This window comes from Musca vetustissima, unplaced genomic scaffold (assembly GCF_032173495.1).
Source record: "Musca vetustissima isolate MV318-11 ecotype Yass unplaced genomic scaffold, APGP_CSIRO_Mvet_v1 utg69406, whole genome shotgun sequence".
NCBI lineage: Eukaryota > Metazoa > Arthropoda > Insecta > Diptera > Muscidae > Musca > Musca vetustissima.
In genome coordinates, this window is record NW_026886273.1 from 2418 (window position 1) to 74506 (window position 72089).

The 72089-nt window shown below is 35.1% G+C and overlaps 1 protein-coding gene across 1 annotated transcript; it reads right to left on the reverse strand.

Annotated features, from left to right (window-relative positions):
• Positions 1–795: 795 nt before the first annotated feature.
• Positions 796–32032, reverse strand: LOC133333792 (uncharacterized; the record flags this gene model as incomplete). The annotated part of the gene is made up of 5 exons (XM_061542081.1): positions 32017–32032; positions 7100–7297; positions 1673–2150; positions 1319–1484; positions 796–1260 (listed from the first exon to the last, which is right to left on the reverse strand). Coding segments are annotated over exons 1-5 (1323 nt in total), but the record flags the coding sequence as incomplete, so codon positions are not given.
• Between the last annotated feature and the right edge of the window lie 40057 nt (positions 32033–72089).

A 72089-nucleotide genomic window follows, 5' to 3' on the forward strand; every position in this document is an offset into this window, starting at 1 on the left:
CCTTCGCTAGCAAATTTACCATTAGGATGTCACATTCAGGGTTTTGTTTAGGTATTCTACTCTTCGCTCGTCCATCTGCTTCAACATCACCATAGAGATTCTATCAGGACCAAGTGCATTGGATGACTTTGTGTTTCTGATGGCATTTGCAACATCTTCCAACGTAAATTGCACAATACTCTTCTCTTCGGTCTGTCCCTAACAGGATGCTCTATGAATCACCGATTAAAATAATATCCTCTTTGGATATGTCATTAAAAGCCGTTAAACAAGACAAAAGTCCAATCATACTTTCTTCCTGTGAGCGACTTAATCGTTGCCACAACTCACTCATTCGGTTCGGTGGGAACTCTATTCATCTGAATTCACATAATTAAACCCCAAAGTTTCCTTCGGATGCCGTGAAGGAAGAATGATTGCACAAGTTCCAATACAGGCATATGGATCTTAAATATACAGAGTAGTTTTCGAGCCGAAAGTATTGTTGCACATCGTTGATCGTTAGTTGATCGACTTGATCAATAATACTTACTTCTTTTCGATTAGCAATATTTCATCTTGTGATTACTTCAGGTAATAGTTGAGATATCGATTCTATTATATTAGAAGGTACCATGCGGATATCTTTCCAGAAAAGTACTACCTTTCTAATTATTTATTTAAAAAACTTATTACAAATTTGGCACTTATTTTCAATACATGGACATAAAACATAAACTAATCGCAAGGGATTTATTGTAAATTGTGATGTTAAAACTTCAAACATCCTTTTCATTAAGCTCCACTCTTCTATACCATACTACGTGTAGAATGTGAACGATAGGTGGGCATATCCAAAACAATCTTACGGCGACGACAACACCAAACAATAGACCAAATGATCAATATTAATAAAATCAGTAGCAGAATGACACCCAAGGTAATTGCCGCAATCGAAGCTTCATTCAAGACCAAGTCTCGTACATCAATGCTATAGGATTTTTGATTACCGACAACATCATAAGCCACAAGGCTAACTTTGGGTTCACAACAACTTGCTATATAGGTAGTCTTCAACGGTTCATTGCTGCCAATCACATAGGAGTTGGTGTACATTAGACCTCCAGTAGGATTGGACTGCAGTCGCATCACACCCGTTTGCCAATCCCGCGCCGTTACATATAAACTCCAAAAACGTTCGCTACATTCGATGGCATCCGACGTGGAGATACCATCACAGCGGCTGCCAAAGGTCCAAGAGAGCTCGGGTGCAGAGTTGTCCTTAAGTGGGAGCGGGATATTTAGTAAGTTTCTTCTATTTTATGGGATTTTGACTCACCTGTATATCCGATGCGGTGACAACTTTAAGATTCAATGATAACGATGTGGTTTGTCCCACTCCAGTTGTCGAAAATGTTATGTGATCCACAGTACCTGCCTCAGTACCTTGGGGTGCCAACACGGTTACTGTGACGGTGGTCATTTGACCTGGACTTAGGAAAAGGCTGCAAGGTATTAAAAACATAAAAGTTATTAAAATAAAAAAAATACAGGCTTAGGAGTTGGATAACTTTTGGAACTCTTAATGATCAATCTAGAAATGTTTAGACTCTCAGATAGAGAGTCAAGCATAGTCTCCCAAGAAACAATCTCCTTGATAAATGTTATCCCAATCAAAAAATTCTCTTCTTACCTCTGTGGTGCCAATCGCATCAGATAACGCTTTTCATCCACCACCTGAATATTATAGAGGATACTATCACACCCCGTATTGGTTACTTCAAAATATAGCTGACCCATCATTCCGGCCGATATCAAAACTTGTGAATGAATACCCATTTCAATTTTCGTATTTGTTCTCTGCAACACATTCGTAGTTCGAGGATTTAATATTGCATTTTGCGCCGGAATGCTAGCAGTACTGCTAGCATTGACGGGCAATATTTCAGCTTGGGTGTTATGATGAATTTCTGTCGATGAAAATGTTTCAACTTGGGTCTTGGGTTCATTTTTCATTTCCTTATCATCGGGAAAACGTAAACTACCATGTGTCGGAACTTTAGCAATTGTCAGACCCGATGTAATACTTTGTATTTTACTATTACGCAAACGGGCCGGATAGAGAGTGTGACCTTCGTACAGATAGGTTTCAAAGTGTTTGATGACATCGTCTGGAACGAAAAGGGAAATTGTAAACGAAACTTCGTAACAATGCTCTTGTAGACCTATAAAATAATTTATTAAAGCCATCATATATAGCTCAAGCAGTCCTTAACAATATTCTTCGAAAAATGTTCGTATATGGATATAAGTTTCACTTAGATGAGTAATGAGTATCTTCTGCTCAAATAGAATGAACAATTATCCTCAACAGCACCTGATCAGAAGCATGCTAACAATGCTACTCCTGCATACTTTTTGATATTCGGACGGACTCCGAAGTAAATTCTACGAGGTAGTATACGTCATGAATCGAAAGATCGGAGAAAGAAACCCAGTTCAATGAAAATTTTGTAACCATCACAACGCTGTAGATGGTTACAAAATTATCCTGGCGACGGATCGTTCCATAAGTGAAACTGAAACACTATGTTCAATACAGACCTAATCGCTTGAACTAGACCCTAGTGACTTAAAACTCTAGTGAGGTAAAAGTGCTCCAAATGTTCATGCTGCCGATTAAAGGCTGTCATTTCCCTAGCAATAGTTCATAGAGTTCAGTAACTATCACTTCAGAGTTCAGTAACTATCGCTTTCTGACGAGCATCTCTTCTGTAGCTCATCAGAAACGAAACATACGACGAAAATACGTCTATTTTTCCCTTCAGAGACCGACCGTCTACCAAGTGAGCCCACTGTTTTGGGAGAAACATAGCTGGGAGCCGCATTCTATTCTGAAGCGATTAAAGCTAAATTTTCCTGACCTAACTCCTACTTCTCCATTATGATTCTCTGGAACAACGATTTGTGAAATCTCTGAACACTTTACAATTGGCTATCCCATGATTAATAAAAATACGGCGTTTAGAAATTATAAAGTCGGGTGGTCTATGACCCCAATGAAATGACGGTTTGCCATGTTACGTCTCCTATAGATCCTCGGAACACAAACACACACCAACAGAAATACAATCGTTCGGATTTGGGCTCATCACATCTGAACAACTCACTTTCCCTAACAATAGGAACATCATCCCTTCTGAGGATCGGGGAGTAGAGAGGAAATCCCGAAATCATTACATCCGCTTGGTATATGTGAATTCCCGAAGCTCAAGCTTTTTTCCAGCAGAGCATGATGAACTTCAACAATCTAAACTCTCCGATAAAAGCCGGACATTTTAATCTGTGGCAAAATGTTGGTGGAACATAAGGGAAATTGAAAACTGTATGTGTGGGCAATGGTTAAGTCGTTCTAGAACCCTGAAAAATGGATGATAAGTGACCTAAGTCACTTTAAAGGACTAGCATGAAGATTTGTGCCAGTTATTGTAAGCGATAGTTTGTCGAGCATTCTGGGTGTAATGTTTCGATAGTGAATGTGGGAAGCGAAGTGCACTAAATCTTAAGAGACTATACCCCGGAGCCATGGGATTTCCGCCCTAGATCAACAGATTAGCCGCGTCGTTTTTAAAAACTGAAAACATTTTTTACGGGACTCATAAAGTCGAGAATAACGTTCAGGCTGTCTCGAGAGACGAGTTGAAGGTCGTAATGTTTTGATAGATGATCTGATGTTCAGATTTCTAGCTGGTCTGACTATTACCATTCACGTTTAAACGTTTGTAGTCCAATGTTGCCCACAGGCAAAAAAGGGGAAGAACATTCTCGAATCAACTTTCGGAGACAGGCGGCCTTCAAACTCAAATTCCAAGTCTGAATATGAGGATCATTACTATTTTAGAATGCCGGAGGAGTGAAGAGACCGATAATATGAGTAAGGATGTCGTTAATCTCACAACAAGGAAGAATCAGTTATCTGGGGCGCAGATTTGGCAAAACTGGTCAAATTGAATCGGAGGAACAAAATGGAACAGCAAACGAATGCGCAGACGGATAATCTTTACTTTTCCTCCACTTCCTCGGAAGCGACAAAGAGGTTTAGGTCTCCGGTAGAGCAGGCGAATGTCAAGCCCGGCAGAAAGAAAAAGAGCTGCTAAAAAGAGAAAAGTGAGCCAACCCGGGAATCCTAAAAGAAATAACCGGACTTTAAGAATAAGGAAGAGAGTAGCAACCATTGGTAAGAAGTGGAATCCTCAGAAGGATAATCCTAACCTTCCCTCAACTTCCTCGGAAGCGGCAAAGATGATCAGGTTTCCGTAAGAACAGCCGAGTACCAATCCCGCAAGAAAGAAAAATAGCTTCCCGTCGGCTGATAAAAAAGGGAAAGCTGCGCCCACCCAACATTAAAGGATCAATTGACTGAGGGCAGCGAAGATGGCTCTAATATCAAGAAGACAAGCACTGAATCTGAGTATTTTGTAACGAACGGGAATACCAAACGGGACTCATGTTACACTGCTGCCAGGGGTCACCTCATCCAATTCAAAAGGGACTATCAAATACTAGAATTTGAGTCATCAAATAGCATAGAAATCCTAAGGAAATTAGTACTAAATTTCGTCTCTATAAGCTGATGAGGAAAAGAGACATTCCTTAACTACAAAAGGCAATGGTCTTCGTCAGAGGTTGGGACAGCGAGTTCACGACAGAACTCACGTTCGAAGTCTTTGGTCTGCAGAACATGATACTGCTGGTGAAAAAGTATGAAAGTTCTCTACAGGGAGGAGAAAAAAAGAGACTCATTGGGGTAGGCTTGGACAGGTCTTCAATGGCATGTCTTACCAAAACTACGGGTAAGGCGTACTACGTGTCTAATGCCGTCTACTTCAACATTGGGAAGGCACGGATTGGACAAGAGGAAGCCACACCCAGCTACAAAAGTAAGGGAGCCAAGGAGAAGATAACCGACTCCCAAGAATATCGTTTACTGGAGGGTAATTGATAGAGACTTTCCAGATAAAATTACATCGGAGTGAGGCAGCAATAATAGATGTTTTTAACAAGGAGGAGAACGAAAAAGAGACTCTCCTTATGGTGGGTCTTAATGGCAAGTCTGTCTACTTCAAGATTGGGAAGGCGCGTATTGGAGGGGAGGAAATCACACAATGTAGCGAGGGAGAAACACCCAGCAACAAAAGTAATGGAGCCAAGAAGAAGATAACTGACTCCCAAGAATGTCGTTTACTGGAGGACAATTGAGACCATCCAGATTAAACTTCATCGGAGTGAGACAGCAATAATGGATGTTTTCAACAGGGAGGAGAACGAAAAAGAGACTCTCCTTAAGGTGGGTCTTCAATGACAAGTCAGTCTACTTCATGATTGGGAAGACACGTATCGGAGATGAGAATGCTGCACAAAGTTGCGAGGGAGAAACGACGAGCAACAAAAGTGAGCTTGTATATATATATATATATATAATCCAGGAAGCATGGGCTGATAAAGCTCGTAAATGATCAAGTCATTTACGCATTAACAGGCTCCTGTTTTGGTACACGATTTGAGGCTCATAGATGAATCATCTGAATCACTTAAATCTCCAAAGCGCTGGTTCGATGAGCCGGTAGTTGTGTACCTTACCTGCCTGAAATTTAATGTGGACACACTAATAAATTTAAGGAGCTATCAGGAAGCTTCGAAGCTTTAAGCGCGAACGATAATTTATATTTTTCATAAGGAGATGCCCTTTCACAAATGAAGCTTTGTAGACCTCTTATGGAGATATATTTCGTTATGTGGTCATGTATGTGGCGCCCAAGATATTCTTTATATTTTTCAGGGACAGTCGTGGTTTGAAGCTGGGATTTTTAAGAATATATTTTAATGGTTTATCGTAGACATAAACATTTAATAATCCTCATTATACAGTAGACCACGGATATAAGAACATCAAAATAATCGATAAATTTTGTTCTTATAAGCGGATTTTTCTTATATGCATGTATTTGATATAATAAACAGTTTTCTTATATGGCGGAAACATTTTCTTATGTCCGTGTTTTTCTTATTTAAGATGTTCTTATATCCGCGGTGTACTGTAGCTTTAATGGTCTGTAGTGTCGTCACAATCCTGTATTGGCATCACTATTAATACATTTGAACATGGCAACACTGTAAAATGTTATCTATTGTTTATCCATCATTATCCATTACTGTTTCTCATATTCATAGTTTGTACATATGTAGTTCATTTTAAGATCTAATGAAGAGTTATCGTTTGTCTACTGAAGTAAAGACATAACCATGCCCTATAACTAAAGTCACCCAGGGAGACCAGCTGGAAATCGATACCTCTCAAGTTTGCTGTCAAAATGCCTTATTGTGAATTGACTTCCATTATGAAAACGTAAACAAAGTCGAAATTTTTGACATTAGACTTGAGAAAAAAACAGCTGTTTTCCGATTTCGATTGCTACCTTGGTGACCTTATTAATAGATCTTGGACATAACATGGTCTATAAAAAAGAATCTCTACAAATCCACCCTTGAATATTTGTTATTAAGCAATAACCCCACCTTATAAGTAGCAATTATGCTTGCAGTTTGATTTATAATCAAACAAATCAAATCCTAATCTCTTATTTATGACGTAGTTGTACATTTTCCTATTTATTTATTTTTAAAATTGTTCTAACTGACCCATATAGCGGCGGATTCTTATCTATCGTTTTCCTATTCTGTTAACTAATCAAACTTATCAAACAGTTGTTCAATACGAAGCCAAAAGCCTTTCAAACAAAATAATTTTATTATTTCAAAGAGATTTGAAATAAAAAATCCATTAAAACAGATTTTATTTAAATCATTTGTTTGTTTGTCATAACAAACTGATCTATATTATGTAGCTCCCGATGTCTTCTTCAAAAGGTGAATTATGTTATCATCTGAAAATTTCTATACTCAGCTATCAGCGAATATTCTATAGGTTTTGTTGTTTGTGTTTCGGTTTATTGGAAATATTTCGAATATTGTATAGTCTTCATATTTTTGCTTAATCAGTATATGAAAATTGTTCAAAGCGCCAGCAGCCAGCCAGTAGCTGTGCATTGTTAATACTTACCCAAAAACGTGTCGGCTTTACGTTCACCGCGTATAAATACGGTATATTCATCGGTTAAATTTTCCGGTATTATTTTCAATTTATATACCGAGGCTTTGCGTAATTTCGTCAACGGTACAAAGGCATCCAAACGATTATCATCTTCGGGTGTTATCATAAAGGGGATTTTAAATTTTACTAATTTTTTCAAATTGATATCTAAATGGAGAGAACAAAATGAATGAAAATAATGATATTTAAAATTAAAGTGAAAAATAATAATGTTTACTAATAGTGAAAATAAGTAAAACATGTTTAAGCGTGTTTAAACGATTACCTGATAAATAAAAATTATATTTTTAAAGAAGAATCACAATAAATTATATGGCTATAATGTAAACACAGCATAATAAATTAAAACAATTAGTTATTGCCAACATCTGCCAACTAACGCTCATTAATAAGGCCACCCTTATTATAGATAAAGTTGAGAATAATAGCTATATTTTGTTTCCTGTCCTTGCTGTCAAAAATCCGACAATTTTATAATGTGCACTTTCCCTATCTTTACCCGTTACACTCTAGGTTACCCGTTAGGATCGTCCGCAGTCAAAAAATTATTGTGAATTGACTTCAAAGTATGAAAACGTAAACGCCGCCAGAATTTTTGTATTTACTTAAAAAATAGCTTCCAGCCGAACTTTTCAATAAGGTATTGGAAGATCAACTGTTTATTAAGATTGTTGTTGTGAATTGAATTCACAGAAACTATAAAACTAAGTCATATTAATAAGGTCATCCATGGAGACCAGCTGGATATCAGCTGCCTCTCAAGTTTGCTGTCAAAATTCATTATTGTGAATTGATTTCGATTATGAAAATGTAAACAAAGTCCAAATTTTTTACATTAGACTTCATAGATATGACTTTCGTTTGCTGGGTAACTTTATTAATAGATCTTGGACTAGACATTAAAAATAATGTCGATCATCTCTAGAGCAGCAGTGCGAAGCTCAAGGAATCCTGACAGACGACATAAAGTTCTCTATGTCTTGAGAGTTAAATTTCAGAGAGAATTTATAGATGATAGATGTTTGTCTAGTATTTCGCTAGTGACAGTGCGAAGCCCAGGGAGTCTTGAAAGTTATGTTAGTGTCCAGTATGTCTTGATAAAAAGGCATGAGTTCGAGTCGTCTTCTAAAATGACTGAAACTCAGAGAGTCTTTATATAATGAACTCTTGTCGGGAGCAATTACAACAGGGCTGAAAGTGGAAGGACGAAGCGAATGAGGTTCACATATTAGTTGCAGAATAATTGGGTAGCGTAAAATCGTTTTTAAATCCTGGGAATAAAGTTTTTGATGCATAATCCACATGCTTGACAATCATTCCACGGGTAAAAGTTCGAAACTCAGGAAGTTTTGATTGTCGAGCTAAATTCCTGCATGTCTTGATAGATAAGCTCAGACCGGTTGAAATTGAAAGGGCAAAGCGAAGAACGCTACATCGGAGAAGACTACAACTCGCAGCCAGATGATCGCAATTGGCCACCAACATCTTCTGTTTCAACATATTGTGACTTCTTCCTTTGGGCGCCACTTGACATATATATAGTGTTTACGTTCAGATTTGCACTAATTTATTGACAGTAATTGTCGACTCTACTTCCTAACGGCGCAATTAACCACCGAGGTCTTGTGATTTAACACCCTGTAATTTCTTCCTTTGGGCACCACTTGATTAATATCGATCCAAGACATTAAAGATAGAACTCGGGAGGCTATCGATACAGCCATAAGAAGCATATGGTCCTGCAAACGTCTCGACATTTCCCCAGAAACCCCTGTCCTTAGATTGATCTGTATCGCAACAGGTCCCATTCTTGGTATTTTAATGGTCTAAGATTTCCAACATATGTATTTTTAGAGTCATGGGGTCATTTTCCAAACGAAGTGGCTGTAATTTTACAGTTCCCTCATATAAGGACTTCGCCCCATTTTAGCTGTTTTGAGCATTTCCAACTTAAACCCTTATTTATAGAATGTTTTCAATAACGGTCCAGCTTTTATTTCGTTTTTATTGACGATGGAAATCTCCGTGAAGGCAATTTTCTAGGAAGGTTCTTGTTTTTGACAGCAATTCCAAATATGGGTTCGCACATATTTTTCGAGTGTTACAAGGTGGTCAGGTTCGGACGAATTTAAGAACATATTCATTTGTTTTTAATATTATCGATTAAAAAGTGCGCCTGAAACTGCATACTTTAGAACTTTTTACCGGGTTAAACTACTATATGAGGATTTATTTGAAATATATACAATGGAATTGACTATTTGAACCCATTGGATTAACGAAATCCGGTACAATGTAAACGTAATATTAGTTAACATTTTCGACATTCAACTAAAGAAAGTAGTTCATCCTGGGTGGTCTTATTAAAAAGCACTGGGCAAGTTGATTAGATAAATCATCAATCACCGCATTCCTTAAATCTCCTCAAAATAAATCCATAATTAAACGCAGCAATAAGCACGCCCATTAATACTAACCAACAATCTTCCAAATGTATATAATTTGTGATTACTAGCCAATAATTCTTCATTAAATATTATCGCCATAATATAAACGCCGGTTTAAATAATACCGTGATTTCGCGTTTAATTTCTGTACCCAATAATTCTCAAAAATCTGGCAATTCTATAATTTTCTCCCTCACTCTATAAAGTATTTGCCTCTATTGTGATTGATTCATATAAACAACCAATTAACTACCCCCACATCACACAGCTGTGAATAGTATTCCCCGCTATTGTGAATGATTCACTGATTCCCCTTTCGGTTTATCAACGACATTTGTTTACAACAGCAACAATCCCATTATTCGTCAATAACAAACCGCAAAATAAACAACAACAAAAATTATCTAGGCAAAAAAAAAAAAAAAAAAAAAAAAATGCGAAATTCATGACAAAAACAAAACGTCAAATAAGAAAAAATAAATAAAATCGTCGTCGTCGTTGTGATATTAGACAAGGGAATCTCTACGCTCTCAGTATATTCCAATAAGAATCTTAGCGCTGAGAAAGTGAAATGTATTGGACGGTGAAAAAGGAAACAAATGTGAATATTGAATATTTTTAACAACGAAATAAATTGTTGAAATGTGTTAATTATTGTAAACGAAACAAAAAATAGAAGTTACTAATTGTGTTTTGTTTTAATTATCAACCAAACGTAACAAATACAACGATACATACATATAATAATTATAGTGTGAAATACGTTTCTTTTTCTTGCTATGTGTTAATTTTTTGTTTAATATTGTAAAAATAAATATTAAAAGAGAACATCAATATTGAGGAGCAAATCTTGTAAACAAAAGGTAAAATAAATATTTTTTTGACAATGTGTAAAATTTAATTGTGCAAATTTTGATTTTCTTTGCCTGTGACTCAAGGATTTGATTTGTGTTAGTTGTTTCTATGTTTTTTTTTCTTTTATGTGATTTCATTTTCGCTACATATTACGAAAGGAAGATATAAGAAGAGAAACATACGATTTTGTTGTCATAGGTTTCGGATGGTATAGGGTTGCCATAGTATAAGTAATATTGTTGTGGTTTGTTGCAAGAACGTTTGAAATTAATTCACAAACAGTAGAATCTCGCTAATCCCGACAACATTTTGTAGTCCCCAATCCGGATTACTAAATTCTCCGGATTTAGAAGTTTTTTTTAATTGGTTTAATTTTTTAAGTGGCCATAAAATTAAATTTGTTAACAAAAATTAATTAATTTTAAAGATTCACATTTAGTATCGGATTATTATTTGTTTTCCTACAAAAATAAAGCAGCCTCAGTGTTATTCCCATAAACATTGCGGAACATCTCCTCAGTCACTGAATATAATCAAGATCTATTAATAAGGTCACCAAGATAGCAATCGAAATCGGAAAACAGCTGTTTTTTTTTTCTCAAGTATAATGTCAAAATTTTCGACTTTGTTTACGTTTTCATAATGGAAGTCAATTCACAATAATGCATTTTGACAGCAAACTTGAGTGGTATCGATTATCAGCTGGTCTCCCTGGGTGACCTTATTTATAGGCCATGAATATAATATTTCCTATTGAAAAAATATATTTATACCCTTCACCACACTGTGGTACAGGGTATTATGTCAATGTGCATATGTTTGTAACAGGCAAAAGTAAACGAGATAGACACATGGTTCCTTTTGAGAATATGCATAGAATCACTTTTTAAGTCGATTTATGCATGTCCGTCCGTCCACCTGTCTGTCCATGTTAAATTGTAAACAAAGTACAGGTCGCATTTATGATTTGAATTGGATGAAATTTGGCATAGGTCACTTATTTGGCCCTATTGATATTGGGAAACCCTATTGAAATTGGGAAAAAATCGGTTCAGATTTGGATATAGCTCCCATATATATTTTCGTCCGATTAAAGGTAAATGGCGTACCAATGTCCCTATATATCTTTCGATTTGCACAAAATTTGGTACAGCGTACTAAATTAAGTCTAGAATGATGTGTGCAAAGTGTCGTGAAAATCAGTTCAGATTTAGATATAGCTCCCATATATATTTTCGTCTGATTTAAGTTGAATGGTGTATCAAAGTCGCTATATATGTTTGGATTTGCACGAAATTTGGCACAGAGTAATGAATTAGGTATAGAATTATGTGTGTCAAGTTTCTTGAAAATCGGTTCAGATTTGGATATAGCTCCCATATATATTTTCGTCTGATTTAAGTTAAATGGTGTATCAAAGTCGCTATATATGTTTGGATTTTCACGATATATCGTCAGCTAAAATGCAAAAAGGCGTAACTAACAAAAAATTGAAAATTGACTTTTTGAATGAATATTGTGAATGTCAATAAACTACATGTGTTGACAAAGTTTTACACGTCTGAGGTCAAAAAAGAAGCTTCTATCAACAAAAAACAAAAAGACGTAACTACAAGTTTGTTTATTTGATAAATGCAAAAAGGCGTAACTAACAACAAATTCACGTTTTTACTTAATTGTTATGACTGCCATTAAACTAAATAACTAAATTTGTTAAAAAAATATAGTCTATTATTCGTCATATGCAATATCACCCTGCCGGGCATACTTTTTCATTTCACATGACATGTTTATATTTTTCATTCAAAACAGTTTTTTGTTTCTCCTACACAATTATGCTTTTGTTAGTTACGCCTTTTTGCATTTTAGCTAACGATATATATATAGTTTGTCCGATTGCCACACAATGTTGTACAATGAACTGTAGTTAATATAAATTAATCTCTGGCAAGTCTCATTGAAATCGGTTCTGATTTAGATATAGCTTCTACATATATATATTTTTGTCCAATTTTACACAAAATTGACACAAAATTTTATACAATTTAGTATATAAATTGAATTTATATAAATTTATATAAATTCTGCCCCAAACTCCCTAGGTGGGTCCAATTGGCTCAAAAAAATTTTTTTTCTTGAAATCGGTTCAGATTAGTTATAGCAAATTTATATTGCCTAACGTTTGCCAAATATTTTAGTAATCGGTTCCGATTTAGCTCCCATATATAGTTTCGTCCGATTTAAAGTAAATGGTGCAAGTCCCAAAGTTAGGCTGATTGACACAAAATTTTGCACAACGTACTGGTCCTAGGATTCATCTGTTGAATATACCCAAAGTGGTGAAGGGTATCATATAGTCGGCCCCGTCCGACTTTACAACTTTCCTTACTGGTTTTCTTGTAGAAAAGTACAGGTCCAGTTTTTAATAGGAACAAATTTTTCAGCTTAATTTGTTTGTTTTTTGTTTTTTAAGAAAAATTCCTGCGGATGAATATTTTCTATAAGAAATAGATTCTCAGTCACTGTAGATTTATATAAAATAAATATCTTTATGTGGAGTGTTTTTTCGACCTTTTTTGTTGATATTCCAGTAATGAGATTATTTGACCTCAGCTCAAATAATCTCATTACTGCAAGAATTTACTGATTTTACAACCGTTCCTATGACCATAAGGCTACCAAAACCTTCAATCAGTTTTAATAAAATAAAATTGGGATTCGGGAAATGTAAATTTATTATTTTTGGAAGGAAATTAATATTTTCAAATTCCTAAAATGCTTAGAATAGGCGTGATTATTTTGTTTTAGTTTTACTATTATTTATTTAGTTTTACTATTAAAAAGTACGGGATCACAACATATGTTTTACAAAAATAGTATTTTCTCCAAAAAAGTAATAAATTTGTTGCTTATTTTAATTTCCGCCTTGGCAACCCTGCATCCATCTAATGCTCTCATGCATTGAGAACGTGTGAGAACATTCGACAATTTGTGTAGAGATTTTTTTGTTTACGAAAAAACAGCTGTGACCATTACTTGTCTGGTGGCGATAAAAAAAATATATTTCAATTCCGGTTGGACTTTGGGTCATATAACAACAAATTAAGATTTAATATGGTCATTCGTGTCTACAGAATAATATCAATGATGTCATAAGACATTTCTCCATTTAGATAAATTCGAATTTAATTAGCAAAGAGCTGTTTGCGACTTTGTTTACGTTTTCATAATGGAAGTCAATTCACAATAATATTTTAACATAGTGTTAACATAGGGTTAACAGTTGTCGTTAACAGACCTCTGTTATCGTTAAAATTACTAAAAAATAATGATTTGTTCATGAAATTATTAATTTCATATATTAATTAAACTAAATAAAGATATTATGATGGATAATTTCATCTATTAAAGTTTCAAAAATATTATAAGGTAGTTTTGGCGAAAAATAATTAGTGCCAATAACGCAACTGGATGAACAAGTCCAATGTCCATTAAGTCTCCCGGGATAATTCTGCCGGGTCAATATTGGTATCTATGGAAAGCTTATGAAGTGTACTACACATTAGCATTGCAAAAAGGATACCAAGTTCGGGCTGATTCCACCGTATTTGGCAATTTCTGAAAAAATCCTTTGAAAAGGATATTTCCAGTGGAGAATATGATTTCCAGGACAATTCTGCCGGGTCAATATTGGTATCTATGGAAAGCTTATGAAGTGTACTACACATTAGCATTGCAAAAAGGATACCAAGTTCGGGCCGATTCCGCCGTATTTGGCAATTTCTGAAAAAATCCTTTGAAAAGGATATTTCCAGTGGAGAATATGATTTCCAGGACAATTCTGCCGGGTCAATATTGGTATCTATGGAAAGCTTATGAAGTGTACTACACATTAGCATTGCAAAAAGGATACCAAGTTCGGGCCGATTCCGCCGTATTTGGCAATTTCTGAAAAAATCCTTTGAAAAGGATATTTCCAGTGGAGAATATGATTTCCAGGACAATTCTGCCGGGTCAATATTGGTATCTATGGAAAGCTTATGAAGTGTACTACTAATTGGCATTGCAAAAAGGATACCAAGTTCGGGCCGATTCCGCCGTATTTGGCAATTTCTGAAGAAATCCTTTGAAAAGGATATTTCCAGTGGAGAATATGATTTCCAGGACAATTCTGCCGGGTCAATATTGGTATCTATGGAAAGCTTATGAAGTGTACTACACATTAGCATTGCAAAAAGGATACCAAGTTCGGGCCGATTGCGCCGTATTTGGCAATTTCTGAAAAAATCCTTTGAAAAGGATATTTCCAGTGGAGAATATGATTTCCAGGACAATTCTGCCGGGTCAATATTGGTATCTATGGAAAGCTTATGAAGTGTACTACACATTAGCATTGCAAAAAGGATACCAAGTTCGGGCCGATTCCGCCGTATTTGGCAATTTCTGAAAAAATCCTTTGAAAAGGATATTTCCAGTGGAGAATATGATTTCCAGGACAATTCTGCCGGGTCAATATTGGTATCTATGGAAAGCTTATGAAGTGTACTACACATTAGCATTGCAAAAAGGATACCAAGTTCGGGCCGATTCCGCCGTATTTGGCAATTTCTGAAAAAATCCTTTGAAAAGGATATTTCCAGTGGAGAATATGATTTCCAGGACAATTCTGCCGGGTCAATATTGGTATCTATGGAAAGCTTATGAAGTGTACTACACATTAGCATTGCAAAAAGGATACCAAGTTCGGGCCGATTCCGCCGTATTTGGCAATTTCTGAAAAAATCCTTTGAAAAGGATATTTCCAGTGGAGAATATGATTTCCAGGACAATTCTGCCGGGTCAATATTGGTATCTATGGAAAGCTTATGAAGTGTACTACACATTAGCATTGCAAAAAGGATACCAAGTTCGGGCCGATTGCGCCGTATTTGGCAATTTCTGAAAAAATCCTTTGAAAAGGATATTTCCAGTGGAGAATATGATTTCCAGGACAATTCTGCCGGGTCAATATTGGTATCTATGGAAAGCTTATGAAGTGTACTACACATTAGCATTGCAAAAAGGATACCAAGTTCGGGCCGATTGCGCCGTATTTGGCAATTTCTGAAAAAATCCTTTGAAAAGGATATTTCCAGTGGAGAATATGATTTCCAGGACAATTCTGCCGGGTCAATATTGGTATCTATGGAAAGCTTATGAAGTGTACTACACATTAGCATTGCAAAAAGGATACCAAGTTCGGGCCGATTCCGCCGTATTTGGCAATTTCTGAAAAAATCCTTTGAAAAGGATATTTCCAGTGGAGAATATGATTTCCAGGACAATTCTGCCGGGTCAATATTGGTATCTATGGAAAGCTTATGAAGTGTACTACACATTAGCATTGCAAAAAGGATACCAAGTTCGGGCCGATTCCGCCGTATTTGGCAATTTCTGAAAAAATCCTTTGAAAAGGATATTTCCAGTGGAGAATATGATTTCCAGGACAATTCTGCCGGGTCAATATTGGTATCTATGGAAAGCTTATGAAGTGTACTACTAATTGGCATTGCAAAAAGGATACCAAGTTCGGGCCGATTCCGCCGTATTTGGCAATTTCTGAAGAAATCCTTTGAAAAGGATATTTCCAGTGGAGAATATGATTTCCAGGACAATTCTGCCGGGTCAATATTGGTATCTATGGAAAGCTTATAAAGTGTACTACTAATTGGCATTGCAAAAAGGATACCAAGTTCGGGCCGATTCCGCCGTATTTGGCAATTTCTGAAAACATCCTTTGAAAAGGATATTTCCAGTGGGGAATATGATTTCCAGGACAATTCTGCCGGGTCAATATTGGTATCTATGGAAAGCTTATGAAGTGTACTACACATTGGCATTGCAAAAAGGATACCGATTCCGCAATGAAAAGTTTCAAAGAAGTCGATTTATTGCTGGAATTGTTTGGCAAAATTATTGACCCAATTTTATGAAACAATTAAATGAAACATATATCAATTATACGGACTTGACATTGTTGAATCACTAATTATCCGAGTGATTCAACAATGTCAAACTCACTGCATTTGGCCACTTTCAATTAAGCGGATTGGACTGTACAATTTTCACATATTGCATTCTTGGATGTTTTCCAATGGTCTATTTATAGCTCTTTATATTAGTGCGTGTGCGTGTGTGGATTCAACACACAAAATATGCGCTCACTGAGAGAGCGCGTTAAGGGTTGTTTATTACCAAAAACAAAAATGTAACGTTCGCTATTTGTCGTTGTCGCATAGCAACGAAAAGCTACTGATCTCATCGGAACGAAAACAAAACAAGCATCATATTACTTTATGCACAGAAAGTGCGGTGGCTCAGTTGGTAAGCGCGTTAGTTTTTTGACAATTCTTTGTTTAAACGTTGGGTCGTAGGTTCAAATCCCAGCGCAGGAGAACTTTTTTTAATTTTAAATTTATTAAATCATATTAATTTTTTATATATATTTATTTTTCATATCTGAAAAACATAAAATTTTTTAAGCATATTTAAAATCAAAGACCTATATCCTTAATAAATACAATCATTTTGTGTATTCAAATAAAATATATATTTGTTGTGTTTTCCAAAAAAAAAATCATATATTTATTCAAAAAAAGTTTAATGTAATGAAACATTGTGATATTTTTATAAAAAATCTTGTGGTTTTTCGAAAAAATATGTTTATCCTTTAAACAGGACTTATGTTAAGTTTTCAAATACAGTTAAAACTCCCTAATCCGGATAATTGATTGTAGACCCCAATCCAGATTGCCGAGATTTTCGGACTATCGAATTTTTAAATTGGGTTAAATTTATATAATTTAATTAGTTTTATGTTTTTATTAAAAAATAAAATATGAAGTTTGAATATAATAGTAATATAATAACAATCTATAGAAAAAATCGACCCAAGGGTTCTCACGATATAGAAAAAAATCAACCCAAGGGTCTCACGAATTTTTTGCTATAGAAAAAAATCAACCCAAGGGTCTCACGAATTTTTTTCTATAGAAAAAAATCAACCCAAGGGTCTCACGAATTTTTTTCTATAGAAAAAAATCAACCCAAGGGTCTCACGAATTTTTTTCTATAGAAAAAAATCAACCCAAGGGTCTCACGAATTTTTTTCTATAGAAAAAAAATCAACCCAAGGGTCTCACGAATTTTTTTCTATAGAAAAAAATCAACCCAAGGGTCTCACGAATTTTTTTCTATAGAAAAAAATCAACCCAAGGGTCTCACGAAAAAAATCAACCCAAGGGTCTCACGAATTTTTTTCTATAGAAAAAAATCAACCCAAGGGTCTCACGAATTTTTTTCTATAGAAAAAAATCAACCCAAGGGTCTCACGAATTTTTTTCTATAGAAAAAAATCAACCCAAGGGTCTCACGAATTTTTTTCTATAGAAAAAAATCAACCCAAGGGTCTCACGAATTTTTTTCTATAGAAAAAAATCAACCCAAGGGTCTCACGAATTTTTTCTATAGACAAAAATCAACCCAAGGGTCTCACGAATTTTTTTCTATGGAAAAAAAATCGTTCCAAAGGTCACACGATTTTTTATGGAAAAAATCGACCCAAAGGTCTCAGGAATTTTTTTCTATAGATTGTTATTATATTACTATTTTATTTAAAGTTCATATTTTTGCAATGAATAATTTTATTTTTTAGTAAAAACATAAAATTAATTAAATTATATAAATTTAACCCAATTTAAAAATTCGATAGTCCGATAATCCTCGCAATCCGGATCTACAATCAATTATCCGGATTAGGGAGTTTTTACTGTATTTGAAAAAAATATATATTTTTTGCAGTTTTTATTTTTTATTGAATTAACACAAGTCCTTTTTAAAGGATAAACATGTTTTTTCGAAAAACCACAAGATTTTTTATGAAAATATATCACAATGTTTCATTCAGAGATGGTCCGTCAGAAACAGTGACGTAAATTACATACATTTCCGACGTATAATACATACGTCAGAAACGTCGGAAACCCCCTCAAAACCATTAGTTTTTTGACAAGATGGCTATTCTCATTAATCAAATCGAAAATTACGCACGCTTTCCTCAAAACCATATAAAATTTCAAAATTTTCTTCTCAAAAAAGTTAAGAATTTTTTATCAGCACTAGTAAGGAATAGTCAGATGTACGTAAAAATAATATATATTCTTGAAAATAACTGTATATGGTTACAATATTGAAATAAATGACGTTTACTACATTTTATACAAGTATATGACGTTTTCGACGTTTACAACTTTTTGACAGTCGAAAACCTAAAAATTCGTCAACCGGACCATCCCTGGTTTCATTACATTAAACTTTTTTTGAATAACAATTTTTTTTTTTTTGGAAAACACAACAAATATATATTTTTTTGGAATACACATAATGATTGTATTTATTAAGGATATAGGTCTTTGATTTTAAATATGCTTAAAAAATTTAATGTTTTTCAGATATGAAAAATAAATATATATAAAAAATTAATATGATTTAATAAATTTAAAATTAAAAAAAAAGTTCTCCTGCGCTGGGATTTGAACCTACGACCCAACGTTTAAACAAAGAATTGCCAAAAAACTAACGCGCTTACCAACTGAGCCACCGCACTTTCTGTGCATAAAGTAATATGATGATTGTTTTGTTTTCGTTCCGATGAGATCAGTAGATTTTCGTTGCTATGCGACAACGACAAATAGCGAACGTTACATTTTTGTTTTCGGTAATAAAAAAACACTCAGCGCGGACTCTCAGTGAGCGCATATTTTGTGTGTTGAATCCACACACGCACTAAGATAAAGAGTTATAAATAGACCATTGGAAAACATGTGACATCCAAGAATGCAATATGGAAAAATTTTACAGTACAATCCGCTTATTTGAAAGGGGCCAAATGCAATAATGGCAAGTCCGAATAATTGATATATGTTACATTTAACCGAAGTTCAATAAAGTGGTTCAATAATTTTGGTAATAAAATGCCAGCAATAAATCGAATTTTTATTTGGTACAGAGTATTATGCCTTTGTGGTACAGAGTATTATGCCTTTGTGCATATGTTTGTAACAGGCAAAAGGAAACGAGATAGACACATGGTTCCTTTTGAGAATATGCATAGAATCACTTTCTAAGTCGATTTATGCATGTCCGTCCGTCTGTCCATGTTAAATTGTAAACAAAGTACAGGTCGCATTTATGATCCCAATTTGATGAAATTTGGCACAGCTAGCCTATTTGGCCCAAAGGATGAACCCTATTGAAATTGGGAAAAATCGGTTCAGATTTAGATATAGCTCCCATATATATTTTCGCCCGATTTCACGTAAATCGTGTACCAAAGTCCCTAAATATCTTCCGATTTGCTCGAAATTTGGCATAGCGTACTGAATTGAGTCTAGAACGATGTGTGTAAAATTTCTTGAAAATCGGTTCAGATTTAGATATAGCTCCCATATATATTTTCGTCAGATTTTATGTAAATGGTGCACCAAAGTCTGTATATATCCTTCGATTTGCACGAAATTTGACATAGCGTACTGAATTGATACTAGAATGATGTGGGCAAAATTTCGTGACAATCGGTTCAGATTTAGATATAGCTCCCATATATATTTTCGTCCGATTTTATGTAAATTGTTCATCAAAGTCCCCATATATCTTTCAATTTCCACGAAATTTGGCATAGCGTACAGACTTGGGTCTAGAATGATGTGTATAAATTTTCTTGAAAATCGGTTCAGATTCCGATATAGCTCCCATATATATATATTTTCGATTGCCAAATACGGCGGAATCGGCCCGAACTTGGTATCCTTTTTGCAATGCTAATGTGTAGTACACTTCATAAGCTTTCCATAGATACCAATATTGACCCGGCACAATTGTCCTGGAAATCATATTCTCCACTGGAAATATCCTTTTCAAAGGATTTTTCAGAAATTGCCAAATACGGCGGAATCGGTCCGAACTTGGTATCCTTTTTGCAATGCTAATGTGTAGTACACTTCATAAGCTTTCCATAGATACCAATATTGACCCGGCAGAATTGTCCTGGGAATCATATTCACCACTGGAAATATCCTGTTCAAAGGATTTCTTCAATAATTGCCAAATACGGCGGAATCGGTCCGAACTTGGTATCCTTTTTGCAATGCTAATGTGCTGTGCACTTTATAAGCTTTCCATAGATACCAATATTGACCCGGCAGAATTGTCTTGGAAATCATATTCTCCACTTGAAATATCCTTTTCAAAGGATTTTTTCAGAAATTGCCAAATACGGCGGAATCGGTCCGAACTTGGTATCCTTTTTGCAATGCTAATGTGTAGTACACTTCATAAGCTTTCCATAGATACCAATATTGACCCGGCAGAATTGTCCTGGGAATCATATTCACCACTGGAAATATCCTGTTCAAAGGATTTCTTCAATAATTGCCAAATACGGCGGAATCGGTCCGAACTTGGTATCCTTTTTGCAATGCTAATGTGTTGTGCACTTCATAAGCTTTCCATAGATACCAATATTGACCCGGCAGAATTGTCCTGGAAATCATATTCTCCACTGGAAATATCCTTTTCAAAGGATGTTTTCAGAAATTGCCAAATACGGCGGAATCGGTCCGAACTTGGTATCCTTTTTGCAATGCTAATGTGTAGTACACTTCATAAGCTTTCCATAGATACCAATATTGACCCGGCAGAATTGTCCTGGAAATCATATTCTCCACTTGAAATATCCTTTTCAAAGGATTTTTTCAGAAATTGCCAAATACGGCGGAATCGGCCCGAACTTGGTATCCTTTTTGCAATGCTAATGTGTAGTACACTTCATAAGCTTTCCATAGATACCAATATTGACCCGGCAGAATTGTCCTGGAAATCATATTCTCCACTGGAAATATCCTTTTCAAAGGATTTTTCAGAAATTGCCAAATACGGCGGAATCGGTCCGAACTTGGTATCCTTTTTGCAATGCTAATGTGTAGTACACTTCATAAGCTTTCCATAGATACCAATATTGACCCGGCAGAATTGTCCTGGGAATCATATTCACCACTGGAAATATCCTGTTCAAAGGATTTCTTCAATAATTTCCAAATACGGCGGAATCGGTCCGAACTTGGTATCCTTTTTGCAATGCTAATGTGTTGTGCACTTCATAAGCTTTCCATAGATACCAATATTGACCCGGCAGAATTGTCCTGGAAATCATATTCTCCACTGGAAATATCCTTTTCAAAGGATTTTTTCAGAAATTGCCAAATACGGCGGAATCGGCCCGAACTTGGTATCCTTTTTGCAATGCTAATGTGTAGTACACTTCATAAGCTTTCCATAGATACCAATATTGACCCGGCAGAATTGTCCTGGAAATCATATTCTCCACTGGAAATATCCTTTTCAAAGGATGTTTTCAGAAATTGCCAAATACGGCGGAATCGGTCCGAACTTGGTATCCTTTTTGCAATGCTAATGTGTAGTACACTTCATAAGCTTTCCATAGATACCAATATTGACCCGGCAGAATTGTCCTGGAAATCATATTCTCCACTGGAAATATCCTTTTCAAAAGATTTTTTCAGAAATTGCCAAATACGGCGGAATCGGCCCGAACTTGGTATCCTTTTTGCAATGCTAATGTGTAGTACACTTCATAAGCTTTCCATAGATACCAATATTGACCCGGCAGAATTGTCCTGGAAATCATATTCTCCACTGGAAATATCCTTTTCAAAAGATTTTTTCAGAAATTGCCAAATACGGCGGAATCGGCCCGAACTTGGTATCCTTTTTGCAATGCTAATGTGTAGTACACTTCATAAGCTTTCCATAGATACCAATATTGACCCGGCAGAATTGTCCTGGAAATCATATTCTCCACTGGAAATATCCTTTTCAAAGGATTTTTTCAGAAATTGCCAAATACGGCGGAATCGGCCCGAACTTGGTATCCTTTTTGCAATGCTAATGTGTAGTACACTTCATAAGCTTTCCATAGATACCAATATTGACCCGGCAGAATTGTCCTGGAAATCATATTCTCCACTGGAAATATCCTTTTCAAAAGATTTTTTCAGAAATTGCCAAATACGGCGGAATCGGTCCGAACTTGGTATCCTTTTTGCAATGCTAATGTGTAGTACACTTCATAAGCTTTCCATAGATACCAATATTGACCCGGCAGAATTGTCCTGGAAATCATATTCTCCACTGGAAATATCCTTTTCAAAGGATTTTTTCAGAAATTGCAAAATACGGCGGAATCGGCCCGAACTTGGTATCCTTTTTGCAATGCTAATGTGTAGTACACTTCATAAGCTTTCCATAGATACCAATATTGACCCGGCAGAATTGTCCTGGAAATCATATTCTCCACTGGAAATATCCTTTTCAAAGGATTTTTTCAGAAATTGCCAAATACGGCGGAATCGGTCCGAACTTGGTATCCTTTTTGCAATGCTAATGTATAGTACACTTCATAAGCTTTCCATAGATACCAATATTGACCCGGCAGAATTGTCCTGGAAATCATATTCTCCACTGGAAATATCCTTTTCAAAGGATGTTTTCAGAAATTGCCAAATACGGCGGAATCGGTCCAAACTTGGTATCCTTTTTGCAATGCTAATGTGTAGTACACTTCATAAGCTTTCCATAGATACCAATATTGACCCGGCAGAATTGTCCTGGAAATCATATTCTCCACTGGAAATATCCTTTTCAAAGGATTTTTTCAGAAATTGCCAAATACGGCGGAATCGGCCCGAACTTGGTATCCTTTTTGCAATGCTAATGTGTAGTACACTTCATAAGCTTTCCATAGATACCAATATTGACCCGGCAGAATTGTCCTGGAAATCATATTCTCCATTGGAAATATCCTTTTCAAAGGATTTTTTTCAGAAATTGCCAAATACGGCGGAATCGGCCCGAACTTGGTATCCTTTTTGCAATGCTAATGTGTAGTACACTTCATAAGCTTTCCATAGATACCAATATTGACCCGGCAGAATTATCCCGGGAGACTTAATGGGCATTGGACTATAACATTGGACACTAATTATTTTTCGCCAAAACTACCCTATAATATTTTTGAAACTTTAATAGATGAAATTATCCATCATAATATCTTTATTTAGTTTAATTAATATATGAAATTAATAATTTCATGAACAAATCATTATTTTTTAGTAATTTTAACGATAACAGAGGTCTGTTAACGACACTGTTAACCCTATGTTAACACTATGTTAAAATATCGGTTCGCGTCTTTGCTAATTAAATTCGAATTTATCTAAATGGACCTCCCAGAATACTGAATTTTATTTCGGGAGGTTGGGTGGAAGCTGCTGGTTCAATATGAAATTTGTCATTGTAGAAAAAATGTGTACGTCCCTGGAGCCGATACCTAAAGCGGAACAAATATTGATTACATCGTGTAGGAATTACCGCACATTTGAAGTTATATGAGGTGCTATGCTAACTGAGTAGGTGCTATTGTATGGGGACTAGACCTAACTGCGGCCGTTCATTCATTCTCGAACCTCACGTTCTAATTTTTATCTCGATATCTTCCGCACATAGAATGATTACAAATAAGATAACTATCTATACTAATAAAATAGTAAAGTGATTGACTGACTGATTTAACGATTCATCAACGCCCAGACGAAACGGCTGAATCTAGAATCTCGAAATTTTGGGTGAGGGTCACTCTTGGTCCAAATGTGACAGATAAGGCTGGATTTTTGGAAATTCGTACTAGAACGGTACGAAAAGAACTAAAAAGTACTAAATGTGATACCATTTGTATTTGGCGAACCGGTGGAGCGTAGGAGTGTAGGATAGATGTACCAAAGGGTTTTTGGAAATTCGACCAATAACTATCCGAAAAGTACGAAAATGTACTAAATCTGGTACAATTCTGTAGCAAGTGAACGGATAGCATTAAAAACTTGAAATTTGGAGTCTGGAGCATACTCATTTGTACGAATAGTACTATATCGTACTATATTTGGTACAAATTTAATTTGGAGATCCAAATCGAGCTGGAATCCTGGAATTTGAAATTAAAATTACAGTCGGAGTGTAGGATTGGGATATGAACGTAGTTTTGGATATTTGTTACTTATGTGTACGAAAAGTACTAAATCATACTATAATCGGAACAGTTTGGATTTGGGTTATCCTATAGAGCGGGAACAATGAAATTTGGAATCAGGATCACTGTAGGGGTGTGGGATTGGTGTCAAGATTCACTTTAATAATACTCATGGCTACTAAATAGTACTAAATTTGATACAATTCGAATTTTAGGTGAACCAATAGAGCTAGAATCATGAAATTTGAAGTCAGAATCACTATTGAGGTGTAAGATTGAGATATGTAGGAAGTTTTAGAAATGTGTCCTAAATTTGGTATAATTTGAATTGTGGGTGTACCGATAGAGTTGGAATCCTAAAACTTGGATTTGGGATCACTGTGGAGGTATAGGATTGGGGTATGTAGGAGGGTTTGAAACTTGGTACTACTATGTACTAAATTTAGTACGATTTGGTTTTTGAGTGAACCTAAAGAGTTGGAATCCGATAAAGTTGGAATCCTGAAACCTGGATTTAGGATCACTGTGGGAGTATAGGTTTGGGGTAGGAAGTTTTGGAAATAAGTACAACTGTGTACTAAATTTGGTACAATTTGAATTGTGGGTGTACCGATAGAGTTGGAATCCTAAAACTTGAATTTAGTATCAGTGTGGGGGTGTAGGTTTGGGTTAAGTAGGAAGTTTTGGAAATTCTACTACTAAATTCGTACAATTTTAATTGTGGGTGAATTAATAGAGTTGGAATTCTGAAATTTGAATTTGGAATCATTGTGTGGGTGTAGGATCGGGGTATGCAGGTAGTTTAGTTAGATGGTTGAGGAGGGTACTTATGGAAATAATGTGTGCTAAATGGAAAATTTGGTAAAATTTGGATTACATTGAACCTTAAGAGCTCGCATCATGAAATTTGGTACTCAAATTTAATTTATGGTTGATATTATAAATAATATGTTAATACATTTTTAAATATTTCCTACATTCGCTAACGAAGTTGCGGGCATATGCTAGTTTTAATATGAAAAAGGGGGTTATATGGGAACTACCCAAAAAGGGGGCGAATATTAATAATTTTTGGTAGGTAGATTTGCTACCATATACGACACCAAGTAACAGCAAGTTCGGTCGAAAAATGTGATCAAAACCCCCAAAACACCGGAAACGGTATCCTAAAAAAAAATTTGGGGTACCGTTATATGGTGGCTACCAGAAAAAGTGGACCTATATTTATAATTTTTTTGTGGAGAAATTTAGTACCCAATAAGAAGCCAATGCACAAAATCTCAGAAAATTTGGTTAAAAAACGCATTCAAGAACCCCAAGATACCGGAAATTGGGATGTACCACTATATAGGAGTTATGCCTAAACGTGGACCGATATATCCCATCTTCGAACTTGACCTATCTGCAGACAAAAAAAAAAAACGATCTGTACAAAATTTTGGCGATCTATCTCACTTCATTTAGACGCTAGAGTGATTACAACAGACAGACGAACTTATGCTTAAAAATAAGTTCGCAATATTGAAGATAGAAATTTTTAACTTCTATTAATGTTACTTCTGGGATGTTTGATATTGACACCCCTATATATCGATACCCCTATAATTTAGTATTTTAAGACTTTTCTTCATTTTTTATTAACTAATAAGGTATTTTTGTATCTCACTGGGTGGAAAAGTACCCTGTGCAAAATTCTATCGCTGTCGGAGAAATATTTAATGTATTTATTGCAACATTTACATAAAATCGGTCGAAACTGTATATGGGAGCTATATCGAAATCTGAAACGATTTTCACAAAACTTAACATACTACACTCCAGACTCAATTCAGAACGCTATGCAAAATTTCGTGCAAATCGAAAGAAATATAGGGGCTTTAATACCCCATTTACATGAAATCGGACGAAAATATGTGTGGGAGCTATTTCTAAATCTGAACCGATTTCAACAAAACTTAACACACGTCGCTCCGGACTCAATTCAGCATGCTATGCAAAATTTTGTGCAAATCGAAAAAAATACCATCATTAATACAAAATCGGACGAAAATATGTGTGGGAGCTATGTCTAAATCTGAACCGAAACTTAACACCCGTCACGTCAAAAATAAAAACAAAAATACGAACAGATATTGATATTCTACACAAGTAGAATCTGAAAGGTAATTTCTTTAAGTTCACTGAAAAAATATTTTTAGAAAATCCACGACTCTTTAAGGTCCCTGAAAATATATGTTTAAAAAATCCACGACTGTTTAAGGTCCCTGAAAAAATATATTTAAAAATCCATGCCTGTTTAAGTGGCGTTGCTCCTTACAACATATTAATAAATTGTCAACATTGACATCCATGTGTCACGAAAAGGATAATAGCCTGCAAATAACTATTGTTATAGAAATTCTTGTTTATATCCTTCTTCTGCATAAAGAGAACATTTTTCACTTTAGCCCGAATTTTGGCACACTTGTCACACTTTTGCCTTTCCATTTTTCTTGATATTTCTATTTTCATGTTCCCACGAAAGTCCATGGAGCCCAAAAAAATAGAGGTCACCCAACACAAAGGAAGCAAAACATTGACGAAGGCAAAACAAATGTGCCTAATACGTGCAATTTTTGCATTTTCTTATTGTTGCTGTTGCTACTTGTCTGGGCCATAGATTTCGTGTGACACATCATTCGTTTTCTTCATTGTTCCTTTATATACAACAAAAGATATATTAAATTATATATTTTGTTTTTTTTTATATATATTTTGTTACCTTTATATTTGTTCGTTATTCATCCGTTGTAAAAAAAAATATATAAATGGCCATATAACGTGATGTTACTTTGATTGATTAACATTCTATGTGAGTATTTTCCGTTGGTAAATGGTGTTAAGTGGGGGTAGAGAGTGGATCTGACAGGATTAGTGGAAAATTAATTTATTGATTTGCCTAAATGTAATAAATGATATGTCTAGGGGGCATATTTCATTCGTAGGTATAAAATAGTGTAGGACATAGAAATGTCAAGGTATAATTTTATTTGTTAGATCTGACAAAAGGATAAAGGACTAAAATATTATTTTATGTACTAATTTTTTTAGGTTCCCAATTTTTATAGTTACTAAAGCTCCCTAAAATAAAATTTCTAATTTTAGAAATCATTTATATATTAAAATTTAAAATCCATCTAGAATATCTATAAAGAAAATATCACTGTATTAAAGTTCGAACGTAAAACAAAAACATCCAAAGAAAATACTAAAATAAAACGTGAAAAACATAATCACCCAAAACAGATCAACATTTTAGTAGCAATACGTTTGAAGGTACACGTAAAATTCTGTTTTATTATTATCTTCAATTCGTTGTGTAATAAAAGTTCCGGAATTCGAATGAACGTCTGATGAACTTTAAACACCTCTTAAAATGGCAACAAAGAAAGGCAAGAAGAATAGCAACAGCTTTGCCAATAAGAACAATGCTCTAAAAGCAACAAAAACGAAAGGAGAGAAAATATAGAAGTAATTTTCAACACATTATCCAGTCATGACATCATAAACGTAAATGCAAACATTTACTCAAACCGCTTCTATGCCCCACTTTTACTTTCCTCCTCCACCCTAACTTCTTTTTGAACTCCCTTTCAAAATTTTTCCTATTGGAGTAACAGCAAAAAACATTAGAAATACCTTTAGATTCCATTTACGTGTTGAGTGTTTATTGCTTTGTCCTTTTATTTAAAACGTCTCATTCCCCGGAACTTCCTTCTTTACACCTATACCACCCACCCACCAATAAAAACAGAATATTGGAATTTATAATAATTCCCTTTCGTTCGTTGTTGTTTTTTTTTCATGGTGTTCGACAATAAAAATCATTCGATATTCAACATAACAATATCCGTTTCCATTTAGCAACAGCCATTTTATTACAATCTAATAACATTTCAGTTTATACACCACCTCTTATGTTTATTTCACTGTTCGATGTTATTATCTCGAACAGATGAAATGCTAGAAGGGGTGGTAAAGGGGTGGTAAGGAGTATAAAATAGGAAAAATACTTTAAAATTGCGAAATGAATAAAATCAAAATATTTGAAATGCATAATCATGAAATTGTCTAGTTGGCTATACTGAGGAGTAAGTATAAAGGAGTCGAAATATGGAGAATCTATTTGGGATAAATATTTTATATTGTTGTTGACAGATAGAAACTTTAGTCCTGTTATATTAATTCAGTTCGATTTTTTTAATTCAGTTTTTAAATTTTACCACAATCAACGTCGCATTGACCTCGTTCAGGAGCTGTTGAAAACCATCGATGATACAGAATCAAAAATCAAGGGTGTATAGCTTTAACTTTCAATACAACGGTCAACTTCGAAGATACCAAATCATCAGCTCAAATCATCGATGCTTATACGTCAGATTTTGTCTAAAAACAAACTCATAATCATTGTTAATTAATATTTTCTTTCATTGTTTATTTTTCCATAGAATATAAGTAAAAATTCTTATAATCATGAGAAAGCCACTATTTTTTCCAAAAATATAAACATTTCATAATAACAAAACTATATTCATACTTCAGTCTACTTTACCACTATTTTCCTCTCTCTCTCCTTTGACAAAAACATATGTACTCCTGCTAAGAAAAACATACCACCACCATTCATAGTTCGGCTGTGTTTTGTTTGTATCGTCCTCTGCCTCTTCTCTCACTTGGTGGTTGTCAGTTTTGCAACCGTTTGTTTGTCTTCATTTTCTCTTGCTTATAACCGCGATCTCTCCACTCACGCGATTGTGGCTAGTTTTGCTTTCTATTGATTCTTTATATCAGTCACTGCTACCGACTTCTGCATTGGTGTTATAAAATTCGCATATGTGTTTTCCAAATTAATTAGATATAAATGCCAAATACAGTACGAGCAACAAGTTTAACATTGTATATGATACTTATAATAACGCAAAACAACAAAGTAAGAAGAATCGAGACAAAAAAAAATCAAGAAGAAATAGACAAACTATTTTTGTGTCATAATGAACGCGCCACCACCACCAAACACAACTACAAAGTGGGTTTTGTCTCTATCTCCCCCTGACAACAGAAAACAGTATTTAAATGTTTAGGAATTGCATTCATAAAATGCAGAAATCCGGACATTAGCAACATTTTCTGAACACTATTTATATAATAAAATAATTAATTTTTTCTGTGAGTATTTTTGGTCCTCGCTGACGTTTTTCTCCACCTAACGCTAAACGAAAAGCGTTTACTACCCATTTTGAAAGGGTTTCGAGGATGGGCAAATACGTTGGCACTAGCGTATTATATCTTGGAGAGATTACTTTAATGGGGTCAATATAAATAGTTAATGATTATGAATTGACTTCGTATATGTATACTGAATTAAACCTATTTTGCTTGTAAGTTGTTATTCGCAAATAAGCAAATTTGGTGGACCCTGGATATTTCAATTTATTATAGGCTAATTTTGTGAAAATCGGATATTGTTTCGTTTTCGCCATCCAAGATTATGTAGCTATGGAAAATTTTGTGCACATCGAATAAGACTTTATGGGGCATTAACATAAAATCGGTCAAAAAATATATGGAAGTTTATCAATAATTAGCATGTGTTTCCGGGCTTTTGTGCATAATTTAAAATAATGTGGAACGAATTTTGAGACTTTTGCGAACTATTGAAATTAATGAAAATCGATTCATCTTTATCTGAATCAATTGTCTTCAGTCGTTGCCCTTTGGTCAAATAAATGACCTGTGTCAAATTTCATCTCATCGAATCATTATATGGCGGCAACCCCGAAGCTTAGTCCAATATTTATAGAATTTGATAGGTATATTTTATCCCAATCCAAAATAAAAAATTAAAGCCAATTTAATTGAAACACGTCTTCAAACTCCTCAAATTTCTGAAATTTGTTACCGTTATGGAGGCACAAAAAAGTAAACCATTTTAGAAAGGTGTTGGTAGAAATATTTGCTCCTCAATAAGAATCCAAATTATAGTCTACGATTGAAAAACTTGCTCAAAATTCCCAATATACCGAGCCCTCTCGTGATTTCAACATGAATGATAAATTTAATATACATGGATGGTATATGTGGCGAATGGTTTTATATAGCAAATAAGGAGGTCAAGGGAAATGAAAATTTCAAATTATATAATTATAACTTAAGATTTTCAACCAGATTTGTAGAAGACTTAATAGATATCTGTCGCATTATAAATCGGCTATATCTTCACGAGTTTTTGAGATTTTTATAAATGGACATTCTTGAATTAGGATAGTTTTGAATTCTCACAACATGGCCTAGCCAACGTAGTCGCCGCAGCTCGATACGTCTGACTACGTCGATGTCTGAGAATAGATGATACAGGTCATGGTTCATTCTATGGCGATATTTATCGTCGACGCAGATCTGCCCATATATCATCCGGAGAGTTTTCCTCTCAAATACCCCAAGACCTGCCTCATCTTAAAACGGATGTCATTCTTTATGGCGGTATATAAAATCATTCACTATCTAGAAGTTGTAGTTTTCAGGTTCCACAGTTGGTCCGAGTCTTCTGGACGTTTTGCGCGTTGAAACTATCAACTTGTTCTTCTCGCCATTTACTGCCAGGTCCACTTTGGCAGACTCCTTCTCAATTCGTTGAAAGGTGGATGTTACCGCTCGCTTTGGTGTACAGAGTCTCACTTCTTTTCACATTTGCATCTCGTATGACCTTTTCCAGCAGGATGTTAAACAGGTCACACGACAAACTGTCAACTTTTCTGAATCCTCGTTTGGTATTGAAGGGATTTATAAAGTTACTTCCACTTACAATTGGATTTGCTACGACCAGTAGATGTGCAGAGACACCATAGGTCTATATAAAGCCCAATAAGTCTGCACAGAGGCCGATTGAAAGTATATACAGGCTTGCTGAAAGACCACAGGTCAGTATAAAAACACAGGTGTGTATAAAGATCAATTGGTCTGTATGTCGAACATAGGGGTTTATATAGTCGAATTGGTCTGTATGTACACCAAATGCCTCTACAAAGACCAATTGGTATGTAAACAGACAGTTTGGAAGTGTATTGATATCACTAATAGAACAACTGACAGCCCATAGGTCTGTATAAATACCACTTAGTCAGTATAGAGAAAACAGGGGTTTATAAATATCAATTGGTCTTTATAAAGATCTGTGGTTTCTAATTGACGATTTGGTCCTTATAAAAGCCTCTGTTCTTAAAACAGACCAATTGGCATATATATTTGGTTGGGGAAAAAGAAATCCATTAGGCCGGTTGTCGAAAATGTCGATAAAATTGGAGAAATGGTCGTATTTGACCGGCATTATAGCTGTCGTATCATCGCCCAGGAGCTAAAAATAGACCATAGAACTGTTTTAGACCATTTACACAAAGCTGGATTCATGTTTGGGTGCCACACCAACGACCAGAAATGGCCAGAATTGGCCAACAGGAGAGGTGGTGTCGTGTTCCACCAGGACAACGCTAGGCCACAAACATTTACAATGGCTAGCCAGAAACTTCGAGAGTTTGGTTGGGAAGTTTTAATGTATCTAGGGAGGATTGTGAAAATTGACTACTAGAGATTTTACATATAGAGAGCAGGACTTCTATGATAGAGGCTTTATGAAGTTTCCTTTTAAATTGCAACAAATCATACAAAAAAGCGGTGCATATTTGGCCCAAATCGGACTTTCTGAAGCATGTTAAATAAAGTTATTATAGTTCATATAAAAAATGGATTTATTTGTCCCCATCCTAATAATATCCTTTGTTCACTTATTGACTTCTAAAAATCCCTCAATATTGTTTCAAAATTTACCTGACAAACTGTGTCATTCCACCTTATTTTTAACCAAACATATTTCCCAATTTTGATAGAAAGAAAATTAACTTTAAACCCATCATCATCGTCATCACGACAATGTTATACAACAGCTTAACGTCCTGACACATAAATAACCACATTAGCTTCGGGAATGTGTTGAAGTAAAAAAAGGCACCAGCCAAAAAAATCTATGCCAAAAATTATGATGATAACGTGAACATATCTACTCCAACCGGCAACGATAACCGGTAAAATCCCATGTTATCTTCCAGCATAATAATAACATAGAGAAGACTTCCAACAAAAGAAGTATGACAGGGAAGGGCTAAGACGGAGGGGTGATAACATCAAATACCCCCAAAAACTAGGGTATATTAAAGTTAAACAGGCTATTACATTTTACAAAATCGTGATGATGGCAGTCACGAAATTGTAGTTTTTGTTTTGTTGCAGGAGCTATATTTACTCCTTTTTTCTATCCTACTTCTTTTTCCGGGGCTATCATAAGTAGCACCTGGCCGGTCGGTCGGGTGGAAGAAAAAAAGGCAGGGACATGAAGTGTTGATGACATTATGTCATCATAATAACATGGCGGGAAGCACAACTACTGTTGCCATTCTAGATATTGCTGGTGAGGATGTTGGTCGTGACGATGCTGATGATGAGGATGCTGATGACAATGACAACAACAAAATCAACACTGATGGTTACTACTAGGTTGATCGTGAGCTGCTGTTTCCTTTTTTCCCATTTCTTCTTCCGGATGACAATTTCAGAAAATATGAAAAAAACAACGGCAACAACAACGACAACACAAAATTATGACACAAAAGGATATGAAAAAAAGAAAAATAACAGCAACTACAACATGTCCAAGGATAAAGTTGTGACCATAAATGTTGGCCTCGTTTTAGATTGGTGGAGGTTGACTGTTGGTCTGGTGCGGTACGGTTAAAAACGATAACCGCTTGCAAGTTACACACACATACATACACCATTACTGTTAAGGGGAGGCCTTGCAGTCATGTTTTGAACTTGGCTAAATTGTTATGGCACCGGACTGCAACTAACCAACGAACTACTGGTTACATTATTATTGCTGCTGTTGTCGTCGTTATTGCAGTTCCTAAAGATAAATCTGAACTAGAAATTGTTGCAAGCGACAAGAAATATAGGTCAACGTTTTTAATGTACATTAAGCGAACAAGAACAAAAAACTGTGGACACATTAACGGAACAACAGCAAAAGTTAAGACAAAATTGGCTGCAGCAGTATTTAGTTAAACTTTGTTTACTTACTTACTCTCTAAACAATTCAGTGGACATACCTAGAATGAAAAGTAGAAAAAACGGGAAATTAGTAAACAGTTTATAATGAAAAATTTTGCTAAAACAGGATTTAATAATAGTGAAGGTTTCTATGAAAATTTATATTTAAATATGGCTGATGTAAAAAATATACTCAAAAATGTATTTCTATTTCCTATTAAACAATTATTATACCCTTCACCACACTGTGGTACAGGGTATTATGTCTTTGTACATATGTTTGTAACAGGCAAAAATAATCGAGATAGACTCATGGTTCCTTTTGAGAATATACATAGAATCACTTTCTAAGTCGATTTATGCATGTCCGTCCGTCCGTCCGTCCGTCTGTCTGTCTCTCCATGTTAAATTGTAAACAAAGTACAGGTCGCATTTATGATCCGAATTGGATGAAATTTGGCATAGGTCACTTATTCGGCCCAAGGACGAACCCTATTGAAATTGGGAAAAATCGGTTCAGATTTAGATATAGCTCCCATATATATATTTAACCGATTTAAAGTAAACGGTCCCTATATATCTTAGGATTTGCACGAAATTTGGTACAGCCTAATCATTTAGGTCTAGAATGATGTCTGCCAAGTTTCGTAAAAATCGGTCCAGATTTAGATATAGCTCCCATATATAGTTTCGTCCGATTTCATGTAAATGGTGCACCAAAGTCCCTATATATCTTTCGATTTGCACAAAATTTGGCATAACGTACTGAATTAAGCCTAGAATGATGTCTGCCAACTTTCGAGAAACTCGGTCCAGATTTAGGTATAGCTCCCATATATAGTTTCGTCCGATTTCATGTAAATGGTGCACCAAAGTCCCTATATATCTTTCGATTTGCACGAAATTTGGTGCAGCCTAATCACTTAGGTCTAGAATGATGTCTGCCAAGTTTCGAGAAAATCGGTCCAGATTTAGATATAGCTCCCATATATAGTTTCGTCCGATTTCATGTAAATGGATCCCCAAGGTCCCTATATATCTTTCGATTTGCACGAAATTTGGTACAGCCTAATCACTTAGGTCTAGAATGATGTCTGCCAAGTTTCGAGAAAATCGGTCCAGATTTAGATATAGCTCCCATATATAGTTTCGTCCGATTTCATGTAAATGGTGCCCCAAAGTCCCTATATATCTTTTGATTTGCACGAAATTTGGCATAACGTACTGAATTAAGCCTAGAGTGATGTCTGCCAAGTTTCGTGAAAATCGGTCCAGATTTAGATATAGTTCCCATATATAGTTTCGTCCGATTTCATGTAAATGGTGCCCCAAAGTCCCTATATATCTTTCGATTTGCACGAAATTTGGCATAACGTACTGAATTGAGCCTAGAATAATGTCTGCCCTCTTTCAAGAAAATCGGTTAAGATTTAGATATAGCTCCCATATATAGTTTCGTCCGATTTCATGTAAATGGTGCACCACAGTCCCTATATATCCTTTGATTTGCACGAAATTTGGTACAGTCTTATCATTTAGGTCTAGAATGATGTCTGCCAAGTTTCGTGAAAATCGGTCCAGATTTAGATAGATATAGCCCTTTTTATTATAGATTGATTTTAAGTAATTGACGCACCATATTAAACTCCTCATGTTAGTCAGATTGACATCAAAGTTTGCACATCGTACAAAATTGAGCATAAAATTATATATTTGCGTTTTCTAGAAATACAGTCATAGCCCAACGGATGACCTGTTTATATTTGTTTGAAGTCGATTTACATACTTTATGGATAGATCTAGGTAGATTCACATTTATATAAATATCACATATTTTATTTCATCCAATTTCATGCTAATAGTCCTGTTTAATATACCCATAGTGGTGAAGGGTATCATATAGTCGGCCCCGTCCGACTTTACTACTTTCCTTACTGGTTTTTCCTATAAAATAGTGTCTGGTGTCGTAGGGGATGAAAGATACCAATCAACGGCTCTAATAAGCATTAAAATGCAAAGCCCTCTTTAATATCAATTGAATAGCTACTTTCATCATTCATTAAGAACTATAAAAAATGGGTTGAGGCATCGGAAATACCTTCCTACTATGAAAATGCAACGAAGATGAGCGAAGTTATTCTACATCAGTCTTATTTGCGCCCATGCTCCGACGGAAGACAAAGATGAATAGGCCAGACATTTTTTACGAGCGCCTAGAAACTGCTGCCTTGGCCATGACATTAATATTCGGCTAGGAGATTTTAATGCAAAAATCGGAACGGAAAATGTTTTTGGTCCCACCGTCGGAAAATTCAGCCTCCATGAAGAAACATCCGACAACGGCATGAGGTTGATTGACTTCGCGACAGCAAAGAACATGATAGTTTTCAGCACCAGATTCAAGCATCTCGATATACACAAGGTCGGAAACGGAAACTCGACGTCGAAAAGCTGCAAACACAACAGGTAGCAGAGGCCTTCTCCGCTCTTGCTTGACGAAAGCACTTATTGTTCCGATAATAGTATAGAAACACAATGGCAAAGAATTGTCCACTTCCTACAAAATACAGCAAAAGCAACACTTGGGTACCAAAAACCACAATCAAGAAACCCATGGTACCATCAGGAGTGTCGTAATGCAGCGTACAGCGAAAAGGAGAGAGGAGAAACGTGTTTTCAGAAAAAAAGAGGCGTGAGGAAATAGAGATGTACAGGAGTCATAATGAAGTCCGGAAATTTTACCAACGAGTAAAACAACAAACCGAAGGTTTTGCTGCAGGCACATCCTCCTGAAGAGATGAAGAAGAAAACCTGGTGACAGATACCGACAGCGTGTTGAGGATCTGGACGGAACATTTTGAAAAGCTTCTGGTATCGAATAGTGGCGGTGAAGAAGATACCAATAAGATACCAATAAGAGATGATGGTATAGAGTGTATACCACCTAGCCAAGATGAGGTCATAAAAGCAATTAATTGGCTCAAGAACAATAAAGCAGCAGGAGCCGATGGGTTACCAGACAAACTATACAAGACTGGGGGTCAGGAGCATGCACCACCTGATTAGTACAATTTGGCTAGAGGAATGCATGCCCAATGGTTGGAACTTCAGCATCCTGTGTCCCGAGCACAAAAAAGGAGACAAGACGATATGTGCCAACTATAGAGGAATAAGTTTTCTTCCCATCGCTATCCAGCGTACTGTGTGAACGAATGAACCCAATGGTGTATGACATTATTGAACCACACTAATGCGGCTTCAGACCTGACAAATCCACAATTGACCAGATTTTCACTCTGCGTCAAATCCTGCAAAAGATCCACGAAAACACATCGACACATTTCACCTATTTGTCGACTATAAAGCCGCATTCGACATCCCTACCCGTTCAGAGGTTTTTAAAGCCATGTTTGCGTTCGGCATTTTTGCAAAATTATTACGGATATGCAGGATAACATTGAGTGGCACAAGGGCAGAATAATAATGCGGCTTCAGACCTTGCAAATCCACCATTGGTCATTTTCGCTCTGCTCCAGATCCTAGAAAAGGCCCACGAAAAACACATCGACAGATTCCACCTATTCGTCGACTATAAAGCCGCTTTCGACCGCCCAGCATTCGACCGCCCAATCCGTTCAGAGGTTTTTGAAGGCTATACAGGATAACCTTAACTGGCACAAGGTCAGCAGTTAACTCGAAGAGGACATCTCTGAGCCCTTCAATACAGAGGATTCCGACAAGGTGACAGTTTGTCGTGTGACCTGTTTAACATCCTGCTGGAAAAGGTCATACGAAATGCAAATGTGAACTAAACTTGCACTCTTACATCAAACAACACTGGTTACTCGCAGACGACATAATATATAACTGCAAAGGTATAACGATTTAAAATATACATCCAGAGAGTTTATTAAAAGTCATATCGGTATACAAATGGCGCCCAAGCTACATTACAGAATTTCTATATTTCAATGCAAGTGATTTTTAGAGCCAGAGCTGATCACAAATGGTGTCAAAAGGGAAATAAGATTTTTTTTTTTTCAAAGACCTTTCCGAATATTCCGAAATGTTGACTATAACGTTGAAGCAAAAATAACAGTCGTTAAATGGCGCCCAACGTTAATTTTTTGTTTGCAATTGTAAAAAATTCATGACATATTTCTGACAGATTCATAGATTATATCACCAATGTCAATCCACATGAAAATGGCACCCAATAAGAAATTTTAGAAATAAAAAATAATCAGTCATTGGCGCCCAACGGATAACATTCAATTCATTGTGAGCGGTAACAGCCACGTTTGAACGAATTGAGAATGAGTCTGCCAAAGTACGTCTGACAGTAAACGGCAAAAGATCAACGCGCAAGACGTCCAGTAGACTCGGACCAACTGTGGAACTTGAGAACCTCAACTTCAAGGCAGTGAAAGATTTTATACACCTTGAGTCACATTCTATGTCCCCTACTGTAATCATGTTCACATACTCTAATTATCTGTCTTCTTTAAATATTAATCTAATGATAAAGACATTAATAGATTCATTTATTTTCTAACTATCTATCTCTTATTATTATAAATATCTCTTATTATCATAACTCACTCTCTTATTATTATAACAACAAGAACAATAACAATGTGTTTTATTATCAAGCATAAAACATAACTCTTGGTACCGCCATAAATAAATCGAATGAAATCAGTTTTGAAATTCGGAGAAGGATTGTGATGGCCAACAGATGCTATTAGGGTCTGAGCAAACAACTCAAAAGCAAGGCCATCTCCCGCCAGACCAAACTCACACTCTACAAGACGCTGATATTACCCGTGCTGTTGTATGGACATGAAGCATGGGTACTTGCGCAAGCAGATGAGGCAGCTCTTGGAGTGTTTGAGAGAAAAATTATCCGAAAAATCTATGGGCCGATCTGCGTCGACGGTGAATATCGTCGTTGAATGAACCACGAGCTTTACAATTTATACGCGGACAACGACATAGCCAGTCGTATTGGGCTGCAGCGACTACGGTGGCTAGGCCATGTTGTGCGGATGAATGAAAATGCCCCAGCTCAAAAAGCAAATAAAAACGAGGCTAGATGGTTCCCGCAGAAGGGGAAGGCCACGAATTAGATGAAAAGACCAAGTAGAAAACAACATCTTGTAACGTGGGGTTCCGAATTGGTGGATTTGCGCACAAGACCTACGCGATTGGAAATTTTTAACTCGGCGCTTGGAAATTTTAAACTCGGCTTGTGGAACAACCGTTCTGTAACAAACCAGTTAAGTAAGTAAGTAAGTAAAGTATTCTTTGGGAGGATCCACATCCCTGTGTAAAATGGGTCTATGACTAATATTTAGTGGCGTTACAAGCAATTAGAGCCACGCAAATATATTGAGTTAAGATTTAAAACTGAATTTTGAATGTGGAAAAAGCCAATTTTTTTATGTTGAGATATTTAAATATTTAGGTTTGATTTCTATCAAAAATATTGTTAAATGAAGTGTGCCCTAAAACATGATAGAATATATAACGTAAAATGTTGTTTAAACTTTATAGAAAAGGATGGTATGTATCAGAACCGAAATTGTCAGAAAATAGACTTTGAAAATAAACGACTCATTTATGATTTCGGTACGCTGTTCAAGATTTTTTTACAATCACTTAAAATATAGATTGTTATTTCAGAATTACACTTGACCTATGACAAGTTGCAAAACGAACTGAATTTATGGATCCAACATTTCTTTAAATTTTTAATATTTCTTTGTACAAATAAAACTAATATTTTCACTTCACGACTCCTCTCTGTAATACCTTACAAAAATTCTATACAATTGTTTAGATACTCTTTTTATTCGAGACATCATTGTGTGTGTGAGGCTGCGCATTTTTATTAAAACGACAAACACACAACAGACCAAAAACAGCATACCAATGTGTGTATGTCGATACATAATCGCAACAAAGAAAGAAAACATATAAACGTAACATTTAATAGATTGCCCAAGGATATACTCAGATGTTTGTTTGTATACAACAAGTGTGTCTGTTCATTTTGGCGAAAGTAATTGACAACTGTTGTGTGCGTGTGTGAGTCTGAATGTGTGTGTGTGTGTGTATTGTTGTTGTTGTATGCCTTAAATGATATGATGAGTTGTCTTTCTTACGTCTTTCATATGTCCTCAAGGCATCATCTTTGACTTTTATCTTTTTGCAGACATTCGTTGTTTCATTTCATTTTGTTATGTTTTTTATTTTATTTTCTGAATTTATTTCAAATGTCACTTTTCTATTTCTGTACACACGCACACACAGACACATATATTGTGGTTCAAGAGAGGTGGCATAAATTGCTGAAGCTTTGAGTGGGTCGTCGGTGTATGGATGGGTGTGCGTTAAAGGGATATACCTGTTGGTCATATATTGTAGATGCTTACATTGTTGTGTGTGTATATATTTTGATGTAAGGTAGATAGATGTATGTAATTGGAAATGTCGATCTGTTGTCGTTAGATATTGTGTCATTTTAATTGTATTTGTGTTGATGGTTAGAGGTATTTTATTTCTTCTTGCGTCAAGTGTTTATTTGCTCGTGTGTTTCATTATGTCATCTGGTATATGTATTGCTGATAGTTTGTTTATATTTAATTTCTCAGTTACGTTATTTTGTCACCTCAGGAAATTTTCTTCGTTTTCTGATTGGTTGCTGGTTCATATTAGAAAGGTAACATAATAATTGCTTTACATTGACAATGAAAAGGGAAATTATATTAATAGAATGAAATAATAAAAATATACCTTAAGGAATAATAAATCATATTTTATTAGCAAACATTATCTGATTTTCTGCATAGTAATACCCTAATATACATCTATGTATTAAAGGCACAGGATACCCCTTCGAAATAATATTTTTAAAAACTCTAAGCACAAGTTATGCATTCGAAAAAAAATGTTTTAAAAAATTTAAACACAAGCTAAGCTTTTGATAAAACTATTTTTAAAAAATCTAAGCACAAGTTAAGGCTTCGAAAAAATATTTTCGAAAAATCTACGCAAAAAAATCTCGAAAAAATATTTTTAAAAAATCTACGCAAAGGATAGTCCTTCCATTTTTTTAATAAATCTAAGAAAGATATCTGTTAAGAACCACGCTTATGATAGCCCTCAAAAAATATTTTCCAAAAAGTTCACGGTTATGATATTTATAACATATTTTTTTAAACTCTGGTCTTATGATAGTCATTAGAAATATAATCATTTTCAAAACCACTCTTATACTTACTAACTTAGCTGGCTTGTGACAGAACTTTCGTTCCATAAGCCGAGCTTAAAAAAGATTTCCAGGCGCGGCGGTCTTTTGTGCAGTTTTTCCAGTTTGAAAGATCACATTCGGCAATGTTGTCTTCCACTTGGTCTTTCCATTTTATTTGTGGCCTTCCCCTTCTGCGTGAACCATCAGCTGGTTCGCTTTTATATGCATTTTGGGCTGGGGCATCTTCATCCATTCTCACAACATGATCTAGCCAACGTAGTCGCTGCTGCTCAATACGTCTAACAATGTCGATGTCCTAGAATAGCTGATACAACTCCTGATTCATTCGACGGCGATATTCACCGTCAACGCAGATCGGCCCATAGATCTTTCGGAGAATTTTTCTCTCAAACACTCCAAGAGCTACCTCATCTGCTTTCGTAAGTACCCATGCTTCAGATCCATATGATAACACGGGTAGTATCAGCGTCTTGTAGAGTGTGAGTTTGGTCTGACGGGAGATGGCCTTGCTTTTGAGTTGTTTACTCAAAAAATACTAGCATTAGTTGGCCAACACTATCCTTCTCCGAATTTCCTAATTGATTTCATTAGCTTTATTTATGGCGGTACCACGGTATATAACATCTTTGACTATCTCGAAGCTGTAGTTCTCAAGTTCCACAGTTGGTCCGAGTCTACTGGACGTCTTGTGCGTTGATACCATTAGCTTGGCCTTCTCGCCGTTTACTGCCAGACCCACTTTAGCAGACTCCTTCTCAATTCGTTGAAAGTGGGCTGTTACCGCTCTCAATGTTCGGCCCATTATGTCGATGTCATCGGCGTAGGCGAATAACATGTGTTGTTTGATGTACACAGAGTGTCATTACTGTTCACCTTTGCCTCTCGTATGACTTTTTCCAGCAGGATGTTAAAATGGTCACACGACAAACTGTCACCTTGTCTGAATTCTCGTTGGGTATTAAAGGGCTACGAGAGGTCCCTTCCGACTTTAACTGCTGATCTTGTGAAAGTTAAAGTTATCCTGTATAGCCAAAATAATTTTGCAGGATTGCCAACCGCAGACATGGTTTTAAACACCTCTGAACGAATAGGGCTGTCGAATGCGGCTTTATAGTCGACGAATAGGTGGAATGTGTCGATTTGTTTTTCGTGGGGTTTTTTCCAGGATTTGGCGCAGAGTGAAAATGTGGTCAATGGTGGATTTGGCAGGTCTGAAGCCGCATTGGTATGGCCCAGTAATGTCATTGGCCATTGGCTTCATTCGTTCACACATCAGACTGGATAGCACTTTATATGCAATGACAAGGAGAATTACTCCTCTATAGTTGGCACATATCGTCTTGTCTCCTTTTTTGTGCACGGGACATAGAATGCTGAGGTTCCAATCATTGGGCATGCATTTCTCTAACCAAATTGTACTAATCAGTATTGAATACTTCAGCTTGTAATCCATCGGCACCTGCTGCTTTAATATTCTTCAGCCGATTGCTATTCTGAGCTCATCTTGGCTAGCTGGTATACACTCTATACCATCATCTCTTATTGGTTCTGGGGTATCTTCTTCAACGCCACTATTTGATACTAGAAGCTTTTCAAAATGCTCCTTCCAGATCAACACGCTGTCTGTATCTGTCACCAGGTTTCCTTCTTCATCTCTACAGGAGGATGTGCCTGCACCAAAGCCTTCGGTTTGGTGTTTTACTCGTTGGTAAAATTTCCGGACTTCATTCTGACTCCTGTACATCTCGATTTGCTCACGCTCACGTTTTTCTTGTTCTTTCTGAAAACACGTTTCTCCTCTCTCCTTTTCTCCCGATAATTCTCCATCACGCTACGTGTTTCTACTGCCCGCAAGGTTGCCCTTTACGCTGCGTTTTTCACATCAGTAGCATTAGGACACTCCTGATCGTACCATGGGTTTCTTGGTGTGGTTTTTGGTTCCCAAGTATTGCTTTTGCCATTGTGCTTCTATACTATTATCGGGACAAGAATTGCTTTCTTCAAGCAGATGGGTAAGTTGAGCGGAGTAGGCCTCGGCTACCTATTGCGTATGCAGATTTTCGACTTCGAGTTTCCGTGTTAAATCTTTGCTGCTACATTAAGACGGATGCGAGCCTTGGCTGCCACAAGGTAATGGTCCGAATCGATATTCGCTCCTCGGATCGATCGGACTTCTAGTGCACTGGATGAATGCCTTCCGTCTATCACAACATGGTCAATTTGTTTTCTCGTTGCTTTTCTCAGGAGAAATCGAGGTGGCCTTGTGTATATCGAGATGCTTGAATCTGGTGCTGATAACCATAATGTTTTTGCTGCCGCGAAGTCAATCAACCTCATGCCGTTCTCGGATGTTTCTTCATGGAGGCTGAATTTTCTGACGGTGCGACCAATAATATTTTTCCTTCCGAGTTTTGCATTAATGTCATGGCCAGGGCAGCGGTCATATACAGTTTCTAGGCGCTCGTAAAAACTGTCTTTGGTTTGTTCATCTTTGTCTTCCGTCGGTGCATGGTCGCAAACAAGACTGACGTAGGAGAACTTCGCTTCTATACATCTCTTATGCTATTATTTAAATTCCAAACAACATAGTATTATCGAATATATTCCACTTCATTTTTATTAAATAAAAAACTCAATATTGCAAACCAACAAAAAACTAAATGTGACAACTAAAACCTAATTTGATATATGTCCAATTCTAAAAATTCAAATATGTTATTTATTAGCATTTCGAAAAATTTTCTAAATTACATTTAGAAAATAAATTTCCTAAATTTCCTTTTTTCCCAAAAAAAAGAAAAAACTTCATCAAAATATTTCATTTAATTTTCTGTAGCAGGTATTGTATAAAATACCTGTCATTTATGCTGCATGAGCAAACACCCTCCACAGCATATATATTTTTTTCTCTCGACATTTTTTGTTGTTCATTCAATAAATTTTATTAAAATTTACTTTGTGTCATGTAACACATGTGTATTCCAAAAGATAGCAATTGACAAAAAACGAAAAATAAATAAATAAAAAACCAAACAAAACTGAATTTCTACATAAACTAATAAAAAAGAAACGGCGATACGTTCGTTGCTGGCGTTTAAAAAATTGAAATAAGAGAAGGACACTGCAGAAAAATCCATCTATGTGAAGCCTTTTTTGTTGTTATTGGTGTTTGTGATGCGATTTTTTTTTTTTTTTTAGTATTTTAACCCACGCCATGTGAGTGAATAAAAATTTTGAAGCACGTTTAGTTTTTGTGTGTGCTTTTGGAAAATATTTCCCTATCTGTAGTGGACAAATAAATTAAACAACAATGTTTTGGAGGGAAAAATAAATATCGTTTTTTTTCTATTGTTTTTGGTTTTATAATTTTTTTAGTCTAACGAAAAAGTAATGGGATTTTTGCTGATGTGGTTGTCGTGAGAGGACGAGGAGGAGATAGATGGGGGTTAATATACATACACAATGACATAACTTCATCAACTTTGAAAAAGAATAGAATTTGTTAGAATATTTCGAGGAATTCATCTGCAAATGACAACCAATAAGGAAAGTAGTAATGTCGGACGGTGCCGATTATATGATACCCTTCATATCATATATATGATATCCATATATATATATATATATATACATAAACAATATCTAAATCCAAACCGATTTCATCGAAACTTGTCACAGATTAAGTTATACTAATTTCAGTATATATTGTGCATATCGGCCACATTTTGAGTTCTTGGTTCATCATGTACCGATTGGACCCACCTTGGTGAAGCATTTATATCCAACTTCTAGGTTTTACTAACTTCAGTACGTTGCGCAAAATTTGTGTCAATTTTGTGTAAAATCGGACGAAAATATTTGTGTAGAAGCTATATTAAAATCTTAACCGATTTCAATGAGACTTGCCAGAGATTAACTTATATTAAATACAGTTCGTCGCACAAAATTTCACAATTTACATAAAATCGGAAGAAAATGTATATAGGAGCTATATCTAAATCTGAACCGATTTTCACGAAACTTAACACACATCATTCTAGACCTAATTCAGTACACTATACCAAATTTGGTAAAAATCGAAAGATATATATGGACTTTGGTACACCATTTACCTTAAATCGGACGAAACAATATATGGGAGCAATATCTAAATCTGACGCGATTTTCTTGAAACTTAGCACACATCATTCTAGACCTAATTTTCTACACTGTGCCAAATTTCGTGCAAATCGAAAAATATATACGCACTTTGGTGGACCATTTCATTAAATCGGACGAAAATATATATGGGAGCTATATGTATATATGAACCGATTTTCAGGAAACTTAACACACATCATTCTAGACCTAATTTATTACGCTTTGCGAAATTTCGTGCAAATCAAAGGATATATAGGGACTTTGGTGCACCATTTACCTTAAAGAGGACGAAAATAAATATGGGAGCTACATCTAAATCTGAACCGATTTTCACGAAACTTAACACACATCATTCTAGACCTAATTCATTACGCTGCGTCAAATTTCGTGCAAATCGAAAGATATATAGGGACTTTGGTACACCATTTACCTTAAATCGGACGAAAATATATATGGGAGCTACATCTAAATCTGAACCGATTTTTCGCAATTTCAAAAGGGTTCGTCCTTGGGCCAAATAAGTGACCTATGCCAAATTTCATTTAAATCGGATCATAAATGCGACCTGTACTTTGTTTGCAATTTAACATTGACAGACGGATGGATGCACGGACGGCTCAGTGATTCTATGCATATTACAAATACATGCATATTACAAATACATGGTGAAGGGTATAAAGAGGTATGCCTAAGCGACTAAGCGACCTCTTGCGAATTTAGGAATTGGCAAAATTTTAAATGTATCTAAAAGGATAAGAACTATGTTTTAATATAAGAAGTTAAAAACATCCTCGCCTTGGTCCTTAGCAATATATTTTTAAAAAATCCAGGCGTGTGCTGGACCTTAAAACAATGTTGTTAATATATACACGCCTGTTTATAGTACTTAGAAACATCCACGCCTGTTTATAGTCCTTAGAAAAACAAAGTCCTTTGAAAAACATTTTTAAAAAATCCACGCCTATGGTTGTCCTTAGAAAAATATTTTTAGTCCTTAGAAAAATATTTTTAAAAAATCCACGCCTATGGTAGTCCTTAGAAAAATATTTTTAAAAAATCCACGCCTATGGTAGTCCTTAGAAAAATATTTTTAAAAAATCCACGCCTATGGTAGTCTTTAGAATAATCTATGGTAGTCCTCAAATTTAAGCCACAATATTGAAAACTGTGCTTTAAAAGGCCAACTCCAAAAAAATGACCCATTTCAATTGATAATAAATCATAAAATTCAATAAAGCACAACGTGAATTAAAATTAATATTTCACACGAAAAATGTCTCAAACACACCAACAATCACAATTCACTTACACTCGTGGACCTCTCGCCTATTGTGACAGGACAAAAGGACCAAAAATATCACTTTTGTCATATTCACTCACATACGTCACACCAAACAGAAAAAAATAAAAAAAAACAATTAATAAAATATAAAAGATGAACTGGACGAAAGAAAAACAATTCACTGAAATACCAACAATAAATCTAACAGGAGGAGGGAGGATCAGAACAATAAAAAATAAACGGGGTATATTCAAAAGGGGAACGGAAGGGATTGGAAATCATAAAAAATAACATAATATTCATGATGATAGAATAAAAACGATACACCAAAAACAAAATTGAAAAACAAATCACAAAAGCATACATAAAAGATATACCAAAAAAATACACTCACCCACCCCAGTGAATGAAATCACAGAATGAATTGATTAAATTGTCTAGCATAAGGTCAAAGGGGAATACGTATACGGGAATTATCATACAGGGATTTTGTATGAAGGACATCGTATTTGTTTTATAACTGACAAGCTTAGAACTAAATGTTACATGGGAATTTTTTCTACGTTTCCTTACGCCACTGGCGATGCATGTAGAAAGAAAATATGATTTATGATGATGCTGCTGCTTTGGTGACCACACCAAGGGACATAACAACACACAAGTAAATATTGGAATGGACCCAGAATATATCAAGCATACAATCAAGTAACCCCAAACAAACCAAAATGAAGCAGAAGGACTCACATACACGCTAACACTCACAAGACGGATTTCCCCGGACTGTCAATGTCGCTAAAGTGCTGAAAGTCCTTATGCCATGCGAAAAGCGGAAAAGTGATGATGGCACAACAGCATACTTCAGTGGTCGACGTTTGCTGGCGTTGTGTAATAGTCGTCACGCTGCCATATATGTGCGTGTCCCATGCAATCCACACTGAAAGTGCCAAAATGGGATATGTGTCCTTTGGATGTGCTTAGAGTGTGGTAATGGGGTAAACGGCTAACATCGAAAGCGCATAAAAAATAGTTGGCAAATAACTAAGACGTGTGACGGACGCTTGCATTTTTATACCCTTCACCACACTGTGGTACAGGGTATTATGTCTTTGTGCATATGTTTGTAACAGGCAAAAATAATCGAGATAGACCCATGGTTCCTTTTGAGAATATGCATAGAATCACTTTCTGAGTCGATTTATGCATGTCCGTCTGTCCGTCCGTCCGTCCGTCCGTCCGTCTGTCCGTCCGTCCATGTATTTTTGTTAACAAAGTACAGGTCGCATTTATGATCCGATTTGGATGAAATTTGGCACAGGTCACTTAATTGGCTCAAGGACGAACCCTATTGAAATTGGAAAAAATCGGTCCACGTTTAGGCATAGCTCCCATATAAGGGTACCCCAAAATTTTCGGTATTTTGAGGTTCTTGAGCGCGTTTTTTAACTGAATTTGCTGAAATTTGGTACTTTGAGTTCTTATTGGGTAGCAAATCTCTCTATCAAAAATTATAAATAAAGGTCCATTTTTTCGGATAGCCCCCATATAAGATTACCCCCAATTTTCGGTATTTTGGGGGTTTTGATCGCATTTTCCGACCGAATTCGCTGAAATTTGGTACTTTGTGTTCTTATTGGGTAGCAAATCTCCCTACCAAAAATTATAAATAACGGTCCATTTTTTCGCATAGCCCCCATATAAGGGTACCCCCAAATTTTCGGTATTTTGAGGTTCTTGAGCGCGTTTTTTAACTGAATTCCCTGAAATTTTGTACATTGAGTTCTTATTGGGTAGCAAATCTCTCTACCAAAAATTATAAATAAAGGTCCATTTTTTCGGATAGCCCCCATATAAGATTACCCCCAATTTTCGGTATTTTGGGGGTTTTGATCGCATTTTTCGACCGAATTCACTGAAATTTGGTACTTTGTGTTCTTATTGGGTAGCAAATCCCCCTACCAAACATTATAAATAAAGGTCCATTTTTTCGGAAAGCCCCCATATAAGGGCACCCCCAATTTTCGGTATTTTCGGGTTTTTGGGCTCGTTTTATAACTGAATTCGCTGAAATTTTGTACATTGGGTTCTTATTGGGTACCAAATTACTCCACTAAAAATTATAAATATAGGTCCAGTTTTTCTGGTAGTACCCATATAACGGTACCCCAAGATTTTTGGTATTTTGGGGGTTCTGATCGGATTTTTCGACCAAATTGACTGTAATTTAGTACGTCGAGTTCTTATTAGGTAGCACATCTCTCCACTATAAATTATAAATATTGGTCAATTTTTTCTGGTAGCCCCCAGGTTTTGAGGTTATTGAACCAAATTCTTTTTTCTGGTACAGGGTATTATGTTTTTGTGCATATGTTTGTAACATGCAAAAATAATCGAGATAGACCCATGGCTCCTTTTGAGAATATGCATAGAATCACTTTTTGAGTCGATTTAAGCACGAAATTTGGCACCGCGTAGCAAATTAGGTCTAGAATGATGTGTGTAAAGTTGCCTGAAAATCGGTTCAGATTTATATATAGCTCCCACATATACTTTCGTCAGATTTAATGTAAATGGTGATCCAAAGTCCCTATATATCTTTCGATTTGCACGAAATTTGGCACAGCGTAACAAATTAGGTCTAGAATGATGTGTGTTAAGTTTCCTGAAATCGGTTCAGATTTAGATATAGCTTCTATATCTGACCAAATGAACAATTTAGTATCGGTTGCAGAATGGCGTGTTTTTGCTTCCAATTTCATTTTACTGGTCCTTTAAAAATGCGACTTCTGTTAGGATTCATCTGTTGAATATACTCAAAATGGTGAAGGGTATCATATAGTCGGCCCCGTCCGACTTTACTACTTTCCTTACTGGTTTGTGTATACGTTTGTATATGTTTAAAAAATGTTTAAAAAATCCATGCCTCTTTATAGTACTTGGAAAAATATGTTGAAAAAATCCACGCCTCTTATAGTCTTTGGAAACATATGTTTAAAAAATCCACGCCTCCTTATAGTCCTTGGAAAAATATGCTGAAAAAATCCACAACTCCTTATAGTCCTTGGAAAAATATGTTGAAAAAATCCACACCTATTTATAGTCCTTGGAAAAATGTGTTAAAAAAATCCACACCTATTTATAGTCCTTGGAAAAATATGTTGAAAAAATCCACACCTATTTATAGTCCTTGGAAAAATATGTTAAAAAAATCCACGCCTCTTTATAGTCCTTGGAAAAATATGTTTAAAAAATCCACGCCTCTTTATAGTCCTGGAAAAAAGTGCTATAAAAAGTCCACGCCTCGTTATAGTCCTTAGATACACATTTTAAAACCTTCAAGCCTCCTTATAGTCCTTGGAAAAATATGTTGAAAAAATCCACACCTATTTATAGTCCTTGGAAAAATATGTTGAAAAAATCCACAACTATTTATAGTCCTTGGAAAAATATGTTGAAAAAATCCACGCCTCTTTATAGTCCTTGGAAAAATATTCTTTAAAAAATCCACGCCTATTGATGATCCTTGAAAAAATATTCTTTAAAAAATCCACGCCTATTGATGGTCCTTGAAAAAATATTCTTTAAAAAATTCACGCCTATTGATGGTCCTTGAAAAAATATTCTTTAAAAAATTCACGCCTATTGATGGTCTTTGAAAAAATATTCTTTAAAAAATCCACGCCTATTGATGGTCCTTGAAAAAATATTCTTTAAAAAATTCACGCCTATTGATGGTCCTTGAAAAAATATTCTTTAAAAAATTCACGCCTATTGATGGTCCTTGAAAAAATATTCTTTAAAAAATCCACGCCTATTGATGGTCCTTGAAAAAATATTCTTTAAAAAATCCACGCCTATTGATGGTCCTTGAAAAAATATTCTTTAAAAAATCCACGCCTATTGATGGTCCTTGAAAAAATATTCTTTAAAAAATCCACGCCTATTGATGGTCCTTGAAAAAATATTCTTTAAAAAATCCACGCCTATTGATGGTCCTTGAAAAAATATTCTTTAAAAAATCCACGCCTATTGATGGTCCAATAGGCGTTGGTTTTTTAAAGAATATTTTTTCAAGGACCATCAATAGGCGTGGATTTTTTAAAGAATATTTTGTTTTTGTTTTTTGAAAAAACATTCTTTAAAAAATCCACGCCTATTGATGGTCCTTGAAAAAATATTCATTAAAAATATTGGAAAAATATGTTTAATAAATCCACGCCTCTTTATAGTCCTTGGAAAAATATGTTGAAAAAGTCCATGCCTATTTGTAGTCCCTGAAAAAATATGTTTAAAAAACCACGCCTGTTTGTAGTGGTTGGAAAAATATGTTTAAAAAAATCCACGCCTGTTTGTAGTCCTTGGAAAAATATGTTTAAAAAATCCACGCCTGTTTGTAGTCCTTAAAAAACAAGTTTAAAAAATCCACGCCTCTTTATAGTCCCATAATCATCCTCTGTATTGCATACTTTGTGTATACTGGCAAGTTAATTGTTATACAACTCCAACATTCTTTACTTCTGTAATTACGTTTTTTTTAATTAAAGAAAAAGAAAACTTATGAGTTTGAAAAATTTAACACAATACTTCGTGGCAAAGTGCAATGGCACGACAGGAAACCACAACATGTGTAGGGCAGTGCCTTGAAACACTTAAAATTGAAATTATACACTTTAAGCTCAAATTCAGACTTCCTTCGAAATAAAAAAGTGCAAGTTATTACTGTTTTGCTGCAAGCAATTAGAAGTTGAGATTTGAATAATTTATGTAGTCGGGGCTTCTTGTGTTTGAGTCATACATGAATACACACACATATATTCGCAGACATGTGTGTATATTTACAAATCACCTTCTTTGGCAGAATGCATTTAGCCATGTAAATGACCTCAAGTAAAGCAACAATGTTTAGAGTTTTTTGTTCCATGAGTTTTACGTAGACGCCACAACAACGACGGCGTCCCTTGCAAGGCATTTAGCAACAATAGTTCATTGCATGATCTATGACTACTACAGCCGGGAGGTTTTAATTGTCTCACTTGAGTAGTAAGGAAGTTACTGCTATTTTGTTTTTGTTACGGTGGAACATTAAGTCTTGCATTTGTTTTCGATGTGTGGCTGGCTTTGTTCTAAAACTCTTACCGCAAAACACTTCAAATATTGGCGGCGTGGTATTTTCCTAGAACAACAAGTTCAAACTATAAGAAACTTGATTTAAATGCCATTTAGACACGCATCGGAAGGTAGGTTGTATTTATGCTAAGACAGAAAGGTGGTATGCAAAATTCGTCACTTCATTGCTATATTTGATTTTGATCGGCTGATTGCATGCTACTCTAATTGTTTGTGGTGGAGAGTGTTTTTATTAGTCACTGCAATGAATTGAAAATATTTTTGTATTACTCATCACTAATTATGATTATTTTGCAAAGGGGAAGGAAGTAAGTAGTCCACTGTGTAAATTATTCCGGTCATTGGTTATTATTGTGATTTATGCGACAGGAGTCAATTATTTTTGTAGTTATATAATTTTACATGTGTAAAATAATTATAATCAATTTTTGAAAATAAATTCTTTCATATTTTTGGAAAATTTTCTAACAAATAACGTAAAGAATGTAGACATAGGTCGTATGGGTAATTTACGAGAAATAAAGTATACGACACCATATTGACCAGAATACAGTGAAACTATGTCATTTATTATGCTACCTGTAAATACAAGAAAATAACTATAGACCTATAGACAAAGGAAATGGTAATCAAATGTTTGGTTAATATTAATGAGACTTTGTGCCATCCATTTCCTCGAGTGCAATAATGCTTAGTATACACCAATATTAGTAATGCCAGAAATGTTCAATAGTTACCACAACAATATAGTGGTTAACAAAAGCGTTGATCTATTTTCAACATATTTTAACCAATAAGTGCCTGAGAAGTTACATTTCTGCCACTTCTATTGAAATATACGGCATATAAAAAAATCATGAATCTATATTTTTCTGTGTGGACATATTTTCTTTTCGAAACCTAAAAAGACAAACTACAGCCACTGCATTAAGTCCAATGTCAATTATACCATATGTCTTATATCCTATTTGTATGGGATAACTTGTACTCTCTGAGAATCAAAAATATCAGAAGTTCGTAGCTTCGTCGCAAAAAAATTAGCAACAAAATTGAAATAATCCAATTAATGTTTCTAAAAATGCGAAAGCTCCAGCTTATATATTGTGAAGAATAAATAGTGAGGGTCAACGGTAAATTGTCTTTATTTCTAAATTGTATGACAATATGAATATATCCTCCACCTTATATAGATTTTTACACAAGAGAAGATGTTCAGATCATGATATATATGAGGGTGCAGGCGGCCGTCGATTTAGGATTTTCGTATGTCAGTTTTTCCGGCTGTTAAATCAAGATTTAGATTACAATATTTAATATAGAGCTTTGAAATTTTATACAGAAATGTTGGGTTTAGCAAATGGGATACACTGATACATGGTATAGTACACAATTAAAAGGTTATTATTAATATTCAGTATATTGTATTTTGGGTTTTGATTGGGAAACAAATCTTCCCACCAAATCTATCAATAATTCGCATATATATTTTTTGTTTAATTTTGGGCTCTAATTGAGTTTCAAGTCTAATATTATCAATATCGGTCCTCCTTATAACGTTACCAACTGTTCGGTATTTTGAGGATTTCGAATATATTTGGTCAATCGCCACGAGCTATTTTCGGCATGTTCAAAGAATTCAATCTCCTCGAAACACCTCGAAATGAAATCCTGTGTGTGTATTGATTTGCTTCAATTTGTGGCTGGACAAATTTTCAATTATTCAAATTTATTTTTAGAATTTTTTCTTCAATGTAACCGGAATATTCAACAAGAGTATACTGATGTTAGTGGGCATTGTATGATTTTGAATGTCCGACAAATTATAGAAATCCTACGAATATTTATTAGTTAGAATGAAAAATTTTTTGGAAGATATGCTTCTACATTCAGGCATAGATGTTAGTTTTTTTTTTTTTTTTTTTTTTTGTACGTCTTACGAATTTTTATGACGGAAATCATTTTAGAAATAAAAAAAAATGTTTTGACATAGACCCCATGTAAAGATTTAGCCCAATTTTGGGTGCTTTAATCGTCCTAGGTGCATATTCCTTTCATTTTACATTCCAGTTTCCAGTTTTTTTTTTCAAAAATCTTCTATATAACTAGATATTTTGCCATAGCTTCCTCATAAAGGTTCCGTCCCATTTTCGACAGGTTAACTTGTATTACACTTGATTTTATAAAGAAGTAAAAAGGGACAATCGGTGTTGCCGACAGATATATACAAAGTGCAAAGCAGCAATTATGATCCGAATGAGATGAAATATTTATTTGGCCCAAGGACAAACCCTATAGAAGGTGGAAAAATCGGTTCAGATTTAGATATAGCTGCCATATATATTTTCGTCTGATTTTGTATATATGGCGCGCTAAAGCCTCTATATTTCTTTTGATTTACACGAAATTTAGCATAGCATACAGAATTGAGTCTAGAATATGTGTGCTAAGTTTCGTGCAAATCGGTTCAGATATAGATGTAGCTCCCATATATGTTTTCGTCCGATTTTATGTAAATAATACACAAAAGCCTCTATATATCTTTCGATTTGCACGAAATTTGACACATTGTACTGAACTGAGTCTAGAACGATGTGTGTTAAGTTTGGTGAAACACGGTTCAGATTTAGATATAGCTGCCATATTTTTCGTCCGATTTTATACAAATGGAGCGCTAAAGCCCCTATATGCCTTTCGATTTGCACGAAATTTGACACAGCGTACTGAATTGAGTCTAAAATTATATGTGCTAAGTTGCGTCTGATGTTAGGTAAATGGTGCACCTAAGACCTAATATTTATTTCGATTTGCACGAAATTCGACACAGCGTACTGAATTGATTATAGCGTAGTGTGTATTACGTTTCGTGGACAAATTTAGCATAGCAAACTGTATTGAGTCTAGAATAATGTGTGCTATGTGTCGTGAAAATCGCTTCTGATTTAGATTTTCGTCCAATGGTGCACTAAAGCCCCTACATTTATTTCGTTGAAATCGGTTCAGATTTATATATAGCTGTCATATATATTTTTGTCCGATGTTAGGTAAATGGTGCACCAAAGACCCTATATTTCTTTCGATTTGCATGCATTTTTACATAGCATACTGAATTGAGCAAAGAATTATGTGTCCCAAATTTCATTAAAATCGGTTCAGATTTATACTCATATACTGAATTAGGTACAGATTGAGTTATGCGAAGTTTTGTTGAAATTTGTTAAGTTTAATATATAACTCTCATATATATATTCTTCTATTTTATGGATATGGTGAACAGAGCAGCATGTCTTCGTTCGCTTTCCACGAACGTATTGGAATGAAATAGAAATTTGTTGAAATTGGTTTATGTTTAGGCAGAGCTTCCATATATATTTTCATCCGATTTCATCCAATCGCACAATCGGGCGATTTCATCCAGACGAACGATTTTTAGCACAACGTACCAAATCGGACCTAAAATAATTTATTTTTTAAATATATTCAGATGTTCAGATGTCTACGCAAATTGTGTCCCAAATAGTAAACGTTGATATATGCCACGGTTTTCCAAATTGTTCCAGATTAACATTTAGCTCCCATACATAATTTTCCTCCATTTCATACAAAGGGCACAACAAAGAACCAAAATCTGTCCGAATGACATGCAATTTTTCATAGATTTCAGAATGGTATTTGTATGGGTTGATTTAAATTGGTTCAAATATCTATGTAGATCACATATTTGATTTCGTATGATATGAACAGCTTATGTATGTACCCAATGATAATTATGAAATTTGAGTGTTCCATAATGTTGGATTTATAAGTTTTCCGACATCTTCGAACTTGATTTTAGTTTGGAACAAATGTTAAGATCTGCAAAGTTTCGATGAAATCGGTTACTCATTTCGAGCAGACATCCAAACTCTATCCGACTCCAAATTTTCTGAGGCGCATTTTTTTGTAGAAAAATGTATAGACCCTCGTTAGCGCTAAGGCTAAGGTATACAAATCGACGTCCGATTTCGTCAAATGTTTTTTTTTTAGCTGACAAAAAAAAAATTATGTTTACAAAATGTGAATGACCACACTGGACTAAAAACAGCACAAAATAGTCACACGTTGAGGTTGGGTAGACTTATGATTTGTCATGGAAATTCTGGATCATTATTATGCGTTTGAACCACCAAATCGGTAAAGACACCACGGCCGGCTTCAGTTATTCTCATGACAAAATTTTGGAAGCTTTAAACCAAAGCCGTTAACTAGTTATACACAAACTCCATGCAATTTGGCAACACGCTTAATAAATTGGTTCTAATTTATTTGTTTATTTCATCAACAACATCGTCCTTTTTTTCAAAATACTGCCCCTTTTAATTTGGCTGCTGCAAAAACACATGGATTGACCTTGAAAACAAAAACTCAACAACACTTAACGGCCGACAACTGACATTTTCTTAAAAATAATCTTCATATGAAAATGAAAAGATATAACAAATGAAGTAGAAAATAATGTAAATGCGAGACACACTTAATACGAAAAAAAATTAGCTGAGATTCTTCACACATAAAAAATAATACCCTGAATACTCAGACAAATAAATTGCTGTCATAAAATGACAACAATAAAATCTACATTTATACAAAATATTTTGTTTTAATATTTTGTATAAATGTATAAACAACAACAAAAATAAAAGTGAAGAGAACAAAAATCCCCAAAATGGGAATTTATTTTTTGCATTAAAGTGTCATGTTCATAAAATAAACCCATAGAATAAAAGTAACGATAATAGAAAAACACATTTAGACCCGAAGAATATTTTGCAAATGAACATTTGCATTAATATCTAAAGAATTTGTCAAAAAACTTTTTATTTAATATTAATTTAAGATATTTACAACATATTTATACCCTACACAACTATGTTGTCAGGGTATTATAGCTTTGTGCAGCCCCAAAAGTTTGTAACGCCGCGAAATATTGGTCCTAGACCCACCTTTAAGTATACCGATCGTCATATCTCGACTAGCTGAGTCGATCTAGACATGTGTGTCCGTCCGTCCGTCTGTCCATTATAATTTGTAAACACGATACAGGCCACAGTTATGGACCAATCTTCACGAAATTTTGCATGTAGGATGGGTTCTGGCCAATGAAGACCCCTATTGTTTTTGGGAAAGATCGGTTAATATTTAGGGGATGAAATGGACCAAATACTAAATTTTTGTCGGTTTTTCTGGTCGCTCCAGAGGCCGCAATAATGGCTCGAACATATTGAAATTTTGCATGGAGAAGAGGATCAGGCCAAAGAATAAGCATGCATGTTTTGATAAAGATCGGTCAATATTTAGCGGGTCAAATGGACCCTGACTTTTGTGTGAAAAATGACAAAATGTGTATTCTATGGCATATATATTTACCCCTGAAGGACATATTCCGAGAAGTTGATATTATATCCAAGAGGAGTGGTTGACCTTTAAATTAAGACCAATTATATTGTTGTATGTGCTCGGATGAGAGAGTTACACCTAAATATTTACAGGTATCTCCGTATTTGTATATTATTTAGTAACCCATTATCACTCTGGAGAGCTGAACTATAGCGCTGATCGCTTTGAAATGTTCCATGAGGTTCCAGTTATGGTCAAGGACAACGCCTATAATTTTCGGTGATGACCAGATAATAATTTTGGAATGAAGTGGATCGAAAACTTAATTTTTTGTGTTATTTTCGAGTCGATCTATAGACCACAAATGAAAGCCGAACATCACAACACAACCCACGGTGAAGGGAATCTGGACAATAGCTGTACTGAATACTCGTAATATTCGGAAAAGTGTGAGGAAGAGGTGCTGTTTACCTCTAATCGGGCAAGAGGGTGCAAATATCACGAAATATTGCCCGGGCTCGGAATAAACATCCGAAAAAAATTTGAGTTCCGTAGTAGTTGTGTAGGGTATCGTATGGTCGGCCCCGTCCGACTATACTGCTCCGCTCACTGGTTATAAATTGTTTTTTGAGCAAATCTACATTTAGAAGCATTATCTCATAGCCACTTAAATCGTTTTGTCAAAACAACAAAATTTCACAACAATTTAATTTAAAATTTCATGCACTTAATTTTTATTTGTTGTATTTTTGTAAAAGACGATGACATTTCTAACCCTGACATTGAAAGCATCCATGTTTTTTAGAGTAATTGCTGCTGTCTGAGAATGTCGCCGGCTTCATTGTCGTCGTCGTTGCCGTCTTCGTCATTGTTATTGTTGTCTGCATGTGCCTACATAGAATTGATGAGTTTGGCGATGTATCTTTAGAAAAAATCTTCTTAAATTTCAATGAGAAAGATAATTTTAATTAAAATAAATGTTTGCAATCTATCAATTAGGCTGTGCCTGCTTATGAAATGGAATTTTGCTAGACAAATCAAATGATGAGTGAAATGACAAGTCTATGGAAATAATGAATGTTTTGTGGGAGGTATTTTTGAGTAATAACAAAATAGAAGATAAAATGTTTTAAAATATGTAATATCGAAATGGCACGTGCCGTTTAAAAACATTTTAGATTTTATATTTATTGTTAGTTGACCGATAATGATTACTAAGTTTGAATAATGCGAACCTAGTAATTATTCCTTCATAGTGTTTATTTTTAAAATTCTAGGAAACAACACTGGCAATTCCCTTAAAAGTGAAATAAGGTCAAAAAATGTATACTCATAATTTAAACCAGTGAGCGGAGCAGTATAGTCGGACGGGACCGACTATATAATACCCTACACAACTTCCACGAAAATCTAATTTTGCATTATTTGCACCCACTTGAAACCCGACTAAAGGTCAACAAATATTCAGTAGACGAGGGCTGTACTTGTCCAGATTCTCTTTACCGTGAGTTATGTTATAAACAATTATATATAAATAAATAACACAAAAGGTTAAGTTTTCGGTCCACTTCATCCCAACATTATTATCTGATCATCACCGGAAATTATAGGCGTTGTCCTTGACCATAACTGGGATTTCATGGAAATTTTCAAAGCTATCAGCGCTATATTTCCGCCCTCTAGTGTGGTTTTGGGTTACTAAATAATGTCTGAATACGTAAGCAACTGTAAATATTTAAGTGTAACTCCCACATCTGAGTACATACGACGATATAATTGGTATCAATTTAAAGGTCAACAACTCCTCTTGAACACACTATCAACTTTTTGGGTCTAGGTCCTTCAGGGGCAAACATATACGCCATAGAATACAAATTTTGTCATTTTTCACACAAAAGTCAGGGTCCATTTGACCCGCTAAATATTATAGGCGATTTATTGCACTAGCATCAAGTGACGGCAAAAGGGCTTCACAAACTTGAAACGTATTTTTCTCCAAACAGCGTTTTTGAGAATGGCAGGCACGATATCTCAAAAACTAATAATCCGATATATTCCAAACTTTGGAACGTGTATAGCTATCGTATGTACTAGGCTAAATCCAATCTGTTAAGATCTTCCTTATTTTTTAACTTGGTTTCTGGTAAAAATGGGTGATTTTCCAAAAATATGTTTTCAAAGGTCCGCCATGTTGTTGATTTTTGAGCGAAGTAAATAATCCCAAAAACTAATAATCCGATCTATTCCAAACTTTGGAACGTGTATAGCTATCGTATGAACTAGGATATATCCAATCGGTCAAGATATTTTTATACCCTACACAACTATGTTGTCAGGGTATTATAGCTTTGTGCAGCCCCAAAAGTTTGTAACGCCGCGAAATATTGGTCCTAGACCCACCTTTAAGTATACCGATCGTCATATTTGGACTAGCTGAGTCGATCTATACTTTTGTGTCCGTCCGTCTGTCTGTCCATTATAATTTGTAAACACGATAAAGGCCACAGTTAAGGACCAATCTTCACGAAATTTTGCATGTAGGATGCGTTCTGGCCAATGAAGACCCCTATTGTTTTTGGGAACGATCGGTTCATATTTAGGGGATGGAATGGACCAAAGAAGACCTGAGAAGTTGATATTATATCCAAGAGGAGTGGTTGACCTTTTAATTAATACCAATTATATTGTTGTATGTGCTCAGATGTGGGAGTTACACCTAAATATTTACAGTTATCCCCATATTTGTATATTATTTAGTAACCCATTATCACTCTGGAGAGCGGAACTATAGCGCAGATCGCTTTGAAATGTTCCATGAGGTTCCAGTTATGGTCAACATCACAACACAACCCACGGTGAAGGGAATCTGGACAATAGATGTACTGAATACTCGCAATATTCGGAAAATATGTCAGTATGAGGAAGAGGTGCTGTTTACCTCTAATCGGGCAAGAGAGTGCAAATATCATGAAATGTTGCCCAGGCTCGGAATAAACATGCGCAGAAAATTTGAGTTCCGTGGTAGTTGTGTAGGGTATTGTATGGTCGGCCCCGTCCGACTATACTGCTCCGCTCACTGGTTATTTTTTAACTTTGTTTGTGGTAAAAAATGGGTGATTTTCCAAAAATATTTTTTCAAAGTTCCGCCATTTTATTGATTTTTGAGCGAAGTCAATAATCCCAGTTTCTAACAACGTTGGAATTTTCTGATTCCGCTTTCCCTTAAGTGGTTTTGGGTTTGTCTTTAAAAATAATCCTTTAATATAGTTCGAAATTACATTGAAGCTTCTATTGATGAAAATGCGATAGAATATTTGTTAATACTAGTTTTTATAATTAAGTATTAGAGAACCATAAACAGCTATAAAATTTTTATATCAACGCCTCCGAAGAATAGTATGCTAAGTCTGAAAAGTGAGTTTTTCAGTAGAAGCTCCCAAAGTATGGAAGTTTCTTATATCTTACGTGCCATGCTAAGTACATCTTTGCTTATAACTTTGGTTTGGATTGGCCGATGATTACCAAAATTCCAGAGAATTTAAATTAAGGATCATAGTATCTAAAAATGTAAAGAACTTTAAAACATGCTAAGTCGACTTAGCATACTATGGTTCGGAGGCGTCGATATATGTTGAATAATTACTGAGATTTAGAGCTTTAAAAAAATGCCGAATGTGCCTCAGTCTCCCCTACCATTATATGGGCAAAATCCAAAAAAAAAGTGAACGAATATCGATAATTTTCGGTAGCAAAATTTTCTGTCCATTAATAACTCAGAATATAGGATTTGAGCCAATTTAGCTGGAAAACGTGCCCAAACTCCTGAAAATATCAAATAATGGGGCTACCAAATGTACATTCAAAGTACTAAGCTCCAGATTGCTTATCATTTTGAAAAAAAATTTTCAAAAAAAATTCATTTAATTTTTTCCTCTCTCATTTGATTTTTTCCTTTTTATATCAATGTCCAAATATTTTGTTCCATTGATTAAACAAAACTCATTTAAAGAGAGCAACGAAAAACACTTTAAATACAAAATAAATACTCGTACACTTATCGTATAGTCGAGTACAGTGAGCAATGCTTATTTAATAGGCCATACACAATAAGGACACAGACACACAAAACAAAACGAACGAATTAAATTCACGTTAGTTGTAGTGTTTACCATCCAACTATACTAAAATCCGAACGAAGGATATGAACTGAATAACATTTGTAATCGAACAATGTATTTTCCTAATGTTTTGTATAAATATTTAAGTTTGGATAGTATTTAAGGATTTTATTTGTTCAGTGACAGCTTGGAATTATTTTTGTCTTTTTGGAAAGGTAAGAGAAAGGACAATGGATTTTTTCTTTTATTTTTTTGAGAATTTAAAAATGAAATAAGTTTTCTGGGAAAAAGTTCAATGCTTTTTTTGGAAATCAAAATGAAAAAAAGAATATTTAAAAATGTGAGACTCTCTTTTGAAACTTTGTGTTATTTTTGGAACTTGTCTGCTATCCATGTGGGGAGGATGATTCTACTATCCTTTTGAGATACATCTGTTTGATATGGGGATTTTTTACATTTGACTGATTTTTTCTCTTTTACGCATTTCCCAGAATATTGTCTGCTCGAATTTGGTCACCGATGAATGGATGATAGCAATCTCGTTTAGATCTAAATGTTTCCGTTTTTATTCCAGTTTGAATTTCCCTTATGCCATAATCTAACGGTACACATTTTTCCCGTTTAAATGTTAAGCGTGTTTCCTTAGATTTCCGTTTTCCCTTTTTTCTCGTTGATGGGTTAATACTTCCTTATCGTTTTACTGCATAGCCTTGAGGAAGGAGAGGAGGGGAAGGGTGGGTGGTGGTGGTTACAACATTGTATGAATTTACCTGAAATCAAAAGAAAAAACTTTTTCTTTGTCAAGAAAAAGAAAATGGGAAGCATGTATGTAACTATCGACAAATTTCTTTAGCCAACAAAAAAAAAAAAAAAAAAAGAAGAACAAAAAGAAACACACAACAACTTTGCAACAAAACTTCAATCTGTTTGTAGTTTAATATTCAATGAATATTAAGTTTCTTCTGCGTCCTGTTCGAAATATTTGCTTACAAAATTTTTGGGTAAAGGTATGCAGCACAAGGCATTTTTGGCTTCTTTACTTTAGTTGTGTGTTTTGCCGAACACCCATGTTTTGTTCGGCTGTTTGGTTTTCTTCTGACAAACTTGTTGGCCAAAAAGTTAGTTTTCAATGTTTCCGAGAGCAGAGACGCACCAAAAGGGATGGGAGCTTCTACTTTAAATATTGATGTAAAATTATTTTTATTTGTTTGGAATATATGGAGAAAAATTTTTTCATTCGATCGAAAAAAGTAAAAGTTACAAAAAATAAAATTGAGAAAACACAAAACAAACTTTTCTGTTCAAGCTAAAATGTAAAGAACGAAATGCAACAACAAAATTTAAAAACAATGTTTCATATTTTTTTTTATTTTTTGAGAGAAAATTGTTTGTTGAAGAGCTTGTTAAAATTGTGCACTTCAATAAATAGCAAAATAGTGCCAGCAGCTTTGACCAGCGGCTACAATGAAAACTTAAGACGAGAAATATTGTTTTCAAACAATTTCAATAAAATCAAATACATTTCAAATTTTATAAATATTGAAATTAATTTGATGGCATCCAAACCCCATCTGTTGTTCATTCTCTTCTCCTACATTAAGGACCAAGTGCATTATCCAAAATTACACTAAGTATTGTCTGGCGTCATTAAAAAAACCGCAAAAAATATAAACAAAACGCTTACAGTGAAAAAAAAAATTAAAAATAAATTAAGTAAAAAATATTTTTAATAAATCAACGTATATAACATATTTTTTAAACCGTAGGAAAGTCGGACGAGGTTGACTATATAATACCCTTCATCACATTGGTTATATTCATCAGATGGAATCCTAACAGCCATCACATTTTTGAAGGACCATTAACATGAAATTAAACATGTCATTCTGTAACCTATATTAAATTTTGGTCAGATATAGAGTTGCTTCTTACAATGGGACAAAATTATGTAAATAAATTTAAAGCAAAATATCGAAATTTAAACCGATATCATCGAAACTTGTCACATGTTAGGTTACACTTATTTCAGTATGTTTTGTGTATTCGGCCACATTTTGAGTTCTTCATTTACTTATAAATCCACATTTTGTGCAAATCGAAGGATATATAGACACTTTGGTTCACCATTTACCTAAAATCGGACGAAAATATATTTGGGAGCTATAACTAAATCTGAACCGATTTTCACGAAATTTAACACACATCTTTCTAGACTTAATTCAGTACGCTATGCCAAATTTCGTGCAAATCGAAGGATATATAGAGATTTTGGTGCACCATTTACATAAAATCGGACGAAAATATATTTGGGAGCTATAACTAAATCTGAACCGATTTTCACGAAATTTAACACACATCGTTCTAGACTTAATTCAGTACCCTATGCCAAATTTCGTGCAAATCGAAAGATATATAAGGACTTTGGTACACCATTTACATAAAATCGGACAAATATATATATATATATATATATGGGAGCTATATCTAAATCTGAACCTAATTTACCCAATTTCAATAGGGTTCGTCCTTGGGCCAAACAAATGAGCTGTGCCAAATTTCATCCAAATCGGATTATAAATGCGACTTGTACTTTGTTTAAAATTTAACACCAACTGACGGACAGACGGACGGATATGCATAAATCGACTCAGAATGTGATTCTATGCATATTCTCAAAAGGAACCATATGTCTCGTCGTCTCTATCTCGTTTGCTTTTGCATGTTACAAAAATCTGCACAAAGACATAATACCCTGTACCACAGTGTGTTGAAAGTTATAAAAAGGAGGTTATATGGGGACTACCCCAAAAAGGGGGCGACTATTGATAATTTTTGGTGGAATTCGGTTAGAAAAACGTGCTCAAGAAACGCAAAATCCCGAAATTTGCAGACAAAAGACAAACCTATGACAAAATTTCAGCATCCTATCTCAATTCCTTCAGAAGATTGGGTGATTGCAACAGACGGACGGACATGGCTGGATCGTCTTAGAATGTTACCCTGATCTAGAATATATATATACTTTATAGGGTCGGAAATTAATATGTCGATGAGTTACAAACGGAATGACAAAATTAATATACCCTCTGTACTATGGACCTCAAAACAATTTTTTTTAATTCTCATTCGCTGATGGACCTTAAAAATATTTTTCAAAAATCCACAGTTGTTGATGGCCATTCAAAAAATATTTTTAAAAAGTTCACGCTAATCGATAGACCCTTAAAACATTCAAAAATAATTTAAAAACCAGAGAGCGGAGCAGTATAGTCAGACGGTGCCGACCATACGATACCCTACACAACTACCACGGAACTCTAACTTTCTGCGGTTGTTTATTCCGAACCTGGACAATATTTCGTGATATTTGCCCCGACTTACCCAATTAGAGGTCAACAGCACATTTTCCTTACATTTTTCGAATATTACAAATATTCAGTACAGCCCTCCTAATTACTTATCCAGATTTCTTTAACAGTGGGTTGTGTTGTGATGTTCGCCATATATTCGACTAGAAAACACACAAAAAAATTAAGTTTTCGGTCCACTTCATCCCAAATTTTGAAACTGACCATCACCGAAAACTGTAGACATTGTCCTTGACCATAACTGTAACCTCATGGAACATTTCAAATCGATCCGCGCAATATTTCCACCTTCTAGTGTGGTAATGGTTTATTAAATAATATCTGAATACGTAAGTACCTGTAAATATTTACGTGTAACTCCCACATCCGAGAACATACGACAACATAATTGGTATCCATTTAAAGGTCAACTCCTCTTGGATATACTATCAACTTCTCGGCTCTATATCCTTCAGGAGTAAATATATATGCTGTGGAATACAAATTTTGTCATTTTTCACACAAAAGTCAGGGTCCATTTGTCCCGCTAAATATTGTCCATTCTTTATCAAAACAGGCATACTTGTTCTTTGGCCAAATCCCCTTCTCCATGTAAAAATTCGAGATGTTTGGGCAATAATTGCGGCCTCTAGAGCGACCAGAAAAACCGACAAAAAATAAGTATTTGGTCCATTTCATCCCTTAAATATAACCGATCTTTACCAAAAACAATAGGGTTCTTCATTGGCCAGAACCGGTCCTACATGCAAAATTTCGTGAAGATTGGTCCATAACTGTGGCCTGTATCGTGTTTACAAAATATAATGGACAGACGGACAGACACACATGTCTAGATCGATCAGCTAGTCGAGATATGACGATCGGTAAACTTAAAGGTGGGTCTAGGACGAATATTTCGCGGCGTTACAAACTCTTGGGGCTGCACAAAGCTATAATACCCTGACAACATAGTTGTGTAGGGTATAAAATCATCGCATATCGACAGACTTTCAAAACATATTTTTGTTTTTTTTTTGAAAATTTCACGCTTGTTCTGGTCCTTGGGATATCGAAACTAGTTCACAATTTTTGACAGAACTTCAAAATTTTTTTTTTAAAATATACTCAGTCAATAGAATAGAAAAAGTATTTAAAAAATGTGATTGTGATGACTCCTAAAAAAGTGTAAAAATATCAAGCTTGTGTAATTTTCAATTATTTTGAAAATCGAAAAAAAAAATTAAATTCTATTACCAACAAAAAATGCTCCGCAAATTTTATGCCAATATTTGCTTTTCTACTTGTCGAAGGGCAATCAATGTAAAAGCATTAAGTTAAAGCCCCTTAAAGCTAAGCACATGAGAATGTAAAAACATGAAAAAACGCACAAATCAATTCCACACATATTCAGGCTTCCAAGACAGCAACAGAAACAGCAGCCACCAAAGTCATATATAAGACTCAATTCGGCTAAATCCATAAAAATCGATTTTAAACAAATGTTCTACGTTTGTAGCTACAAATCTAAACGATTAAAGAAGAACCAATGTAAAGCATGAAACGAGAATGCAGCAGGCAGCAGCTACTCGCTACGAGTTGGGGTTAGTCCAAAGAGTTGGTGGAAATCCTGGAAAATCCTTTAAACATATGTGTAAGAAAAAAAAAGAAAAAACATACAAAGAGCAACGTGTAAAGCGAGCATTAAAGGGAGAATAAATTGTAGCTTTCAGTTACAAGGGGGCAGAAATTCAATACCCCAAATGATGGCATAGAGAGAAGGAACAGGTCGGTCGGTCGCTCGGTCATGGGTGCAATTGCATTCATCCATTCATTTTATACCACGCGTTTACCTCTGTGTGTGTGTGATGTATAGTGGAAAATGTTCCGTTTCTGTTTGCTAAATAAATATGTTAAAGGTAACTGGCTAACCTGACGGCATCTTGAGGATAAAGGATGCCATAGATCTTAGCCGTGTGCAAACTACTACTACTACCACTTAACCATGGAATGGATGTTGATTATATTTAAAGAGCACTTTTCCCAAAATTGCTTATATATGTATATAATGAAAATTTCAGTTGTTTTTTTCTTCTTGCAATTTTTTGCTTAGCCATGCCATTTTATTGGGGCCCAGTTTCCTTTTGACGGCGGCAACCACTGGGAAAGCCAAGTTGTTAGTTCACATAGTTTTTGACCCAGTTTTCAATAGTTTGGTGCTTTCTTGTAATTGCTTATTTAACTAGCCAGCAAAACATAAATTCTGGCAATTCAAAGGCCACACAATGGAAAAGGGGGGTGGGTGGCATAAGTAAATAGAAAAAGAGCACCAAAAACTAATTGAAGTGCTTAGTCAGAATATGCATAAAATGCATGATGATTTTGCAGACTTTTGTAGATTGAAATGTTTTGTGAAAATTTAAAATTAAATTTTCTAATTTAAATTAAATATTTTAGATTTCGCATAAAATGCCACAATTTCATTTAGCTACATATACAAAACACCTCATCCCCCCTATCTCTCTCTATCACTCTATTTACCTGCCTGCCCTTTTCAAAAGTCAATCTTGATATTCATTACATTTTCCAATTTTCTTTTGCCCGACGGCGAATTCTATGTGACAAACAACAGGAAAATTTTCAAAAATACAAAAACAAAAAAAAAACTTTCAATACCTTTGTGTCACCCGCCAACAAAAACGGAAAAATGGAAAAAGGTTACATTTTGCACTCAGAGATAAACACGAATTTGACACTCTTTTGCGTCGTTGCAAGATAATAAGCCAACGGCAACGACAAAAAGGTCATTTTGTGTGTTAACTCTCTGTTTTCGTGTCGCATTTTTGTGTCCGTGTCAAAGGTACGAGTTGCTGGATAATAAAACCAAGGAAGGAAACCAAAAAGGAATGGTAAAATGAATTAGGAAAGGAAAAAAATAAATTTGATTTAATTTTTTTATACTTTCATTAAATTTTATTATAAGTTGATAATTTAAACGTGTTTAGAATGGAATATTATTTTGGAACCTTTAATGACAAAATTAATGGTCCTGGCGTCCTTAACCTTTTTCTTGGTCTGTGCATACCTACCACGACATTATCGGTTTTAGATAAAAAGTCCTATGATTCATTACGATTATACAAGAGCTTCTAAATATATTTCTGGAAAGTTTGAAATTTGTATACACAGACTTGGGACGGTTTTGTGGCGTTTACAGTAATTAACTCGTGGACATTTCAACTACTCCTAGGATATTTGGTACGTTGTGTTTTTGGCCTCCATATTAAATAATATTAATTTACCGATCCATCTCTTACAATTACCCATACAAAGTTCCCGACAATTTTACGTATTTTTAAGAGGCAACTTATAGGGGAGGGTATAACCGGTCAATATTGGTCAATATCTATCTTCTGGTTCTCGATTTCAACTTTCGTTGAATTTCATTGCAGAATCAAAGGATGATAAGCTTTAAAATAAATAATTTTCCATATATAATGACCATTGATATTTTGTATGCCCTACCATTACAGTTTTCACGGGGACTCACTGATTGGAACCTCAGCCTCCTGTATTCCGCGTACAAAAAGAAGACAACTAGAGAGGAATACGTCTCCTTCCCATCGCATATAAAGTACTATCTAGTGTGATGTGTGAACGACAATGACATAATTGGACCATACCAATTCGGCTTCAGGCCTGGCAAATCCACCATTTACCAGATTTTTACTTTGCGCCTAATCCTGGAAAAGACGCACAAAAAACACATCGACACATTCCACCTATTCGTCGACTATAAAGCCGCATTCGGTCTTGAAAATTTTACTATTGCAAATTAGCAATTTACATTAACTTAAGCCTATAAAGCAACGGACCAAAAACTGGGTAGATCGGACCAAGATTTGATGTACCTCCCATACAAAGGGTCATGAAAAATCCACATTTTGGACATATAAAATTGTTTACATTTATATAAATTCCATGAAAATTTTCATGTCTTCGTCCAAATTACTTCAAAATTGGTCGAAGACAGTAATAGGTGTAGCAATTTAGTTGTTGGTCCATGTTTCAGGTACCTATCATACCTTTGAACAAATTAAGAAGGAGTCTGCCAACGCGCAAGACGTTCAGTAGACTCGGACCAACTGTTGATCTTGAGAACTACAGCTTCGTGGTTGTCAAAGATTTTATATACCGCCATAAATAAAACTAATGACATCAGTTTCGAAATCCGGAGAACTATAGTGTTGGCCAGCAGATGCTACTATGGTGTAAGTAAGTTTAGAACCAAAGCCACCTCCCGCCAGACCAAACTCACACTCTACAAGATCTATGGGCCGATCTGCGTCGACGGTGAATATCGTCGCCGAATGTACCATCTATTCTCGGAAATCAACATTGTCAGACGTATCGAGTTGCAGCGACTACGTTGGTTAGGTCATGTTGTGAGAATGGATGAGGATGCCCGAGCAGTATATATATGTATATATGCTAATGCTCCCTTTTAACTTTAGCTCCCGATTATCGATAATTTGAGGATTTTTGATACATTGTTTACTACGTTGGAGTACCAAATATTCATATTCCTAGAAATTATTAAAATCTGTCCCGTATTCAGCTTGTTATTTTTCCTTAGACCCAACATAACCAATTTTTTTCTTCCTGGTTTAAATACGTTAAAAATGGTATTTTTTTATATTTTTTACATAAAAACCTTACAAACAAACTTACCAAAAAATAATATTCAAAAATTAAAATTGAAAATATTTGTTCGTACCTGTAAAGAGAAGAAAAACAAAACATAAATTATTCACTGTTAACAGGTAATGCAACATTAATTGAAAAATATTTCACCTAACTACGACGAAGACGAATCATAAAATACGTGCCCCCGAAACTGAAATCAACATGAGCCTATTTAATCCTTTCAAACCTTTTTCAACTTTACAAATTACTCAACTAACTCATATTTTACCGTAACCAAACCCCCAACACCCCATTTGGTCTACCAAACAACCAGCAAGCAAAACTTTTGTCTCGCTCCATCGAAGTTCTGATTTATATGCCGAGTTCAAATATGTGCGGAAGTGCAATATCAGCAACATTACTTGCTATTGGCAGCAGCAGGAAAAAAAATCTAGCGAAAAATCTCAGCATCTGCTTAAAGTTATTAAATAACAATTTCAATTATAATCCTATCAATAATATTTCTTGCTACAAAGTCCAAATGTAAAAATCCATTGATTATAAATGGAAAAGAGGAAAAAAGTAAAGAAAGATTTGAACATAGTCGTAGATAGAGAAATAACATACATATGAACAGAAAAAAAGAAACGCAAATGGAAAAAAACTTATTTCTTGCCATGCCTTCATTTAGGCAAAACCTTGGGCGGAACACTATGACTCAATAACCGAAACTTTATACTTCCTTCCATACCCCCCACTCTCACTCACTCGCTCCCAAATGCTGTGGTAGAAAGTTGGCAAATATATATAAAGTTTTAACAACATAGTGTGTGTTGGGAAGGGACGGGAAATATGCTCCAATGCGAATAAAATGCCTGCTAACACAAACGGTGCTATATTTGTTGCGGGCCAGGGTGTGAAAAGGGTCGTCGTCATATGACTATGGCGATGATGATGACGACGACACCGACGACTATGACTACGACGACCGCAAATTAACTGAAGCATAAAAATTTCAATTAAACTTTTTGCCCAACAAATTAATAGATTTATGAAAATCCTTTTTGGTCCGACACAAAAATAACAGACAAACGAACGCACACACACACACACACAACGACAGATGCCAGGCAACTACCAACCAAAGTCGATAAAGTAACAAATGAATGGTGTATGAAAAACTTTTCCCTTCTAGCTATGCGAATTCAAGTTATTTTTTATTGGTTTCGAATGAATTCTCTTTTTAAAGTAATTAATGAAGAATTTAAGATAAATGTAAAATTTTCGAAATGAAAATTTGGGAAAATTAGTTTTCAGGGAAATATATTTTAATGGATGATTATAGGCTGTTCAGCATTGTTGTTTTTGTAAAACTGTATTTTCTAGACCTAGATTTTTCTAGACGTAGATTTCTTAAATAATATCTTTTTAGAGCTTCTATAAGCGTACATTTTTAAATCATATTTTTTCTAGACCTACTATAGACGTATATTTTTAAAACATTTTTTTTCTGGACATACTATAGGCGCAGATTTTTAAAACGTACTTTTTCTTGACCTACTATGGGCGTAGATTTTTAAAACCTATTTTTTCTATACCTATCATAGGCGTAGATTTTTTAAATAATAATTTTTTACACCTACTATAGGCGTGGATTTTTAAAACATTTTTTCTACACCTATCATAGGCGTAGATTTTTTAAATACTTTTTTTCTACACCTATCATAGGCGTAGATTTTTAAAATATTTTTTTTTTCCTAGACCTACCATAGGCGTAGATTTTTTAAATAATTTTTTTCTAGACCTACCATAGGCGTAGATTTTTTAAATAATTTTTTTCTAGACCTACCATAGGCGTAGATTTTTAAAATAATTTTTTCTAGACCTGTCATAGGCGTAGATTTTTAAAATAATTTTTTCTAGACCTATCATAGGCGTAGATTTTTTAAATAATTTATTCTAGACCTATCATAGGCGTAGATTTTTTAAATAATTTATTCTAGACCTATCATAGGCGTAGATTTTTAAAATAATTTTTTCTAGACCTATCATAGGCGTAGAATTTTTAAATAATTTTTTTCTAGACCTACCATAGGCGTAGATTTAATAAACTGAAAAAGCGTTAAGTTCGGCCGGTCCGAACTTTGGATACCCTCCACCATAGACAGGTACTTGAAATGAAAATATAGGGAAAATACCAAAAAGTGGACTCATACCGCGACATTTCTACAAACCGATTATTTAAACCATGATACAAATTTAAGCAATTTTTAATGGATAATTATACCATCAGACTTATGGCTAATGAGGGTGTATACACTTTGACACGGTGAAAATGAACCTCATCGAAATATTGGTACTAGACCCCATGTTTCTTTGGATCAAATTTGTTTCAGAAAATTTTGATTTCATCCAAACTTTGCCCATCTTATTAATTTTGGAAAACTTAGTTCAAGTTCGAAGATGGGGAATATCGGTCCACTCCATCTGGTACCTCGCACAGAGGGGCTAAGCCTAAATACGGGTTATAGTTCATTATCGAACCATACGTTCTAATTCTTTATCTCGATATCCTCCGCAGGTGAAATTATTGCAACAGAGTCTTAGAACCAAACCCAAAAAGCGGAACAAATTTGATAGCTATTTTAATATAAAAAAGGGGGTATATGGGGACTACCCCAAAAAATGGGGCGAATATTAATAAACGACTACAAAATACCAAATTGCAGCAAATTCGGTTGAAAAACGCGCTCAAGAACCACAAAATACTGAAAATTGGTGGTACCCTTATATGGGGCTATCCGAAAAAAATTGACCAATATTTATAATTTTTTTGTGGAGAGATTTTGGACCTATTTAGAACTCAAAATACTAATTTACAGCTAATTCGGCGAAAAAATACAATCAAAATCCCCAAAATACTGAAAATTAGGAGGTACCGTTATATGGGGGCCACCAGAAAAAGTGGACTTATATTTATAATTTTTTGTGGAGACATTTAGTACCAAATAAAAACCCAATG